Source organism: Pleurodeles waltl, chromosome 1_2 (assembly GCF_031143425.1).
Source record: "Pleurodeles waltl isolate 20211129_DDA chromosome 1_2, aPleWal1.hap1.20221129, whole genome shotgun sequence".
NCBI classification, from domain to species: Eukaryota; Metazoa; Chordata; class Amphibia; order Caudata; family Salamandridae; genus Pleurodeles; species Pleurodeles waltl.
In genome coordinates, this window is record NC_090437.1 from 1,352,421,190 (window position 1) to 1,352,493,278 (window position 72,089).

Genomic DNA, 72,089 nt, shown 5'->3' on the forward strand with positions numbered 1-72,089 from the left:
TTTTGTATAGACCTGGCCACCAGAAGCGTTTCTGTAAGAGTGATACTGTGGCTGCAACACCAGCATAAGCATATGCAACACCCTCATGTACTGCTTTAATTTGATCTAATCTCTGGTCGTGGTTGGGGATCACTTGAACTCCAACGCCAGAAAGTGATGCATAAGCAACATTCTGTGCACTGATGTGCTAAGAATACTTTGTAGAGTATGCTTTAGGGAGAGGCTTTCCTTCAGCCGAAGGTTTCATGGAAGCCAGAATTTCATTATCCAATCTCATCTGAGAACGAGTCACTGCAGCCACAGAAGACGTAGCTACTGCTGACTTGGCTGCTTTATCAGCCAAAGTATTGCCTATAACCTGTACATCTACCCACTGATGGCCCAATGTATGGACTAAATGAGCACTAGGTAGCGTATTCTTTAGAGTAGCCATCCTCCCCCACAATGTTCTGTGTTTTATGGTGTTCCCTTTTGAGTCTCTGAACCCGCTCAATCGCCACTGATTAAGATAATCATTGTAGGACCAAACACAGTAGTTGTCCTGGATCTGTATGCTCTAGCACTAGAATCAGGGCTTTAAGTTCAGCCAGCTGAACTGTGCAGTCCCCTAGGGTCTATGTGTAGATCATCACTCCGCTCACAGTGGCGCAAGTGGCTGAGTATTGATGTTTAGTACCTGCAGCTGGTTGTGCTGAACCGTCAGTGTAAATGACAGTATGGTATCTTTCAAGGTGCCAAATGTCGAGAGGTGTGGGGTACTCCTTTTTGTATTGGAGAAATTCTCGTGTTTGAAGTTTTGGGTCAAATATGTAATCAACATCCGTGGAAGTCAGGGAGGCTGCCCACTGAATCCAACGTGGATGTAATGCTTTAGCGTTAGGAACGCTTGCTTTGGTGACTGCCCCTAAGGCTGGCATTGGGGTAACGACAAGAATGCGTTTCCCTTGGGCAAGTAGCCTCTCCTTAATGCAGCCATCTGTACTGCAGTTAGAATTTTTTCTGTGGGTGCAAAGCGTTGTTCTGCATTAGAGTATAAATGTGATTTATATGTTAAGGGGGACATAAGTGAACCCAATGGCACCAGCAATTATTCTGATGACCAAATTTGTTTTGTTGTCACGAGTGTGTAAGTGTTTTCTTCTAGCCTATATTGATGCAATCCTCTAAGCATGCACATGTGTTCAACTGTCCAGTGTCTGCTAGAAAAATCTGGGCATAAGAAGTCATAGAGTGTCTTAATACGCTGTGCAGAATCAGGAATGTATGTTCTGCCAAAGTTAAAGAAACCAAATAAAGACTGTAGTTTCTTGATTGTATTTGGAGGTTGGAGTTGAGCACATTTTTCTAGCAAGTGTGGGGCCAGGCTCTTGCCCTCATTTGATAGCTCATGTATCAGGAACAACACTGAGAAAGTCTATTTTAGTTTTCCTAAAATTGAATTTGAAGCCAAGGGCTTCGAATCCTAGAATTATCTAATCGACCCTGGCAAGATGAATGTTGAGGTCGTCATCTGTGAGATAGATGTCATCCACATGGGACTACGCCTTGGGGTCAATATCATGGAACATTGATGTTACATAGTTTAGGAAAGTGCCCTCTTTCTTGGCATGGTTACCCCCTTTTTCTATCTGATGTCAGTGTTCTTGACTGTGTTCACTGGGATCCTGCTAACCAGGACCCACTGATTGTGCTCTCTCTCCCAACACTCTGTATTTCACTCCACAATTGGCACATTGGTGCCCCATTATAAGTCCCTAGTATATGTTACCCAGGTGCCAAGGGCATCGGGATTCCAGGGGATCTCAATGGGCTGCAGCATATTATTGGCCACCCATAGGGAGCCAAAGCAAAGTGTTCTGCAGGACTGGCATGGCAGCCTGCGTGAAAAGGTGAAAGCACCCTTTCACTGCCATTTTACACTGCACCAGGTCACTTATAAATCACCCCTATAGCAGTCCTTCCAGCCCAGAAGTCAGGGTGCAAAGTACCTCTGTGTGAGGACACCGCTGCACTAGCAGAGGTGCCCCCTCAAACTCCAGGCCCATTTTCCGGGACTTCGTGAGTTTTGGGGATGACATTTTATGCATGTACTGGATATTGGTCAATACATATGTCCAGCTACATAATGGTAACTCCGAAAATGGTCATGTTTGGTATCAAACATGTTGGAATCATATCCCAAGGCTTTTGCAAGCATTGTTTATATGATTCCATGCACTCTGGGGGCTCCTGAGAGGATGCCCAGTTTTGCAATTTCAGCCTTCTGTGGTTTTCCAGCAACCCCAGCTGCTGCCACTTCACAGACAGGTTTCTGCCCTCCTATTGCTTGAACAGCTAAAGCCCAGGAAGGCAGAAGATAGGATTTCCTTTGGGAGAGGGGTGTTACACCCTCTCCCTCTGTAAATAGGTGTTACAGGTTTGGGAGGAGTAGCCTCCCTGTTGAATTGCTATTTTAGCCATTATTTTATGCAGATATGTTTTATTCAGCTCGGCTATATTTATTTATTATTATTATTAGGCTCATTTGCGTCTTGTTTATTTTCGCTACCTGGTCGTTTTTCGCCTGGGCCAGCACTGCGTTCTTAAACAATACATTTCATTCACTCTGTGGTTTCTTCAAGGTTGCAGTAAGATAGGTTGCTGGCACAAAGGGGTAAATTTTGTCTCCAATGTTTGTAGAAACACATACAGTCTTACTTGGGGATCTTTTCCTAGAAACCAAGTGTTCTATTAAAAAACACCACTTCACCTCTAAGTCATGACTCAAGACTGCATGCTGACTGCTGATTGCTTCACTACAGATTCTTGCTTAGACTACCTGTTTCCTGGCCCTTATGGGAATGGTGTCTAGCTAGATCACAGACCTCCTTACACAGGTATGAACGATGATGTTCTCTCGGGGGGGAACCTGAAAGGCAGAATTAGAGCTTAACATGTTGTGCTCTAACCTAGTTTAGGTAGGAATCTTAGCTTTAACCCCAAGTGGCAGTATGGTAGGAGTATTCCTGTGTTTTACTCTCTTAGTCACAATGTTATTCCGTTTATGTTTTATCATCCTAATTATTGCAATACATGCTTCACTTTCCAAGATGCAGTTACTTCAATAAAACTCTATTGAATCATATTCTGCCTCTGATTGTCTTTTGCATATGTGAGACTACGGTAACTGAGAGAAACGGATGAGATCTGAGAGACCATAATTCCCCAGAGGAGTCATTTATGTCATGCGCCAAGCTGCCATAATTATCTCTGCTGCGATTAGAGATAAGGCACTGCTAGTTAGCCGGAACCATTGTAGGAAAGTAACATCTTGCTTGGCATGTTACCCCCATTTTTCACTGTATATATGTTGTTTTAGTTGTATGTGTCACTGGGACCCTGCCAGCCAGGGCCCCAGTGCTCATAAGTGTGCCTGAAAGTGTTACCTGTGTTATGACTAACTGTCTCACTGAGGCTCTGCTATCCAGAACCTCAGTGGTTATGCTCTCTCATTTCATTCAAATTGTCACTAACAGGCTAGTGACCGATTTTACCAATTTACATTGGCTTACTGGAACACCCTTATAATTCCCTAGTATATGGTACTGAGGTACCCAGGGTATTGGGGTTCCAGGAGATCCCGATGGGCTGCAGCATTTCTTTTGCCACCCATAGGGAGCTCTGACAATTCTTACACAGGCCTGCCACTGCAGCCTGAGTGAAATAACGTCCACGTTATTTCACAGCCATTTACCACTGCACTTAAGTAACTTATAATTCACCCCCCCCCCCCCTCTCAGCGCCTCGAAACCCTGACGGGTACATAGCACGCTTTATAAATACTATGATTGATTGATTGATTATATGTCTAACCTTTACCTGGTAAAGGTTAGGTGCAAAGTTACTTAGTGTGAGGGCACCCTGGCACTAGCCAAGGTGCCCCCACATTGTTCAGGGCAAATTCCCCGGACTTTGTGAGTGCGGGGACACCATTACACGCGTGCACTACACATAGGTCACTACCTATGTGTAGCTTCACAATGGTAACTCCGAATATGGCCATGTAACATGTCTATGATCATGGAATTGCCCCCTCTATGCCATCCTGGCATAGTTGGCACAATCCCATTATCCAAGTGGTCTGTAGCACAGACCCTGGTACTGCCAAACTGCCTTTCCTGGGGTTTCACTGCAGCTGCTGCTGCTGCCAACCCCTCAGACAGGTTTCTGCCCTCCTGGGGTCCAGCCAGGCCTGGCCCAGGATGGCAGAACAAAGGACTTCCTCAGAGAGAGGGTGTTACACCCTCTCCCTTTAGAAAATGGTGTGAAGGCAGGGGAGGAGTAGCCTCCCCCAGCCTCTGGAAATGCTTTCATGGGCAAAGATGGTGCCCATTTATGCATAAGCCAGTCTAAACCAGTTCAGGGACCCCTCAGCCCTGCTCTGGCGTGAAACTGGACAAAGGAAAGGGGAGTGACCACTCCCCTGACCTGCACCTCCCCTGGGAGGTGCCCAGAGATCCTCCAGTGTGCTCCAGACCTCTGCCATCTTGGAAACAGAGGTGCTGCTGGCACACTGGACTGCTCTGAGTGGCCAGTGCCAGCAGGTGACGTCAGAGACTCCTTCTGATAGGCTCCTTCAGGTGTTGCTAGCCTATCCTCTTTCCTAGGTAGCCAAACCCTCTTTTCTGGCTATTTAGGGTTTCTGTCTCTGGGGATTCCTTAGATAACGAATGCAAGAGCTCATCAGAGTTCCTCTGCATCTCTCTCTTCACCTTCTGCCAAGGAATCGACTGCTGACCGCGCTGGAAGCCTGCAAAACTGCAACAAAGTAGCGAAGACGACTACTGCAACTCTGTAACGCTGATCCTGCCGCCTTCTCGACTGTTTTCCTGGTGGTGCATGATGTGGGGGTAGTCTGCCTCCTCTCTGCACTAGAAGCTCCAAAGAAATCTCCCGTGGGTCGATGGAATCTTCCCCCTGCAACCGCAGGCACCAAAGAACTGCATTACCGGTCCCTTGGGTCTCCTCTCAGCACGACGAGCGAGGTCCCTTGAATCCAGCAACTCTGTCCAAGTGACTCCCACTGTCCAGTGACTCTTCAGTCCAAGTTTGGTAGATGTAAGTCCTTGCCTCCCCACGCCAGACTGCATTGCTGGTAACCGCAACTTTTGCAGCTACTCCGGTCCCTGTGCACTTCCGGTGGAAATCCTTTGTGCACAGCCAAGCCTGGGTCCACGGCACTCTAACCTGCATTTCACGACTTTCTAAGTTGGTCTCCGGCGACGTGGGACTCCTTTGTGTAACTTCGGGTGAGCACCATTTCACGCATCCTTGTAGTGCCTGTTTCTGGCACTTCTGCGGGTGCTACCTGCTGCTGAGAGGGCTCCTTGTCTTGCACGACGTCCCCTCTGTCTCCTGGGGCAATTTGCGACATCCTAGTCCCTCCTGGGCCACAGCAGCATCCAAAAACTTTAACCACATGATTTGCAGCTAGCAAGGCTTGTTGGCGTTCTTTTGGCGGGAATACACTTCTGCACGACTCTCCACGGAGTGAGGGATCCTTCCTCCAAAGGAGAAGTCTCTAACTCTTGTCGTTCCTGCAGAAACCTAAGCTTCTTCTGTCCAGTAGAAGCTCCTTTGCACCCACAGCTGGCATTTCCTGGGCATTTACCCATCTCCGACTTGCTTGTGACTTTTGTACTTGGTCCCCTTGTTCCACAGGTACCCTCAACTGGAAATCCATCGTTGTTGCATTGCTGGTTTGTGTCTTTCCTGCAGAATTCCCCTATCACGACTTCTATGTCCTTTGGGGAACTTCAGTGCACTTTGCACTCACTTTTCAGGGTCTTGGGGTGGGCTATTTTTCTAACCCTAACTATTTTCTAATAGTCCCAGCGACCCTCTACAAGGTCACATAGGTTTGGGGTCCATTCGTGGTTCGCATTCCACTTTTGGAGTATATGGTTTGTGTTGCCCCTATCCATATGTGTCCCCATTGCATCCTATTGTAACTATACATTGTTTGCACTGTTTTCTAAGACTATACTGCATATTTTTGGTATTGTGTACATATATCTTGTGTATATTTCCTATCCTCTCACTGAGGGTACACTCTGAGATACTTTGGCATATTGTCATAAAAATAAAGTACCTTTATTTTTAGTATAACTGTGTATTGTGTTTTCTTATGATATGGTGCCAGTGACACTTGTGGTACTGTAGGAGCTTCACTCGTCTCCTAGTTCAGCCTAAGCTGCTCTGCTAAGCTACCATTATCTATCAGCCTATGCTGCTAGACACCCTATACACTAATAAGGGATAACTGGGCCTGGTGCAAGGTGCAAGTACCCCTTGGTACTCACTACAAGCCAGTCTAGCCTCCTACAGGTGTCACTTAGAGTGGGATCGGACTTAGTCCCCCATATCAGTGATTCTGCCACCCGAATCCAGTAGTGTCATTAGGAGCCTCCCCAAGCCACTGGTATGCTTTGAAGGACACATTTGGTGCCCTCCTTTCATAAACCAGTCTACACCAGTTCTGGGACCCCCAGTCCCTGCTCTGGTGTGAAATTGGACAAAGGAAAGGGGAGTGACTACGAGGGGTGGAGCTCACACCTACTCCGAAGGGTCCCTGGGTTTTGCTATCTTGAATCCAAGGTTGGCAGGGAACTCTGGGAGCATCTGAGTGGCCAGTGCAGGCAGGTGATGACAGATCCCCCTCCTGATAGGTGGTCAGCCAAATAGGTGAGCAATCCCCCTTTCAGGGCTATTTAGGGTCTCTCTTTTGGATGGTTCCTCAGATTCGGCTTGAAAGATTCCTCTGCAGCCTTCCCTTTGACTTCTGTCTGAAGAAACTGTATCCAGATACTCCAGGACCCGACAAGCTGCAACAAGGAAGGAAGACTCTGCCTGCAACATTGTATCTCCGGCTCCTGTCTGCATCTACAACATTTTCCCGATTGTGCATCCTCTGAAGACAACCCGTCTGCACAAGAAAGAAAAAGTAATCTCCCTTGGGGTGAAGAAGTCACTCCCCTGCATCAGCAGGCACCATCTGCAACAACAACTGGCTGCGTGGATCACTTCTCCTGACAAGCTGCCTGGATCTTGCAAAATGGGTGGTTGTGAGAAAGTAGCCTCTTTCTAGCCTTGTTACCCCCACTTTAGGCCTGTTTGTGAGTGTATGTCAGGGTGTTTTCACTGTCTCACTGGGATCCTGCCAGCCAGGGCCCAGTGCTCATAGTGAAAACCCTATGTTTTCAGTATGTTTATTATGTGTCACTGGGACCCTGCTAGTCAGGACCCCACTGCTCATAAGTTTGTGACCTATAGGTATGTGTTCCCTGTGTGATGCCTAACTGTCTCACTGAGGCTCTGCTAATCAGAACCTCAGTGGTTATGCTCTCTCATTTCTTTCAAATTGTCACTAACAGGCTAGTGACCAATTTTACCAATTTACATTGGTTCACTGGAACACCCTTATAATTCCCTAGTATATGGTACTGAGGTACCCAGGGTATTGGGGTTCCAGGAGATCCCTATGGGCTGCAGCATTTCTTTTGCCACCCATAGGGAGCTCTGACAATTCTTACACAGGCCTGCCACTGCAGCCTGAGTGAAATAACGTCCACGTTATTTCACAGCCATTTTACACTGCACTTAAGTAACTTATAAGTCACCTATATGTCTAACCTTTACCTGGTAAAGGTTAGGTGCAAAGTTACTTAGTGTGAGGGCACCCTGGCACTAGCCAAGGTGCCCCACATTGTTCAGGGCCAATTCCCTGAACTTTGTGAGTGCGGGGACACCATTACACGCGTGCACTACATATAGGTCACTACCTATATGTAGCTTCACAATGGTAACTCCGAATATGGCCATGTAACATGTCTAAGATCATGGAATTGCCCCCTCTATGCCATCCTGGCATTATTGGTACAATTCCATGATCCCAGTGGTCTGTAGCACAGACCCTGGTACTGCCAAACTGCCCTTCCTGGGGTTTCACTGCAGCTGCTGCTGCTCCCAACCCCTCAGACAGGTTTCTGCCCCCCTGGGGTCAAGCCAGGCTTGTCCCAGGATGGCAGAACAAAGGACTTCCTCTGAGAGAGGGTGTTACACCCTCTCCCTTTGGAAAATGGTGTGAAGGCAGGGGAGGAGTAGCCTCCCCCAGCCTCTGGAAATGCTTTCTTGGGCACAGATGTGCCCAATTCTGCGTAAGCCAGTCTACACCGGTTCAGGGACCCCTTAGCCCCTGCTCTGGCGTGAAACTGGACAAAGGAAAGGGGAGTGACCACTCCCCTGACCTGCACCTCCCCTGGGAGGTGTCCAGAGCTCCTCCAGTGTGCTCCAGACCTCTGCCATCTTGGAAACAGAGGTGCTGTTGGCACACTGGACTGCTCTGAGTGGCTAGTGCCACCAGTTGACGACAGAGACTCCTTCTGATAGGCTCCTTCAGGTGTTAGTAGCCTATCCTCTCTCCTAGATAGCCAAACCCTCTTTTCTGGCTATTTAGGGTCTCTGTCTCTGGGGAAACTTTAGATAACGAATGCAAGAGCTCATCAGAGTTCCTCTGCATCTCTCTCTTCACCTTCTGCCAAGGAATCGACTGCTGACCGCGCTGGAAGCCTGCAACACTGCAACAAAGTAGCAAAGACGACTACTGCAACTCTGTAACGCTGATCCTGCCGCCTTCTCGACTGTTTTCCTGGTGGTGCATGCTGTGGGGGTAGTCTGCCTCCTCTCTGCACTAGAAGCTCCGAAGAAATCTCCCGTGGGTCGACGGAATCTTCCCCCCTGCAACCACAGGCACCAAAAAGCTGCATTACCGGACCCTTGGGTCTCCTCTCAGCACGACGAGCGAGGTCCCTCGAATCCAGCACCTCTGTCCAAGTGACCCCCACAGTCCAGTGACACTTCAGTCCAAGTTTGGTGGAGGTAAGTCCTTGCCTCACCTCGCTGGGCTGCATTGCTGGGAACCGCGACTTTTGCAGCTACTCCGGCCCCTGTGCACTTCCGGCGGAAATCCTTTCTGCACAGCTAAGCCTGGGTCCACGGCACTCTAACCTGCATTGCACGACTTTCTAAGTTGGTCTCCGGCGACGTGGGACTCCTTTGTGTAACTTCGGGTGAGCACTGTTTCACGCATCCTCGTAGTGCCTGTTTCTGGCACTTCTCTGGGTGCTACCTGCTGCTAAGAGGGCTCCTTGTCTTGCTCGACGTCCCCTTTCTCTCCTGGTCCAATTTGCGACCTCCTGGTTCCTCCAGGGCCACAGCAGCGTCCAAAAACGCTAACCGCACGATTTGCAGCTAGCAAGGCTTGTTGGCGTTCTTTCAGCGGGAAAATACATCTGCACGACTCTCCACGGCGAGAGGGATCCGTCCACCAAAGGGGAAGTCTCTAGCCCTTTTCGTTCCTGCAGAAACCGCAGCTTCTTCTGTCCAGTAGAAGCTTCTTGGCATCCACAGCTGGCATTTCCTGGGCATATGCCCATCTCCGACTTGCTTGTGACTTTTGGACTTGGTCCCCTTGTTCCACAGGTACCCTAGATTGGAAATCCACAGTTGTTGCATTGTTGGTTTGTGTCTTTCCTGCATTATTCCTCTATCACGACTTCTTTGTCCTTAGGGGAACTTTAGTGAACTTTGCACTCACTTTTCAGGGTCTTGGGGAGGGCTAATTTTCTAACTCTCATTATTTTCTAATAGTCCCAGCGACCCTCTACAAGGTCACATAGGTTTGGGGTCCATTCGTGGTTCGCATTCCACTTTTGGAGTATATGGTTTGTGTTGCCCCTATCCCTATGTGTCCCCATTGCATCCTATTGTAACTATACATTGTTTGCACTGTTTTCTAAGACTATACTGCATATTTTTGCTATTGTGTATATATATCTTGTGTATATTTCCTATCCTCTCACTGAGGGTACACTCTAAGATACTTTGGCATATTGTCATAAAAATAAAGTACCTTTATTTCTAATATAACTGTGTATTGTGTTTTCTTATGATATTGTGCATATGACACTAAGTGGTACTGTAGTAGCTTCACACGTCTCCTAGTTCAGCCTAAGCTGCTCTGCTAAGCTACCATTATCTATCAGCCTAAGCTGCTAGACAACCTATACACTAATAAGGGATAACTGGGCCTGGTGCAAGGTGCAAGTACCCCTTGGTACTCACTGCAAGCCAGTCCAGCCTCCTACATTGGTTGTGCAGCGGTGGGATAAGTGCTTTGAGACTACTTACCACTCTTGTCATTGTACTTTTCATTAGAGAAAAATATACAAAACAAGGTCAGTGTATATACACATAGCCAAAAAGTTTTGCATTTCCTCTTTTCACTCTTTTCTAAGTGCTGAAAAGTACTTCTAAACTTTCAAATAGTTCTTAAAAGTTTAAAAAGTTTTTTTTCTGTCTTTCTAAAAAGTTCTGAAAACTTTTTTCTCTTTTTCTATCACTTTAACTCTCTCTAAAAATGTCTGGCACAGGCCAAAATGTTGATCTGTCCAAACTTGCATATGATCACCTTAGCTGGAAAGGAGCAAGGAGTCTCTGCATAGAGAGAGGTTTGAGTGTAGGGAAGAATCCTTCTTTGGAATTATTGCTTAACATGCTTAGAGAACAAGATAAGGCCATAGGGGCCACATCTGTTGAAAAAGTATAAATGGTTCCCAATCTGATCCACGGACTCCCCCAGGAAAAGATTCAGGAAAGAAACTTCCTAGCCTGCCCATTACTAGACAATCTAGCATAGATGGTAATGATGATGAGCCACACCATACAAATAGTGTTGTCTCACATCATAGCAAAAGCATTTATTCTCACCATACTGGTAGTAATGTTTCTGTTAGCCAAGCTGTTAGGGTGGCTTCTGTAAGGGACAGGTCTCCTTCTGTTCATTCCAACATACCTCTGTATCTAGGAATGTCCCTCCCACCAACCCTGATGACAGAATGTTAGAGAGGGAACTCAATAAGTTGAGAGTGGAACAAACCAGACTGAAGCTTAAAAAGCAACAGCTGGATTTGGATAGACAGTCTTTTGAACTAGAGAAAGAAAGACAGAAGTTGGGTTTAGATACCCATGGTGGCAGCAGCAGTATTCCCCATAGTCATCCTGCAAAAGAGCATGATTCCAGGAATCTGCACAAGATAGTTCCCCCTTATAAGGAGGGGGATGACATTAACAAGTGGTTTGCTGCACTTGAGAGGGCCTGTGTTGTACAGGATGTCCCTCAAAGGCAGTGGGCTGCTATCCTATGGCTATCATTTAGTGGAAAGGGTAGGGATAGGCTCCTTACTGTGAAAGAAAATGATGCCAATAATTTTACAGTTCTTAAGAATGCACTCCTGGATGGTTATGGCTTAACCACTGAACAATACAGGATAAAGTTCAGAGAGACCAAAAAGGAGTCTTCACAAGACTGGGTTGATTTCATTGACCATTCAGTGAAGGCCTTGGAGGTGTGGTTACATGGCAGTAAAGTTACTGATTATGAAAGCCTGTATAACACAATCCTGAGAGAGCATATACTTAATAATTGTGTGTCTGGTTTGTTGCACCAGTACCTGGTAGACTCTGATCTGACCTCTCCCCAAGAATTGGGAAAGAAGGCAGACAAATGGGTCAGAACAAGGGTGAACAGAAAAGTTCATACAGGGGGTGACAAAGATGGCAATAAGAAGAAAGATGGTGAAAAATCTCAAGATAAGCATGGGGATAAGGGTAAAACCAAAGATCCCACTTCAAATCTTAAACACTCTTCAGAGGGTGGGGATAAAACAAATTCTTCCTCTTCTTCCCAACCTGCACACATTAAAAAGCCTTAGTGCTTTGTGTGTAAAAACAGAGGCCATAGGCCAGGGGATAAGTCCTGTCCAGGTAAACCCCCTACCACCACTAATACATCAAGCTCTAGTGCCCCTAGCAGTAGTGGTACTAGTGGTGGGACTGCTGGCAACAGTCAAGTTAAGGGTGTAGTTGGGTTCACTTATGGGTCCTTAGTAGAAACTGGGGTAATCAGTCCCAAGACAGTTTCTGTCACACCTAGTGGCATTGGCCTTGCCACACTGGCTGCTTGTCCCCTTACAATGGATAAGTACAGGCAGACAGTTTCAATAAATGGTGTTGAGGCCTTGGCCTACAGGGACACAGGTGCCAGTATCACTTTGGTGACTGAAAACCTAGTGCATCCTGAACAACACATCATTGGACAACAGTATAAGATTATTGATGTCCATAACTTCACTAAGTTTCTTCCCTTAGCTATAATTCAGTTTAGTTGGGGTGGAGTTACTTGCCCTAAGCAGGTGGTGGTATCATCTAGCTTACCTGTTGACTGTCTCTTAGGTAATGACCTAGAGGCCTCAGGTTGGGCTGATGTAGAGTTTTATGCCCATGCAGCCATGCTGGGCATCCCTGAGGAATTGTTCCCTCTCATTTCTACTGAAATGAAAAAGCAAAGGAGAGAAGGCCTGAAAACTCAGGATCCCTCTCCATCAACAGGTAGAAAGGGTATCACAGTATCCCCTAACCACCCTACCATTCAGGATACCATTCCCGTGGTGGGAGAAACCTCTCTTGGGGTGGCACCTGTTCCAAGGGAAGCATCAGCTGGCAAAGCTGTACTCCCTGAGGTGGAAGTACCTCTCTGTGGGATAACTAACATTGATGAGAAAAAGAACACCATTTTAGTTAACATGGAGCATCCCTCCAACCCTCCCAGAGAAACTTTAGTGCAGAAACCCTGCACTGCCTCACAACACTTAGGACAGCATCCCTGTCCTAGTGTGGAGCTCATAGGACAGCATCCCTGCCCTGCTCCAACTCAAGAGAAACAGCATCCCTGTTCTCTCTTCCAGCCATATGGACAAAGTTTTTGCCCAGCTATGGCTTTTCTGAGACAGCATCCCTGTCTGGCATTTCCATCACTACAAATAGGTTCAGTGGACAATTCCCACTGCTCTAAACTAAAACTTACTGATAGAAACTCTGAAAATACATCTTCACATTGTTGCTTAGCTAAAAAACTTCAAACAGGGTGGTTTACATCCCCACAGGGAAGAAACCATATAGTGGATGATAAAGGGAGTAACCAGTCTATTGCAGAGCTACTCTCTACTTATCACCACTTAGACAATAAAGTCTCAACTGGCCAAGGTTAGCCTTATTGTCCTTCGTTTGGGGGGGGGGGGGGTTGTGTGGGAAAGTAGCCTCTTTCTAGCCTTGTTACCCCCACTTTAGGCCTGTTTGTGAGTGTATGTCAGGGTGTTTTCACTGTCTCACTGGGATCCTGCCAGCTAGGGCCCAGTGCTCATAGTGAAAACCCTATGTTTTCAGTATGTTTGTTATGTGTCACTGGGACCCTGCTAGTCAGGACCCCAGTGCTCATAAGTTTGTGACATATAGGTATGTGTTCCCTGTGTGATGCCTAACTGTCTCACTGAGGCTCTGCTAATCAGAACCTCAGTGGTTATGCTCTCTCATTTCTTTCAAATTGTCACTAACAGGCTAGTGACCAATTTTACCAATTTAAATTGGCTCACTGGAACACCCTTATAATTCCCTAGTGTATGGTACTGAGGTACCCAGGGTATTGGGGTTCCAGGAGATCCCTATGGGCTGCAGCATTTATTTTGCCACCCATAGGGAGCTCTGACAATTCTTACACAGGCCTGCCACTGCAGCCTGAGTGAAACAACGTCCACGTTATTTCACAGCCATTTTACACTGCACTTAAGTAACTTATAAGTCACCTATATGTCTAACCTTTACCTGGTAAAGGTTAGGTGCAAAGTTACTTAGTGTGAGGGCACCCTGGCACTAGCCAAGGTGCCCCCACATTGTTCAGGGCCAATTCCCTGAACTTTGTGAGTGCGGGGACACCATTACACGCGTGCACTACATATAGGTCACTACCTATATGTAGCTTCACAATGGTAACTCCGAATATGGCCATGTAACATGTCTAAGATCATGGAATTGCCCCCTCTATGCCATCCTGGCATTATTGGTACAATTCCATGATCCCAGTGGTCTGTAGCACAGACCCTGGTACTGCCAAACTGCCTTTCCTGGGGTTTCACTGCAGCTGCTGCTGCTGCCAACCCCTCAGACAGGTTTCTGCCCCCCTGGGGTCAAGCCAGGCTTGTCCCAGGATGGCAGAACAAAGGACTTCCTCTGAGATAGGGTGTTACACCCTCTCCCTTTGGAAAATGGTGTGAAGGCAGGGGAGGAGTAGCCTCCCCCAGCCTCTGGAAATGCTTTCTTGGGCACAGATGTGCCCAATTCTGCATAAGCCAGTCTACACCGGTTCAGGGACCCCTTAGCCCATGCTCTGGCGCGAAACTGGACAAAGGAAAGGGGAGTGACCACTCCCCTGACCTGCACCTCCCCTGGGAGGTGTCCAGAGCTCCTCCAGTGTGCTCCAGACCTCTGCCATCTTGGAAACAGAGGTGCTGCTGGCACACTGGACTGCTCTGAGTGGCCAGTGCCACCAGGTGACGTCAGAGACTCCTTCTGATAGGCTCCTTCAGGTGTTAGTAGCCTATCCTCTCTCCTAGGTAGCCAAACCCTCTTTTCTGGCTATTTAGGGTCTCTGTCTCTGGGGAAACTTTAGATAACGAATGCAAGAGCTCATCCGAGTTCCTCTGCATCTCTCTCTTCACCTTCTGCCAAGGAATCGACTGCTGACCGCGCTGGAAGCCTGCAACACTGCAACAAAGTAGCAAAGACGACTACTGCAACTCTGTAACGCTGATCCTGCCGCCTTCTCGACTGTTTTCCTGGTGGTGCATGCTGTGGGGGTAGTCTGCCTCCTCTCTGCACTAGAAGATCCGAAGAAATCTCCTGTGGGTCGACGGAATCTTCCCCCCTGCAACCGCAGGCACCAAAAAGCTGCATTACCGGTCCCTTGGGTCTCCTCTCAGCACAACGAGCGAGGTCCCTCGAATCCAGAAACTCTGTCCAAGTGACCCCCACAGTCCAGTGACTCTTCAGTCCAAGTTTGGTGGAGGTAAGTCCTTGCCTCACCTCGCTGGGCTGCATTGCTGTGATCTGCGACTTTTGCAGCTACTCCGGCCCCTGTGCACTTCCGGCGGAAATCCTTCATGCACAGCCAAGCCTGGGTCCACGGCACTCTAACCTGCATTGCACGACTTTCTAAGTTGGTCTCCGGCGACGTGGGACTCCTTTGTGTAACTTCGGGTGAGCACCGTTTCACGCATCCTCGTAGTGCCTGTTTCTGGCACTTCTCTGGGTGCTACCTGCTGCTGAGAGGGCTCCTTGTCTTGCTCGACGTCCCCTCTCTCTCCTGTTCCAATTTGCGACCTCCTGGTCCCTGCAGCGCCACAGCAGCGTCCAAAAACGCTAACCGCACGATTTGCAGCTAGCAAGGCTTGTTGGCATTCTTTCAGCGGGAAAGCACTTTTGCACGACTCTCCACGGCGAGGGGGATCGGTCCACCAAAGGGGAAGTCTCTAGCCCTTTTCGTTCCTGCAGAAACCGCAGCTTCTTCTGTCCAGTAGAAGCTTCTTGGCATCCACAGCTGGCATTTCCTGGGCATATGCCCATCTCCGACTTGCTTGTGACTTTTGGACTTGGTCCCCTTGTTCCACAGGTACCCTAGATTGGAAATCCACAGTTGTTGCATTGTTGGTTTGTGTCTTTCCTGCATTATTCCTCTATCACGACTTCTTTGTCCTTAGGGGAACTTTAGTGCACTTTGCACTCACTTTTCAGGGTCTTGGGAGGGCTAATTTTCTAACTCTCACTATTTTCTAATAGTCCCAGCGACCCTCTACAAGGTCACATAGGTTTGGGGTCCATTCGTGGTTCGCATTCCACTTTTGGAGTATATGGTTTGTGTTGCCCCTATCCCTATGTGTCCCCATTGCATCCTATTGTAACTATACATTGTTTGCACTGTTTTCTAAGACTATACTGCATATTTTTGCTATTGTGTATATATATCTTGTGTATATTTCCTATCCTCTCACTGAGGGTACACTCTAAGATACTTTGGCATATTGTCATAAAAATAAAGTACCTTTATTTTTAGTATAACTGTGTATTGTGTTTTCTTATGATATTGTGCATATGACACTAAGTGGTACTGTAGTAGCTTCACACGTCTCCTAGTTCAGCCTAAGCTGCTCTGCTAAGCTACCATTATCTATCAGCCTAAGCTGCTAGACACCCTATACACTAATAAGGGATAACTGGGCCTGGTGCAAGGTGCAAGTACCCCTTGGTACTCACTACAAGCCAGTCCAGCCTCCTACAGTGGTGGACTGAAGTGGTCACGACATTCTTCTCTTCCAACTGACCAACTTTGGTAAAGGTAAGCCCTTGCCTCCCCACGCAGGACAGTACCCCTGTGTCCATCACCATTTGCAGCTGCCAAGGATTGTTGTCATCCTTTCCATGGGATCTTCGGATAGCTTGAAGCTCCAGCCCCCAGCACTCCTTCCTGCAACGCACAGCTTCCTGAGTGGTTCTTCTGCAGCGTGGGATCCCTTTTCGTAGTGCTGCATGGGCTCCTTTTTCGACTTCTGTGTCCCCAGCCTGTGGGACTCCTGTGGGTTCTGCCTCTGCTTCTGTGGGCTCTCTGAGTTGCTGAAAGCCCCCTCTGGCTCACCCTCCTGGGTATAGTCCTCCTGGACCTTCCTGGTCCCCGGCAGCACCACTTTATGCCAACCACGAGTTTTGCGTGTACCAAGGCTTTTTGGTGGAATCTGAAGACGCAAACCCGACTGCAATCCTCCTTCCAGGATGGGACATCTCTTGCATTCTGTAGGAACTCGACTCCATCTTCTGGGGTGCAGCAGTGACTCTTCTTCCTCGCCGTCGACTTACTTCTTGCACCTTCAGTCTGGGGGGAAGATTGCTCCTGCCCTTCCGGCACTCTGCTGTGTTTTTTGGACTTGCTTCCCTTTTTCCACAGGTCCTCATGTCCAGGAATCCACTGTTAGTGTCTTGCAAGTTTCTTCTGGTCTTTGCATTCTTCTTTTCTCCTAAGTGGGTGTTCTGGGGTAACTTCAGTGTTTTACTCATGCTTTCCTGGTCTTTGGGGTGTATTGTCGTACTTTCCTTTGGGCTTGTCTAGTACTTCCAGCTCCTCTCTACACACTCCACTTACCTAGGTAGGGGACCGACTTTCGCATTTCATTTTTTTAGTATATGGTTGGTGCTCCCCCAAGGCCCATTATTCTCTATCTGATTTTCACTATATTGCAATGTTTTCTAACTGATTTTATGCCTATTTCTGCATACTAGTGTATGTAACTTGGATAATACCTCCCTCCTAAGGTACTATAGCGTCTATGGTATTTTTGATATTTGTGTCACCCTTTAAAGTACCTTTATTTTTGTAACATTGAGTGTATTCTTTCATGTGTGTAAGTACTAAGTGTGACTACAGTGATACTGCACGAGCTTTGCATGTCTCCTAGATAAGCCTTGGCTGCTCATCCACAGCTACCTCTAGAGAGCCTGGCTTCTAGACACTGACCACACTACGCTAATAAGGAGATACCTGGAATAACATTTAATTACTATATGTAGCCACTACACACCAGGACAGCTTCCTAAAAATGTTGATCGATATACATTTTCTGCAGTGAACCATATCCCCATATGTTATACTATTAATTGTGTTTGACCAATGACTTTGTGTGTCACCACTGCGCATATTAGTTGCTCAATGTTCACCAGTAGCACATTACATGTTGTATTCAGTTTAACTGTCTATTGGCTTCAACATGGCATTAGACATTGCATTCTGTATTCAGTTTAGCTGCCTATTGGCTTTAACATGGCATTAGACATTACATTCTGTATTCAGTTTAGCTGCCTATGGCATTAGACATTACTTTTGGTATGTAGGTTAGCTGCCTATTGGCTTTAGCATGGCATTAGACATTACATTTGGTATTTAGGTTAGCTGCCTATTGGCTTTAACGTGGAGTTAGACATTGCAGTTGAGACATTACAGATGAGCTGTGTTTTTCCAATCTGTGTTTTTCCACATGGTAGACCAAGCTGTGTTTTTTAAATTGAATTCACACTAACCCTAACGTGATTAGAGAGCGTATGTTTGGTGTTTTCCTTTCTGCTCAGCCTTGGGAAGAGGAGAGGTCTAGAAGATCTGGCCAATCTACAAATGGCTTGTTTTATTTCCCCGAGTCTGAGAGGAAGGGGTAACGGTGGCCCTGGGCAGCAGCAGGGAGAGATCTTTCAGGACTTCAGTCAGGAGCGGACGTCAGCTGCCTGATTGTCGTTTGGGTAGAAAGTCTCTGTCTCGCAGTTGAACCGGAGTCATCAACTTGAAGATAGAAGAAGGATGACAAGCAGTGATAGGCCCTACGGTGATGCAATTTTGACTTTTATGCTTTGCTTTGAAGTTATGCTGTAATATAATCACATGTATTTGCTGTGTACATTGCAATTAAGAAGTACTCTGATATATTTTGTTTCATTGCTGTGACTACTTTTAAACGTGTGCTTCCAATCTACTAATCTCGTCTTTCAGGAACCTCGTGGTGAAGTAATAATAATAATTAAATGTCTTCTTTAAACTAAGAAGTGCATTCCAGAGATGTTTTGTAAGCTTGGTCATAAGATAAGAGAAGGAAAGCAAAATATTTTGGCGTTGATCGGCAGTCTGGGAGTCTGAGTTAGAGATTGGAAGTGCACGATTTAAAAGTGTAATTGTTTTTGTTGTTTAGAGAATTAAAGAAGCACGGCAGACCATGTTTGAAAATGCATGTGAAGTTAAACTGCCTTATGGTGCTGTGAGAAACATGTTTTCTTGTTTATCAGGACTTTGTGAATCTTGGGATGAGTGCTTTGATAAAGCAAAAGTGTTTTCATTTTTAGAAAATGTGCCTTTTGAAAGAAAGGATGTTGCTTTTGTTCTTGACCGAAGGGTTTGGATACTTTTATTTGCTTACAGAAAAATACAGGAGGAATGTAGGCAGTTAGAACATGAAAATAAGAATTTACGTGAGCAAATTAGCCAGAACACATTATTGCAAGATAATGCTGAAATCTATAAAACTGCTGTTTTAGAAGAATCTGGCTTTTCCTATTCCAGTAATGAGAAGGTTAAAAAAGGTGGGGGCCAGTGTGAGCCTCTTGAGAAGAGCGTAGATCACTGTGTGCAGAGCAGCCCACAGTTGTTGTCAGTTTAAGTGCATTCCTTAAAAGATTACACTGAGAACAAAATTAAGAATGTCATTTTCAGACCGCTTTTGCAAAGTACGATGTTTAAAATTAATTCAGACAAGGCAGCAGTACTGTCGCGAAATGTGCAGTTTCTGTGAATTCAGTGGAATCCAGAAAATAGACAGATGTTGTCACAGGTAAAACAAAAGATTTTAGAGTTTCTTACTATTTGCAGTAAGCAAGAGACACCGAGTTTCATAAGCTTGTTTGATTTTTGCAAACAGTATAGCCCTCATCTGAGTAAAATCTTAACACTTTAGTACAGAGTAACTAGGAAAAAACATGAGCAGCTGCACACTTTTGATTTGGCAAATAAAATAATTCAGACTTTAGATTTGTGCGTAGTGCAAGAGGGAAACATTGATTTAGATGTAAATCAGGAACAGGGGAGGACAAGAGTGCCCCTGGAACTTCGGATTAAGCTTTTGACTTGTTATTGGGCTCGAATGAATACTGAGCAAATGACATTAAATGATAATGTAATTCTGAAACCTGAAATATCAAGCATGCAGTGGGTGATGAGTTCACCTAAATCTCACAGTATAGGACAGGCACAGGAGGCTAGTATCATACACTGGATCTGGTACATGCAAGACAGGGCTCGAGTCACTGCAGCCCTATATGAACAGGTGTCACAAGTGTAGGAGGCTGGCCTGGCTTATAGTGGGTACCAAGGGTACTTCCACTCTGTGCCAGGTCCGGTTATCCCTTATTAGTGTAGAAGAGGTGTTTCTAGCAGCTTAGGCTGATAGAAGGTAGCTATAGCAGAGTAGCTTAGGCTGAACTAGGAGACATGCAAAGCTCCTACTATACCACTGGTGTCATGTGCACAATATCACAAGAAAACACAATACACAGATATACTTAAAATATAGGTACTTTATTTTTGTGACAATATGCCAAAAGTATCTCAGTGAGTACCCTCTGTATGAGGATAAGTTATATACACAAGATATATGTACACATACCAAAATTATGCACATAATAGCAAAAGGAAGTAATGCAAGCAATCTAAAGTTACAGTAGATTGCAATAGGAGCACATAGGTATAGGGGCAACATAAACCATATACTCCAAAAGTGGAATGCGAGCGACGAATGGACCCCAAACCTATGTGAGCTTGTGAGGGTCGCTGGGACATTAAGAAAACAGTGAGGGTTAGAAAAATAGCCCACCCCAAAAGCCTGAAAGGTAGGTGTAAAGTTCACCTACTACCCCCAGTGAGCACAGAAGTCGTGATGGGGGTTTCTGCAAGAGGAACAACACTAGCAATGCAACAACAGTCGATTTCCGGACCTGGGTACTGTAGGAGGCTGGCCTGGCTTGTAGTGGGTACCAAGGGGTACTTGCACCTTGCACGAGGTCCAGGTATCCCTTATTAGTGTAGAGGGGTGCCTAGCAGCTTAGGCTGATAGAAAAGGTAGCTTAGCAGAGCAGCTTAGGCTGAACTAGGAGACGTGTGAAGCTCCTACTGTACCACTGGGGTCATATGCACAATATCATAAGAAAACACAATACACAGATATACAAAAAATAAAGGTACTTTATTTTTATGACAATATGCCAAAGTATCTCAGTGAGTACCCACAGCATGAGGATAGCAAATATACACAAGATATATGTACAAAATACCAAAATATGCAGTAATAGCAATAGAAAACAGTGCAAACAATGTATAGTCACAATAGAATGCAATGGGAGCACATAGGTATAGGGGCAACACAAACCAAATACTCTAGAAGTGAAATGCGAACCACGAATGGACACCAAACCTATGTGACCTTGTAGAGGGTTGCTGGGACTGTAAGAAAACAGTGAGGGGTAGAAAAATAGCCCATCCCAAGACCCTGAAAAGTGGGTGCAAAGTGCACCTAAGTTCCCCAGAGAGCACAGAAGTCGTGATAGGGGAATTCTGCATGGAAGATCAACACCAGCAATGCAACAACAATGGATTTCCTGATTGTAGGAGGCTGGACTGGCTTGTAGTGAGTACCAAGGGGTACTTGCACCTTGCACCAGGCCCAGTTATCCCTTATAAGTGTATAGGGTGTCTAGCAGCTTAGGCTGATAGATAATGGTAGCTTAGCAGAGCAGCTTAGGCTGAACTAGGAGACGTGTGACGCTACTACAGTACTAACAAGTGTCACTTGCACAATATCATAAGAAAACACAATACACAGTTATACTAAAAATAAAGGTACTTTATTTTTATGACAATATGCCAAAGTATCTTAGAGTGTACCCTCAGTGAGAGGATAGGAAATATACACAAGAAATATATACACAATAGCAAAAATATGCAGTATAGTCTTAGAAAACAGTGCAAACAATGAATAGTTACAATAGGATGCAATGGGGACACATAGGGATAGGGGCAACACAAACCATATACTCCAAAAGTGGAATGCGAACCACGAATGGAGCCCAAACCTATGTGACCTTGTAGAGGGTCGCTGGGACTATTAGAAAATAGTGAGAGTTAGAAAATTAGCCCTCCCCAAGACCCTGAAAAGTGAGTGCAAAGTGCACTAAAGTTCCCCTAAGGACAAAGAAGTTGTGTTAGAGGAATAATGCAGGAAAGACACAAACCAACAATGCAACAACGATGGATTTCCAATCTAGGGTACCTGTGGAACAAGGGGACCAAGTCCAAAAGTCACAAGCAAGTCGGAGATGGGCATATGCCCAGGAAATGCCAGCTGTGGGTGCAAAGAAGCTTCTACTGGACAGAAGAAGCTGAGGTTTCTGCAGGAACGAAAAGGCCTAGAGACTTTCCCTTTGGTGGACGGATCCCACATGCCGTGGAGAGTCGTGCAGAAGGGTTTTCCCGCCGAAAGAATGCCAACAAGCCTTGCTAGCTGCAAATTGTGCGGTTAGCGTTTTTGGACGCTGCTGTGGCCCTGGAGGGACCAGGAGGTAGCAAATTGGACCAGGAGAGAGAGGGGACGTCGAGCAAGACAAGGAGCCCTCTCAGCAGCAGGTACCACCCGGAGAAGTGCCAGAAACAGGCACTACGAGGATGCGTGAAACGGTGCTCACCCGAAGTTACACAAAGGAGTCCCACGTCGCCAGAGACCAACTTAGAAAGTCGTGCAATGAAGGTTAGAGTGCCGTGGACCCACGCTGGACTGTGCACAAAGGATTTCCGCTGGAAGTGCACGGAGGCTGGAGTAGCTGCAAAAGTCGCGGTTCCCAGCAATGCAGTCTAGCGAGGTGAGGCAAGGACTTACCTCCACCAAACTTGGACTGAAGAGTCACTGGACTGTGGAAGTCACTTGGACAGAGTTGCTGGATTCGAAGGACCTTGCTCGTCGTGCTGAGAGGAGACCCAAGGGACCGGTAATGCAGCTTTTTGGTGCCTGCGGTTGCAGGGGGAAGATTCCGTCGACCCACGGGAGATTTCTTCGGAGCTTCTAGTGCAGAGAGGAGGCAGACTACCTGTGAGAAGGTAGCCTCTTTCTAGCCTTGTTACCCCCACTTTTGGCCTGTTTGTGAGTGTATGTCAGGGTGTTTGTCACTGTTTTCACTGTCTCACTGGGATCCTGATTGCCAGGCCTCAGTGCTCATAGTGAAAACACTATGTTTTCAGTATGTTTGTTATGTGTCACTGGGATCCTGCTCGTCAGGACCCCAGTGCTCATAGGTTTGTGGCCTATATGTATGTGTCACTGGGACCCTGTCACACAGGGCCCCAGTGCTCATAGGGGTGCATGTATATGTTCCCTGTGTGGTGCCTAACTGTCTCACTGAGGCTCTGCTAACCAGAACCTCAGTGGTTATGCTCTCTCATTACTTTCAAATTGTCACTAACAGGCTAGTGACCATTTCTACCAATTTACATTGGCTTACTGGAACACCCTTATAATTCCCTAGTATATGGTACTGAGGTACCCAGGGTATTGGGGTTCCAGGAGATCCCTATGGGCTGCAGCATTTCTTTTGCCACCCATATGGAGCTCTGACAATTCTTACACAGGCCTGCCACTGCAGCCTGAGTGAAATAACGTCCACGTTATTTCACAGCCATTTTACACTGCACTTAAGTAACTTATAAGTCACCTATATGTCTAACCTTTACCTGGTAAAGGTTAGGTGCAAAGTTACTTAGTGTGTGGGCACCCTGGCACTAGCCAAGGTGCCCCCACATTGTTCAGAGCCAATTCACTGAACTTTGTGAGTGCGGGGACACCATTACACGCGTGCACTACATATAGGTCACTACCTATATGTAGCTTCACCATGGTAACTCCGAATATGGCCATGTAACATGTCTATGATCATGGAATTTCCCCCTCTATGCCATCCTGGCATTGTTGGTACAATTCCATGATCCCAGTGGTCTGTAGCACAGACCCTGGTACTGCCAGACTGCCCTTCCTGGGGTTTCACTGCAGCTGCTGCTGCTGCCAACCCCTCAGACAGGCAGCTGCCCTCCTGGGGTCCAGCCAGGCCTGGCCCAGGATGGCAGAACAAAGAACTTCCTCTGAGAGAGGGTGTGACACCCTCTCCCTTTGGAAAATGGTGTGAAGGCAGGGGAGGAGTAGCCTCCCCCAGCCTCTGGAAATGCTTTGTTGGGCACAGATGTGCCCAATTCTGCATAAGCCAGTCTACACCGGTTCAGGGACCCCTTAGCCCCTGCTCTGGCGCGAAACTGGACAAAGGAAAGGGGAGTGACCACTCCCCTGACCTGCACCTCCCCTGGGAGGTGTCCAGAGCTCCTCCAGTGTTCTCCAGACCTCTGCCATCTTGGAAACAGAGGTGCTGCTGGCACACTGGACTGCTCTGAGTGGCCAGTGCCACCAGGTGACGTCAGAGACTCCTGCTGATAGGCTCCTTCAGGTGTTAGTAGCCTTTCCTCTCTCCTAGGTAGCAAAACCCTCTTTTCTGGCTATTTAGGGTCTCTGTCTCTGGGGAAACTTTAGATAACGAATGCATGAGCTCAGCCGAGTTCCTCTGCATCTCCCTCTTCACCTTCTGATAAGGAATCGACTGCTGACCGCGCTGGAAGCCTGCAAACCTGCAACATAGTAGCAAAGACGACTACTGCAACTCTGTAACGCTGATCCTGCCACCTTCTCGACTGTTTTCCTGCTTGTGCATGCTGTGGGGGTAGTCTGCCTCCTCTCTGCACCAGAAGCTCCGAAGAAATCTCCCGTGGGTCGACGGAATCTTCCCCCTGCAACCGCAGGCACCAAAAAGCTGCATTACCGGTCCCTTGGGTCTCCTCTCAGCACGACGAGCGAGGTCCCTCGAATCCAGCGACGCTGTCCAAGTGACCCCCACAGTCCAGTGACTCTTCAGCCCAAGTTTGGTGGAGGTAAGTCCTTGCCTCACCTCGCTGGGCTGCATTGCTGGGAACCGCGACTTTGCAAGCTACTCCGGCCCCTGTGCACTTCCGGCGGAAATCCTTCGTGCACAGCCAAGCCTGGGTCCACGGCACTCTAACCTGCATTGCACGACTTTCTAAGTTGGTCTCCGGCGACGTGGGACTCCTTTGTGCAACTTCGGTGAGCACCGTTTCACGCATCCTCGTAGTGCCTGTTTCTGGCACTTCTCCGGGTGCTACCTGCTTCAGTGAGGGCTCTTTGTCTTGCTCGACGTCTCCTCTCTCTGCAGGTCCAATTTGCGACCTCCTGGTCCCTCCTGGGCCCCAGCAGTGTCCAAAAACGCCAAACGCACGATTTGCGTGTAGCAAGGCTTGTTGGCGTCCATCCGGCGGGAAAACACTTCTGCACGACTCTCCAAGGCGTGGGGGATCCATCCTCCAAAGGGGAAGTCTCTAGCCCTTGTCGTTCCTGCAGTATTCACAGTTCTTCAGCCTAGTAAGAACTTCTTTGCACCAACCGCTGGCATTTCTTGGGCATCTGCCCATCTCCGAGTTGCTTGTGACTTTTGGACTTGGTCCCCTTGCTCCACAGGTACCCTCAGTCAGGAATCCATCGTTGTTGCATTGCTGATTTGTGTTTTCCTTGCATTTTCCCTCTAACACGACTATTTTGTCCTTAGGGGAACTTTAGTGCACTTTGCACTCACTTGTCAGGGTCTTGGGGAGGGTTATTTTTCTAACTCTCACTATTTTCTAATAGTCCCAGCGACCCTCTACAAGGTCATATAGGTTTGGGGTCCATTCGTGGTTCGCATTCCACTTCTGGAGTATATGGTTTGTGTTGCCCCCATCCCTATGTTTCCCCATTGCATCCTATTGTAACTATACATTGTTTGCACTGTTTTCTAAGACTATACTGCATATTTTTGCTATTGTGTATATATATCTTGTGTATATTTCCTATCCTCTCACTGAGGGTACACTCTAAGATACTTTGGCATATTGTCATAAAAATAAAGTACCTTTATTTTTAGTATAACTGTGTATTGTGTTTTCTTATGATATTGTGCATATGACACTAAGTGGTACTGTAGTAGCTTCACACGTCTCCTAGTTCAGCCTAAGCTGCTCTGCTAAGCTACCATTATCTATCAGCCTAAGCTGCTAGACACCCTATACACTAATAAGGGATAACTGGGCCTGGTGCAAGGTGCAAGTACCCCTTGGTACTCACTACAAGCCAGTCCAGCCTCCTACATTGGTTGTGCAGCGGTGGGATAAGTGCTTGAGACTACTTACCACTCTTGTCATTGTACTTTTCATAAGAGAAAAATATACAAAACAAGGTCAGTGTATATACACATAGCCAAAAAGTTTTGCATTTCCTCTTTTCACTCTTTTCTAAGTGCTGAAAAGTACTTCTAAACTTTCAAAAAGTTCTTAAAAGTTTAAAAAGTTTTTTTTCTGTCTTTCAAAAAAGTTCTGAAAACTTTTTTCTCTTTTTCTATCACTTTAACTCTCTCTAAAAAATGTCTGGCACAGGAAAAAATGTTGAACTGTCCAAACTTGCATATGATCACCTTAGCTGGAAAGGAGCAAGGAGTCTCTGCATAGAGAGAGGTTTGAGTGTAGGGAAGAATCCTTCCTTAGAACTGTTAATTAATATGCTTAGAGTACAGGATAAGGCCATGAGTGCCAAATCTGGTGAAAAAGTAGCTAATGGTTCTCAATCTGATCCAGGGACTCCCCCAGGAAAAGGTTCAGGAAAGAAACTTCTCAGCCTGCCCATTACTAGACAGTCTAGCATAGTTGGTACAGAGGTTGAATCACACCATACTGATGGTGTGCTCTCACATTATACTGGTAGCCAAGCTGTTAGGGTGCCCTCTGTAAGGGACAGGTCTCCTTCTGTTCATTCCCATCATACCTCTGTATCTAGAAATGTCCCTCCCACCCACCCTGATGACAGATTGTTAGAAAGGGAGCTCAATAGATTGAGAGTGGAACAAACCAGACTGAAGCTCAAGAAGCAACAGCTGGATTTGGATAGACAGTCTTTAGAATTAGAGAAGGAAAGACAGAAGTTGGGTTTAGATACCCATGGTGGCAGCAGCAGTATTCCCCATAGTCATCCTGCAAAAGAGCATGATTCCAGGAATCTGCACAAGATAGTTCCCCCTTATAAGGAGGGGGATGACATTAACAAGTGGTTTGCTGCACTTGAGAGGGCCTGTGTTGTACAGGATGTCCCTCAAAGGCAGTGGGCTGCTATCCTATGGCTATCATTTAGTGGAAAAGGTAGGGATAGGCTCCTTATTGTGAAAGAAAATGATGCCAATAATTTTACAGTTCTTAAGAATGCACTCCTGGATGGTTATGGCTTAACCACTGAACAGTACAGGATAAAGTTCAGAGAGACCAAAAAGGAGTCTTCACAAGACTGGGTTGATTTCATTGACCATTCAGTGAAGGCCTTGGAGGGGTGGTTACATGGCAGTAAAGTTACTGATTATGAAAGCCTGTATAACACAATCCTGAGAGAGCATATACTTAATAATTGTGTGTCTGATTTGTTGCACCAGTACCTGGTAGACTCTGATCTGACCTCTCCCCAAGAATTGGGAAAGAAGGCAGACAAATGGGTCAGAACAAGGGTGAACAGAAAAGTTCATACAGGGGGTGACAAAGATGGCAATAAGAAGAAAGATGGTGAAAAATCTCAAGATAAGCATGGGGATAAGGTTAAAACCAAAGATCCCACTTCAAATCTTAAACACTCTTCAGAGGGTGGGGATAAAACAAATTCTTCATCTTCTTCCCAACCTGCACACATTAAAAAGCCTTGGTGCTTTGTGTGTAAAAACAGAGGCCATAGGCCAGGGGATAAGTCCTGTCCAGGTAAACCCCCTGAGCCTACCACCACTAATACATCAAGCTCTAGTGCCCCTAGCAGTAGTGGTACTAGTGGTGGGACTGCTGGCAACAGTCAAGCAAAGGGTGTAGTTGGGTTCACTTATGGGTCCATAGTGGAAACTGATGTCATCAGTCCCAAGACAGTTTCTGTCACACCTAGTGGCATTGGCCTTGCCACACTGGCTGCTTGTCCCCTTACAATGGATAAGTACAGGCAGACAGTTTCAATAAATGGTGTTGAGGCCTTGGCCTACAGGGACACAGGTGCCAGTTTCACTTTGGTGACTGAAAACCTAGTGCCTCCTGAACAACACATCATTGGACAACAGTATAAGATTATTGATGTCCATAACTCCACTAAGTTTCTTCCCTTAGCTATAATTCAGTTTAGTTGGGGTGGAGTTACTGGCCCTAAGCAGGTGGTGGTATCACCTAGCTTACCTGTAGACTGTCTCTTAGGTAATGACCTAGAGGCCTCAGGTTGGGCTGATGTAGAGTTTTATGCCCATGCAGCCATGCTGGGCATCCCTGAGGAATTGTTCCCTCTCATTTCAAGTGAAATGAAAAAGCAAAGGAGAGAAGGCCTGAAAACTCAGGATCCCTCTCCATCAACAGGTAAAAAGGGTATCACAGTATCCCCTAACCACCCTACCATTCAGGATACTATTCCTGTGGTGGGAGAAACCTCTCCTGGGGTGGCACCTGTTCCAAGGGAATCATCAGCTAGCAAAGCTGGACTCCCTGAGGTGGAAGTACCTCTCTGTGGGATAACTAACATTGGTGAGAAAAAGAGCACCATTTTAGTTAACATGGAGCATCCCTCCAACCCTCCCAGAGAAACTTTAGTGCAGAAACTCTGCACTGCCTCACAACACTTAGGACAGCATCCCTGCCCTAGTGTGGAGTTGATAGGACAGCATCCCTGCCCTGCTCCAACTCAAGAGAAACAGCATCCCTGTTCTCTCTTCCAGCCAGATGGACAAAGTTTTTGCCCAGCTATGGCTTTTCTGAGACAGCATCCCTGTCTCTCATTTCCATCACTACAAATAGGTTCAGTGGACAATTCCCACTGCTCTAAACTAAAACTTACTGATAGAAACTCTGAAAATACATCTTCACATTGTTGCTTAGCTAAAAAACTTCAAACAGGGTGGTTTACATCCCCACAGGGAAGTAACCTTATAGTGGATGATAAAGGGAGTAACCAGTCTATTGCAGAGCTACTCTCTACTTATCACCACTTAGACAATAAAGTCTCAACTGGCCAAGGTTAGCCTTATTGTCCTTCGTTTGGGGGGGGTTGTGTGAGAAGGTAGCCTCTTTCTAGCCTTGTTACCCCCACTTTTGGCCTGTTTGTGAGTGTATGTCAGGGTGTTTGTCACTGTTTTCACTGTCTCACTGGGATCCTGATTGCCAGGCCTCAGTGCTCATAGTGAAAACACTATGTTTTCAGTATGTTTGTTATGTGTCACTGGGATCCTGCTCGTCAGGACCCCAGTGCTCATAGGTTTGTGGCCTATATGTATGTGTCACTGGGACCCTGTCACACAGGGCCCCAGTGCTCATAGGGGTGCATGTATATGTTCCCTGTGTGGTGCCTAACTGTCTCACTGAGGCTCTGCTAACCAGAACCTCAGTGGTTATGCTCTCTCATTACTTTCAAATTGTCACTAACAGGCTAGTGACCATTTCTACCAATTTACATTGGCTTACTGGAACACCCTTATAATTCCCTAGTATATGGTACTGAGGTACCCAGGGTATTGGGGTTCCAGGAGATCCCTATGGGCTGCAGCATTTCTTTTGCCACCCATATGGAGCTCTGACAATTCTTACACAGGCCTGCCACTGCAGCCTGAGTGAAATAACGTCCACGTTATTTCACAGCCATTTTACACTGCACTTAAGTAACTTATAAGTCACCTATATGTCTAACCTTTACCTGGTAAAGGTTAGGTGCAAAGTTACTTAGTGTGTGGGCACCCTGGCACTAGCCAAGGTGCCCCCACATTGTTCAGAGCCAATTCACTGAACTTTGTGAGTGCGGGGACACCATTACACGCGTGCACTACATATAGGTCACTACCTATATGTAGCTTCACCATGGTAACTCCGAATATGGCCATGTAACATGTCTATGATCATGGAATTGCCCCCTCTATGCCATCCTGGCATTGTTGGTACAATTCCATGATCCCAGTGGTCTGTAGCACAGACCCTGGTACTGCCAGACTGCCCTTCCTGGGGTTTCACTGCAGCTGCTGCCAACCCCTCAGACAGGCAGCTGCCCTCCTGGGGTCCAGCCAGGCCTGGCCCAGGATGGCAGAACAAAGAACTTCCTCTGAGAGAGGGTGTGACACCCTCTCCCTTTGGAAAATGGTGTGAAGGCAGGGGAGGAGTAGCCTCCCCCAGCCTCTGGAAATGCTTTGTTGGGCACAGATGTGCCCAATTCTGCATAAGCCAGTCTACACCGGTTCAGGGACCCCTTAGCCCCTGCTCTGGTGCGAAACTGGACAAAGGAAAGGGGAGTGACCACTCCCCTGACCTGCACCTCCCCTGGGAGGTGTCCAGAGCTCCTCCAGTGTTCTCCAGACCTCTGCCATCTTGGAAACAGAGGTGCTGCTGGCACACTGGACTGCTCTGAGTGGCCAGTGCCACCAGGTGACGTCAGAGACTCCTGCTGATAGGCTCCTTCAGGTGTTAGTAGCCTTTCCTCTCTCCTAGGTAGCCAAACCCTCTTTTCTGGCTATTTAGGGTCTCTGTCTCTGGGGAAACTTTAGATAACGAATGCATGAGCTCAGCCGAGTTCCTCTGCATCTCCCTCTTCACCTTCTGATAAGGAATCGACTGCTGACCGCGCTGGAAGCCTGCAAACCTGCAACATAGTAGCAAAGACGACTACTGCAACTCTGTAACGCTGATCCTGCCACCTTCTCGACTGTTTTCCTGCTTGTGCATGCTGTGGGGGTAGTCTGCCTCCTCTCTGCACCAGAAGCTCCGAAGAAATCTCCCGTGGGTTGACGGAATCTTCCCCCTGCAACCGCAGGCACCAAAAAGCTGCATTACCGGTCCCTTGGGTCTCCTCTCAGCACGACGAGCGAGGTCCCTCGAATCCAGCAACGCTGTCCAAGTGACCCCCACAGTCCAGTGACTCTTCAGCCCAAGTTTGGTGGAGGTAAGTCCTTGCCTCACCTCGCTGGGCTGCATTGCTGGGAACCGCGACTTTGCAAGCTACTCCGGCCCCTGTGCACTTCCGGCGGAAATCCTTCGTGCACAGCCAAGCCTGGGTCCACGGCACTCTAACCTGCATTGCACGACTTTCTAAGTTGGTCTCCGGCGACGTGGGACTCCTTTGTGCAACTTCGGTGAGCACCGTTTCACGCATTCTTGTAGTGCCTGTTTCTGGCACTTCTCCGGGTGCTACCTGCTTCAGTGAGGGCTCTTTGTCTTGCTCGACGTCCCCTCTCTCTGCAGGTCCAATTTGCGACCTCCTGGTCCCTCCTGGGCCCCAGCAGCGTCCAAAAACGCCAAACGCACGATTTGCGTGTAGCAAGGCTTGTTGGCGTCCATCCGGCGGGAAAACACTTCTGCACGACTCTCCAAGGCGTGGGGGATCCATCCTCCAAAGGGGAAGTCTCTAGCCCTTGTCGTTCCTGCAGTATTCACAGTTCTTCAGCCTAGTAAGAACTTCTTTGCACCAACCGCTGGCATTTCTTGGGCATCTGCCCATCTCCGAGTTGCTTGTGACTTTTGGACTTGGTCCCCTTGCTCCACAGGTACCCTCAGTCAGGAATCCATCGTTGTTGCATTGCTGATTTGTGTTTTCCTTGCATTTTCCCTCTAACACGACTATTTTGTCCTTAGGGGAACTTTAGTGCACTTTGCACTCACTTGTCAGGGTCTTGGGGAGGGTTATTTTTCTAACTCTCACTATTTTCTAATAGTCCCAGCGACCCTCTACAAGGTCACATAGGTTTGGGGTCCATTCGTGGTTCGCATTCCACTTCTGGAGTATATGGTTTGTGTTGCCCCTATCCCTATGTTTCCCCATTGCATCCTAATGTAACTATACATTGTTTGCACTGTTTTCGAAGACTATACTGCATATTTTTGCTATTGTGTATATATATCTTGTGTATATTTCCTATCCTCTCACTGAGGGTACACTCTAAGATACTTTGGCATATTGTCATAAAAATAAAGTACCTTTATTTTTAGTATAACTGTGTATTGTGTTTTCTTATGATATTGTGCATATGACACTAAGTGGTACTGTAGTAGCTTCACACGTCTCCTAGTTCAGCCTAAGCTGCTCTGCTAAGCTACCATTATCTATCAGCCTAAGCTGCTAGACACCCTATACACTAATAAGGGATAACTGGGCCTGGTGCAAGGTGCAAGTACCCCTTGGTACTCACTACAAGCCAGTCCAGCCTCCTACACTACCCCCACAGCATGCACCACCAGGAAAACAGTCGAGAAGGCGGCAGGATCAGTGTTACAGAGTTGCAGTAGTCGTCTTTGCTACTTTGTTGCAGTGTTGCAGGCTTCCAGCGCGGTCAGCAGTCGATTCCTTGGCAGAAGGTGAAGAGAGAGATGCAGAGGAACTCGGATGAGCTCTTGCATTCGTTATCTAAAGTTTCCCCAGAGACAGAGACAATAAATAGCCAGAAAAGAGGGTTTGGCTACTTAGGAGAGAGGATAGGCTACTAACACCTGAAGGAGCCTATCAGAAGGAGTCTCTGACGTCACCTGGTGGCACTGGCCACTCAGAGCAGTCCAGTGTGCCAGCAGCACCTCTGTTTCCAAGATGGCAGAGTTCTGGAGCACACTGGAGGAGCTCTGGACACCTCCAAACAAATCAGACTCACAATTATTAAGAATATGCTCTCTCAGGATTAATTTATACAGGCTGTCATAATCAGTAACTTTACTGCCATGTAACCACCCCTCCAAGGCCTTCACTGAATGGTCAATGAAATCAACCCAGTCTTGTGAAGACACCTTTTTGGTCTCTCTGAACTTTATCCTGTATTGTTCAGTGAATGAATAGTTACAATAGGATGCAATGGGGACACATAGGGATAGGGGCAACACAAACCATTTACTCCAAAAGTGGAATGCGAACCACGAATGGACCCCAAACCTATGTGACCTTGTAGAGGGTCGCTGGGACTATTAGAAAATAGTGAGGGTTAGAAAAATAGCCCACCCCAAGACGCTGAAAAGTGAGTGCAAAGTGCACTAAAGTTCCCCAAAGGACAAAGGAGTTGTGATAGGGGACTAATGCAGGAAAGACACAAACCAGCAATGCAACAACGATGGATTTCCAGTCGAGGGCACCTGTGGAACAAGGGGACCAAGTCAGAACTTCTAGTGCGGAGAGGAGGCAGACTACCCCCACAGCATGCACCACCAGGAAAACAGTTGAGAAGGCGGCAGGATCAGCTTTACAGAGTTGCAGTAGTCGTCTCTGCTACTATATTGCAGTTTTGCAGGCTTCCAGCGCGGTCAGCAGTCGATTCCTTGGCAGAAGGTGAAGAGAGAGATGCAGAGGAACTCTGATGAGCTCTTGCATTCGTTATCTAAAGTTTCCCCAGAGACAGAGACCCTAAATAGCCAGAAAAGAGGGTTTGGCTACCTAGGAGAGAGGATAGGCTAGCAACACCTGAAGGAGCCTATCAGAAGGAGTCTCTGACGTCACCTGGTGGCACTGGCCACTCAGAGCAGTCCAGTGTGCCAGCAGCACCTCTGTTTTTGAAGATGGCAGAGGTCTGGAGCACACTGGAGGAGCTCTGGACACCTCCCAGGGGAGGTGCAGGTCAGGGGAGTGGTCACTCCCCTTTCCTTTGTCCAGTTTCGCGCCAGAGCAGGGCTAAGGGGTCCCTGAACCGGTGTAGACTGGCTTATGCAGAAATGGGCACCAAAAGTGCCCATGAAAGCATTTCCAGAGGCTGGGGGAGGCTGCTCCTCCCCTGCCTTCACACCATTTTCCAAAGGGAGAGGGTGTAACACCCTCTCTCAGAGGAAGTCCTTTGTTCTGCCATCCTGGGACAAGCCTGGCTTTACCCCAGGAGGGCAGAAACCTGTCTGAGGGGTTGGCAGCAGCAGCAGCTGCAGTGAAACCCCTGAAAAAGCAGTTTGGCAGTACCAGGGTCTGTGCTGCAGACCACTGGGATCATGGGATTGTGCCAACCATGCCAGGATGGCATAGAGGGGGTAATTCCATGATCATAGACATGTTACATGGCCATATTCGGAGTTACCATTGTGAAGCTACATATAGGTAGTGACCTATATGTAGTGCACGCGTGTAATGGTGTCCCTGCACTCACAAAGTCCGGGGAATTGGCCCTGAACAATTTGGGGGCACCTTGGCTAGTGCCAGGGTGCCCTCACACTAAGTAACTTTGCACCTAACCTTTACCAGGTAAAGGTTAGACATATAGGTGACTTATAAGTTACTTAAGTGCAGTGTAAAATGGCTGTGAAATAACGTGGACGTTATTTCACTCAGACTGCAGTGGCAGGCCTGTGTAAGAATTGTCAGAGCTCCCTATGGGTGGCAAAAGAAATGCTGCAGCCCATAGGGATCTCCAGAAACCCCAATACCCCGGGTACCTTTGTACCATATACTAGGGAATTTAAGGGTGTTCCAGTAAGCCAATGTAAATTGGTAAAATTGGTCACTAGCCTGTTAGTGACAATTTGAAAGAAATGAGAGAGCATAAACACTGAGGTTCTGATTAGCAGAGCCTCAGTGAGACAGTTAGTCACTACACAGGTAACACATTCAGGCACACTTATGAGCACTGGGGCCCTGGCTACCAGGGTCCCAGTGACACATACAACTAAAACAACATATATACAGTGAAAAATGGGGGTAACATGCCAGGCAAGATGGTACTTTCCTACAATATGACTGGAAGAGAGAACAGGGATGCTGTTTCTTTTGAGTTGGAGGAGACTAGGGATGCTGTCCTATGAGCTCCACACTAGGGCAGGGATGCTCTCCTAAGTGTTGTGAGGCAGTGCAGGGTTTCTGCACTAAAGTTTCTCTGGGAGGGTTGGAGGGATGCTCCATGTTAACTAAAATGGTGCTCTTTTTCTCACCAATGTTAGTTATCCCACAGAGAGGTACTTCCACCTCAGGGAGTCCAGCTTTGCCAACTGATGATTCCCTTGGAACAGGTGCCACCCCAGGAGAGGTTTCTCCCACCACAGGAATGGTATCCTGAATGGTAGGGTGGTTAGGGGATACTGTGATACCCTTTTTACCTGTTGATGGAGGGATTCTGAGTTTTCAGGCCTTCTCTCCTTTGCTTTTTCCTTTCAGTAGAAATGAGAGGGAACAATTCCTCAGGGATGCCCAGCATGGCTGCATGGGCATAAAACTCTACATCAGCCCAACCTGAGGCCTCTAGGTCATTACCTAAGAGACAGTCTACAGGTAAGCTAGGTGATACCACCACCTGCTTAGGGCCAGTAACTTCACCCCAACTAAACTGAATTATAGCTAAGGGAAGAAACTTAGTGGAGTTATGGACATCAATAATTTTATACTGTTGTCCAATGATGTGTTGTTCAGGAGCCACTAGGTTTTCAGTCACCAAAGTGATACTGGCACCTGTGTCCCTGTAGGCCAAGGCCTCAACACCATTTATTGAAACTGTCTGCCTGTACTTATCCATTGTAAGGGGACAAGCAGCTAGTGTGGCAAGGCCAATGCCACTAGGTGTGACAGAAACTGTCTTGGGAATGACTACCCCAGTTTCTACTATGGACCCATAAGTGAACCCAACTACACCCTTAACTTGACTGTTGCCAGCAGTCCCACCACTAGTACCACTACTGCTAGGGGCACTAGAGCTTGATGTATTAGTGGTGGTAGGCTCAGGGGGTTTACCTGGACAGGACTTATCCCCTGGCCTATGGCCTCTGTTTTTACACACAAAGCACCAAGGCTTTTTAAATTGTGTAGGTTGAGAAGAAGAGGAAGAATTTATTTTATCCCCACCCCCTGAAGAGTGTTTAAGATTTGAAGTGGAATCTTTGGTTTTAACCTTGTCCCCATGCTTATCTTGAGATTTTTCACCATCTTTCTTCTTATTGTTCTCTTTGTCACCCCCTGTATGAACTTTTCTGTTCACCCTTGTTCTGACCCATTTGTCTGCCTTCTTTCCCAATTCTTGGGGAGAGGTCAGATCAGAGTCCACCAAGTACTGGTGCAACAAATCAGACACACAATTATTAAGAATATGCTCTCTCAGGATCAAGTTATACAGGCTGTCATAATCAGTAACTTTACTGCCATGTAACCACCCCTCCAAGGCCTTCACTGAATGGTCAATGAAATCAACCCAGTCTTGTGAAGACTCCTTTTTGGTCTCTCTGAACTTTATCCTGCATTGTTCAGTGGTTAAGCCATAACCATCCAGGAGTGCATTCTTAAGAACTGTAAAATTATTGGCATCACTTTCTTTCACAGTAAAGAGCCTATCCCTACCTTTTCCACTAAATGATAGCCATAGGATAGCGGCCCAGTGCCTTTGAGGGACATCCTGTACCACACAGGCCCTCTCAAGTGCAGCAAACCACTTGTTAATGTCATTCCCCTCCTTATAAGGGGGAACTATCTTATGCAGATTCCTGGAATCATGTTCTTTTGCAGGATGACTATGGGGAATACTGCTGCTGCCACCATGGGTTTCAAAACCCAACTTCTGTCTTTCCTTTTCTAGTTCTAAAGACTGTCTATCCAAATCCAGCTGTTGCTTTTTAAGCTTCAGTCTGGTTTGTTCCACCCTAAACTTATTGAGTTCCCTTTCTAACAATCTGTCATCAGGGTTGGTGGGAGGGACATTCCTAGACACAGAAGTATGATGAGAATGAACAGAAGGAGACCTGTCCCTTACAGAGGGCACCCTAACAGCTTGGCTGACAGTGTAATGTGAGAGCACACCATCTGTATGATGTGACTCCACCTCAGTACCAACTATGCTAGACTGTCTAGTAATGGGCAGGCTAAGAAGTTTCTTTCCTGATTTATTTCCTGGGGGAGTCCCTGGATCAGATTGGGAACCATTAGCTACTTTTTCAACAGATGGGGCACTTTTAGCCATATCTTGTTCTCTAAGCATGTTAAGTAACAATTCCAAGCAAGGAGTCTTCCCTACACTCAAACCTCTCTCTATGCAGAGACTCCTTGCTCCTTTCCAGCTAAGTTGATCATATGCAATTTTCTACAGGTAACATTTTGGCCTGTACCAGACATTTTTAGAGAGAGTTAAAGTGACAGAAAAAGAGAAAAAAGTTTGTCAGAGCTTTTAGAAAGACAGAGAAAAAAAACTTTTTAAACTTTTTAGAACTTTTTGAAAGTTTAGAAGTACTTTTCAGCACTTTAGAAAAGAGTGAAAAGAGGAAATGCAAAACTTTTTAGCTATGTGTACACACACTGAACTTGTTTTGTATATTTTTCTCTTATGAAAAGTACAACGACAAGAGTGGTAAGTAGTCTCAAAGCACTTATCCCACCGCTGCACAACCAATGTAGGAGGCTGGACTGGCTTGTAGTGAGTACCTAGGGGTACTTGCACCTTGCACCAGGCCCAGTTATCCCTTATTAGTGTATAGGGTGTCTAGCAGCATAGGCTGATAGATAATGGTAGCTTAGCAGAGCAGCTTAGGCTGAACTAGGAGACGAGTGAAGCTCCTACAGTACTACTAATGTCACTTGCACAATATCATAAGAAAACACAATACACAGATATACTAAAAATAAAGGTACTTTATTTGTATGACAATATGCCAAAGTATCTCAGAGTGTACTCTCAGTGAGAGGATAGGAAATATACACAATATATATGTACACAATACCAAAAAATATGCAGTATAGTCTTAGAAAACAGTGCAAACAATGTATAGTTACAATAGGATGCAATGGGGACACATAGGGATAGGGGCAACACAAACCATATACTCCAAAAGTGGAATGCGAACCACGAATGGACCCCAAACCTATGTGACCTTGTAGAGGGTCGCTGGGACTATTAGAAAATAGTGAGGGTTAGACAAATAGCCCACCCCAAGACCCTGAAAAGTGAGTGCAAAGTGCACTAAAGTTCCCCAAAGGACATAGAAGTCGTGATAGGGGAATTCTGCAGGAAAGACACAAACCAGCAATGCAACAACAATGGATTTCCAGTCGAGGGTACCTATGGAACAAGGGGACCAAGTCCAAAAGTCACAAGCAAGTCGGAGATGGGCAGATGCCCAGGAAATGCCAACTGTGGGTGCAAAGAAGATTCTACTGGACAGGAGAAGCCTAGGTTTCTGCAGGAACGATAAAAGCTAGAGACTTCCTCTTTGGAGGACGGATCCCTCACGCCGCGGAGAGTCGTGCAGAAGTGTTTTCCCGCCGAAAGACCGCCAACAAGCCTTGCTACCTGCAAATCATTTGGTAAGCGTTTTTTGATGCTGCTGTGGCCCAGGAGGGACCAGGATGTCGCAAATTGCGTCAAGAGACAGAAGGGACGTCGAGCAAGAGAAAGAGCCCTCTCAGCAGTAGGTTGCACCCGGAGAAGTGCCAGAAACAGGCACTAGGAGGATGCGTGAAATGGTGCTCACCCGAAGTTGCACAAAGGAGTCCCACGTCGCCGGAGACCAACTTAGAAAGTCGTGCAATGCAGGTTAGAGTGCCGTGGACCCAGGCTTGGCTGTGCACAATGGATTTCTGCCGGAAGTGCACAGAGGACGGAGTAGCTGCAAAAGTCGCGGTTCCCAGCAATGCAGTCTGGCGTGGGGAGGCAAGGACCTACCTCCACCAAACTTGGACTGAAGAGTCACTGGACTGTGCGGCTCACTTGAACACAGTTCCTGGATTCGAGGGACCTCACTCGTCATGCTGAGAGGAGACCCAAGGGACCGGTGATGCAGTTCGTTGGTGCCTGCGGTTGCAGGGGGACGATTCCGTCGACCCACGGGAGATTTCTTCGGAGATTCTAGTGCAGAGAGGAGGCAGACTACCCCCACAGCATGCACCACCAGGAAAACAGTCGAGAAGGCGGCAGGATCAGCGTTACAGAGTTGCAGTAGTCGTCTTTGCTACTATGTTGCAGTTTTGCAGGCTTCCAGCGCGGTCAGCAGTCGATTCCTTGGCAGAAGGTGAAGAGAGAGATGCAGAGGAACTTGGATGAGCTCTTGCATTCATTATCTAAAGTTTCCCCAGAGACAGAGACCCTAAATAGCCAGAAAAGAGGTTTTGGCTACCTAGGAGAGAGGATAGGCTAGCAACACCTGAAGGAGCCTATCAGAAGGAGTCTCTGACGTCACCTGGTTGCACTGGCCACTCAGAGCAGTCCAGTGTGCCAGCAGCACCTCTGTTTCCAAGATGGCAGAGGTCTGGGGCACACTGGAGGAGCTCTGGACACCTCCCAGGGGAGGTGCAGGTCAGGGGAGTGGTCACTCCCCTTTCCTTTGTCCAGTTTCGCGCCAGAGCAGGGCTAAGGGGTCCCTGAACCGGTGTAGACTGGCTTATGCAGAAATGGGCACCAAATGTGCCCATGAAAGCATTTCCAGAGGCTGGGGGAGGCTACTCCTCCCCTGCCTTCACACCATTTTCCAAAGGGAGAGGGTGTAACACCCTCTCTCAGAGGAAGTCCTTTGTTCTGCCATCCTGGGACAAGCCTGGCTTGACCCCAGGAGGGCAGAAACCTGTCTGAGGGGTTGGCAGCAGCTGCAGTGAAACCCCAGGAAAGGCAGTTTGGCAGTACCAGGGTCTGTGCTACAGACCACTGGGATCATGGGATTGTGCCAACTATGCCAGGATGGCATAGAGGGGCAATTCCATGATCATAGACATGTTACATGGCCATATTCGGAGTTACCATTGTGAAGGTACATATAGGTAGTGACCTATATGTAGTGCACGCGTGTAATGGTGTCCCCGCACTCACAAAGTCCGGGGAATTGACCCTGAACAATGTGGGGGCACCTTGGCTAGTGCCAGGGTGCCCTCACACTAAATAACTTTGCACCTAACCTTTACCAGGTAAAGGTTAGACATATAGGTGACTTATAAATTACTTAAGTGCAGTGTAAAATGGCTGTGAAATAACGTGGACGTTATTTCACCGAGGCTGCAGTGGCAGGCCTGTGTAAGAATTGTCAGAGCTCCCTATGGGTGGCAAAAGAAATGCTGCAGCCCATAGGGATCTCCTGGAACCCCAATACCCTGGGTACCTCAGTACCATATACTAGGGATTTATAAGGGTGTTCCAGTAAGCCAATGTAAATTGGTAAAATTGGTCACTAGCCTGTTAGTGACAATTTGAAAGAAATGAGAGAGCATAACCACTGAGGTTCTGATTAGTAGAGCCTCAGTGAGACAGTTAGGCACCACACAGGGAACACATACATATAGGCCACAAACTTATGAGCACTGGGGTCCTGACTAGCAGGGTCCCAGTGACACATAACAAACATACTGAAAACATAGGGTTTTCACTATGAGCACTGGGCCCTGGCTAGCAGGATCCCAGTGAGACAGTGAAAACACCCTGACATACACTCACAAACAGGCCAAAAGTGGGGGTAACAAGGCTAGAAAGAGGCTACTTTCTCACAACCCCACACAATAGTTTAAAAGAAAGGGGAAGTCACCTATTTAGTTGACTTAGGCACTGCCAGGAGTCCCCTTAGGGTGCTCCATGTCAACCGCCTGTAACCCTACTATGACAGGGCTGATCTCACCCTGCTCATGGCAACTGATGAGGGACAGGAGGAAGACAGTGATCCTCTTCCTGATCTCTTCTCTTCCACAGAACAAGATGATCTAGTGGAAGGGGTAGTTTTGGCTGATTGTCTTACTGCTGAGCAGAAAGACCATTGCATAAATCTCCTGGGTCAGTTTTCTGAACTCTTCATTACTGTGCCAGGTACCACTTCTTGGTGTGAGCACACTATAGATGCTGGAGACAGCTTGCCTGTCAAAAGTAAGATCTATAGGCAGCCTGACCATGTCAGCGACTGCATAAAGCAAGAGGTGCAGAAAATGTTAGAACTGGGAGTGTGTTGAGCACTCTGAAAGTCCATGGGCTTCTCCTGTGGTACTTGTACCAAAACCCCATTCCAAAGATGGAAAGAAGGAAATGCGGTTTTGTGTAGACTACAGAGGTCTCAACCAGGTAACTAAAACTGATGCTCTCCCTATACCCAGGGCAGATGAGCTCATAGATACACTGACATCTGCCAAGTATCTAAGCACTTTTGATTTGACTGCAGGGTATTGGCAGATCAAATTATCAGAAGATGCTAAACCTAAAACTGCATTTTCAAACATTGGAGGACATTACCAGTTCACAGTAATGCCTTTTGGATAGAAAAATGCACCTGCCACTTTTCAGAGGTTGGTGAAAAAAGTCCTGCAAGGGCTGGAATCTTTCAGTGCAGCATATTTGGACGATATAGCTGTCTTTAGCTCCAGCTGGGATGATCACATGGTCCACCTATGGAAAGTTTTAGAGGCCCTGCAGAAGGCAGGCCTAACTATCAAGGCTTCAAAGTGCCAGATAGGGCAGGGTAAGGTGGTTTATCTGGGACACCTTGTTGGTGGGGAACAGATTGCACCACTACAGGGGAAAATCCAAACAATTATTGATTGGGTTCCCCCTACTACTCAGACTCAGGTGAGAGCCTTCCTAGGCCTCACTGGGTATTACAGGAGTTTCATTTAGAACTATGGCTCCATTGCAGCCCCTCTTAATGACCTCACATCCAAGAAAATGCCTAAAAAGGTATTATGGACAGCAAACTGTCAGAAAGCTTTTGAGGAGCTGAAGCAGGCCATGTGCTCTGCACCTGTCCTGAAAAGCCCTTGTTACTCTAAAAAATTCTATGTCCAAACTGATGCATCTGAATTAGGAGTAGGGGCAGTCCTATCACAACTTAATTCTGAGGGCCAGGATCAACCTGTTGCTTTTATTAGTAGGAGGTTGACCCCTAGAGAAAAGCGTTGGTCTGCCATTGAGAGGGAGGCCTTTGCTGTGGTCTGGGCACTGAAGAAGTTGAGGCCATACCTGTTTGGCTCTCACTTCATTGTTCAGACAGACCACAAACCTCTACTTTGGCTAAAACAAATGAAAGGTGAAAATCCTAAATTGTTGAGGTGGTCCATATCCTTACAGGGAATGGACTATACAGTGGAACATAGACCTGGGAGTAGCCACTCCAATGCAGATGGACTCTCCAGTTATTTCCACTTAGACAATGAAGACCCATCAGGGAATGACTAGTTTTATTGTCCTTCGTTTGGTTGGGGTTGTGTAGGAAAGTACCATCTTGCCTGGCATGTTACCCCCATTTTTCACTGTATATATGTAGTTTTAGTTGTATGTGTCACTGGGACCCTGCCTGCCACGGCTCCAGTGCTCATAAGTGTGCCTGACTGTGTTACCTGTGTAGTGACTAACTGTCTCACTGAGGCTCTGCTATCCAGAACCTCAGTGGTTATGCTCTCTCATTTCTTTGAAATTGTCACTAACAGGCTAGTGACCAATTTTACCAATTTACATTGGCTTACTGGAACACCCTTATAATTCCCTAGTATATGGTACTGAGGTACCCAGGGTATTGGGGTTCCAGGAGATCCCTATGGGCTGCAGCATTTCTTTTGCCACCCATAAGGAGCTCTGACAATTCTTACACAGGCCTGCCACTGCAGCCTGAGTGAAATAACGTCCACGTTATTTCACAGCCATTTTACACTGCACTTAAGTTACTTATAAGTCACCTATATGTCTAACCTTTACCTGGTAAAGGTTAGGTGCAAAGTTACTTAGTGTGAGGTCACCCTGGCACTAGCCAAGGTGCCCCCACATTGTTCAGGGCAAATTCCCCGGACTTTGTGAGTGCGGGGGCACCATTACACGCGTGCACTACACATAGGTCACTACCCATGTGTAGCTTCACAATGGTAACTCCGAATATGGCCATGAAACATGTCTATGATCATGGACTTGCCCCCTCTATGCCATCCTGGCATAGTTGGCACAATCCCATGATCCCAGTGGTCTGTAGCACAGACCCTGGTACTGCCAAACTGCCTTTTCAGGGGTTTCACTGCAGCTGCTGCTGCTGCCAACCCCTCAGACAGGTTTCTGCCCTCCTGGGGTCCAGCCAGGCCTGGCTCAGGATGGCAGAACAAAGGACTTCCTCTGAGAGAGGGTGTTACACCCTCTCCCTTTGGAAAATGGTGTGAAGGCAGTTGAGGAGTAGCCTCCCCCAGCCTCTGGAAATGCTTTCATGGGCACATTTGGAGCCCATTTCTGCATATGCCAGTCTACACCGGTTCAGGGACCCCTTAGGCCTGCTCTGGTGCGAAACTGGACAAAGGAAAGGGGAGTGACCACTCCCCTGACCTGCACCTCCCCTGGGAGGTGTCCAGAGCTCCTCCAGTGTGCTCCAGACCTCTGCCATCTTGGAAACAGAGGTGCTGCTGGCACACTGGACTGCTCTGAGTGGCCAGTGCCACCAGGTGACGTCAGAGACTCCTTCTGATAGGCTCCTTCAGGTGTTGCTAGCCTATCCTCTCTCCTAAGTAGCCAAACCCTCTTTTCTGGCTATTTAGGGTCTCTGCTTTGGGGATTTCCTTAGATAACGAATGCGTGAGCTCATCAGAGTTCCTCTGCGTCTCTCTCTTCACCTTCTGCCAAGGAATCGACTGCTGACCGCGCTGGAAGCCTGCAAAACTGCAACGAAGTAGCTTAGACGACTACTGCAACTCTGTAACGCTGATCCTGCCACCTTCTCGACTGTTTTCCTGGTGGTGCATGCTGTGGGGGTAGTCTGCCTCCTCTCTGCACTAGAAGCTCCGAAGAAATCTCCCGTGGGTCGACGGAATCTTCCCCCTGCAACCGCAGGCACCAAAGAACTGCATCACCGGTCCCTTGGGTCTCCTCTCAGCACGACGAGCGAGGTCCCTTGAATCCAGCAACTGTGTCCAAGTCACTCCCACAGTCCAGTGACTCTTCAGTCCAAGTTTGGTGGAGGTAAGTCCTTGCCTCCCCACGCCAGACTGCATTGCTGGGAACCACGACTTTTGCAGCTACTCCGGCCTCTGTGCACTTCCGGTGGAAATCCTTTGTGCACAGCCAAGCCTGGGTCCACAGCACTCTAACCTGCATTGCACGACTTTCTAAGTTGGTCTCCGGCGACGTGGGACTCCTTTGTGCAACTTCGGGTGAGCACTGTTTCATGCATCCTAGTAGTGGCTGTTTCTGGCACTTCTCCGGATGCTACCTGCTGCTGAGAGGGCTCCTTGTCTTGCTCGACATCCCCTCTGTCCCCTGACGCAATTTGCGACATCCTGGTCCCTCCTGGGCCACAGCAGCATCCAAAAATACTAACCACACGATTTGCAGCTAGCAAGGCTTGTTGGTGGTCTTTCGGCGGGAAAACACTTCTGCACAACTCTCCACGGCGTGAGGCATCCGTCCTCCAAAGGGGAAGTCTCTAGCCATTGTCGTTCCTGCAGAAACGTAAGCTTCTCCTGTCCAGTGGAAGCTTCTTTGCACCCACAGCTGGCATTTCCTGGGCATCTGCCCACCTCCGACTTGCTTGTGACTTTTGGACTTGGTCCCCTTGTTCCACAGGTACCCTCGACTGGAAATCCATTGTTGTTTCATTGCTGGTTTGTGTCTTTCCTGCAGAATTCCCCTATCACGACTTCTATGTCCTCTGGGGAACTTTAGTGCACTTTGCACTCACTTTTCAGGGTCTTGGGGTGGGCTATTTTTCTAACCCTTACTATTTTCTAATAGTCCCAGCGACCCTCGACAAGGTCACATAGGTTTGGGGTCCAGTCGTGGTTTGCATTCCACTTTTGTAGTATATGGTTTGTGTTGCCCCTATCCCTATGTGTCCGCTTTGCATCCTATTGTAACTATACATTGTTTGCACTGTTTTCTAAGACTATAATGCATATTTTTGGTATTGTGTACATATATCTTGTGTATATTTTCTATCCTCATACTGAGGGTACACTCTGAGATACTTTGGCATATTGTCATAAAAATAAAGTACCTTTATTTTTAGTATATCTGTCTATTGTGTTTTCTTATGATATTGTGCAAGTGACACTAGTGGTACTGTAGGAGCTTCACTCGTCTCCTAGTTCAGCCTAAGCTGCTCTGCTAAGCTACCATTATCTATCAGCCTATGCTGCTAGACACCCTATACACTAATAAGGGATAACTGGGCCTGGTGCAAGGTGCAAGTACCCCTTGGTACTCACTACAAGCCAGTCCAGCCTCCTACAAGCAGCTGCAGTGAAAACCCGGAAAGACAGTTTGGCGATACCCGGGTTCTGTGCTAGAGACCCGGGGGATCATGGAATTGTCTCCCCAATACCAGAATGGTATGATTTTAGACATGTTGCATGGCCATGTTCGGAGTTACCATTGTGACGCTACAAATAGGTGGTGCCCTATGTGTAGGGCACGCATGTAATGGTGTCCCCGCAGTCACAAAGTCTGAAATTGCCCTGAACAATGTGGGGGCACATTGGCTAGTGCCAGGGTGCCCACACACTAAGTAACTTGGCACCCAACCTTCACCAGGTGAAGGTTAGACATATAGGTGACTTATAAGTTACTTATGTGCAGTGTAAAATGTGAAATAATGTGGGCATTATTTTACTCAGGCTGCAGTGATAGGCCTGTGTAAGAATTGTCAGAGCTCCCTATGGGTGGCAAAAGAATACTGCAGCCCATAGGGATCTCCTGGAACCCCAATACCCTGGGTACCTCAGTACCATATACTAGGGAATTATATGGGTGTACCAGTATGCCAATGTGAATTGGTAAATTTCGTCACTAGCCTGTTAGTGACAAATGTTGAAAGCAGAGAGAGCATAACCACTGAGGTTCTGGTTAGCAGAGTCTCAGTGAGAGAGTTAGGCATCACACAGGGAACACATACATATAGGCCACAAACTTATGAGCACTGGGGTCCTGGCTAGCAGTGTCCCAGTGACACATAACAAACATACTGACAACATAGGGTTTTCACTATGAGCACTGGGCCCTGGCTAGCAGGATCCCAGTGAGACAGTGAAAACTCCCTGGCATATACTCACAAACAGGCCAAATGTGGGGGTAACAAGGCTAGAAAGAGGCTACTTTCTCACAACAAGCACCTGTACAGGATGAGGAAAGGGTGCAGAAGGTACCACAGGCAAAAGGGTCTGCAGTGAAATTGAGTGCACCATTTGAATAACTAGAAAAGAATCTGATTCATTCATACAAATTGGAGACAGAATTGCCCAACTTGTCAAAAGTGCAGTGAATGGAGGTTTGGTAAAGAAGGAGTCTGTCCCAGCCCTTCTGACAGTGCAAGGAAAGAGAAGCTGTGGTGCAGCAGATAAAAACCTCAGTTTTAAGGTGTGGGTGGAAGCCCCAGGTGAGCCTCCAGAACATGCAGAATTTGTAACAAAGGGCCCCAATAACGTCCTGCTGATTATAAAACAAGGAAAGGAAGAAGAAGGGCATATTTCAGATGACAAATGTTATTTGCAAGAAAAGTCATAGTTTTTTCTTTTGCAGATCCTACCACGACTCGCCACTGACCATGAGTGTGCTGTGTGGTCTCCCTTCGGGTGTGTGCGTGTGGGGTAGGAGGAGGGACTACCCCCCCCAACCTAATCCTGATTGATTAAAGTACCTTTTTGCGCAACTGGCGCCTGCAGTTCAAATAAACTGTCTCCAGTGTTGATTGCATGCTCACATCAAGTAGTGGTACCTGGTCTCAGTGAGAAGAGTTCAGAAAACTGACTTTAAAGATTTACACAGTTATCTTTCTGCTCAGCAGTAAGACAATCTGCCAGTACTACTCCCTCCACTAAGCCATCAGCTTCAGTGGTTGAGAAGAGATCCGGGAGAGGGTCACTCTCTTCTTCCTGTCCCTCATCAGTTGCCATGAGCAGGGTGAGATCAGCCCTGTCATAGTAGGGTTTCAGGCGGTTGACATGGAGCACCATAAGGGGACTCCTGGCAGTGCCAAGGTCTACCAAGTAGGTAACCTCACCCTTTTTCTCAACAATGAGATGGGGTCCACTCCAATTGTCCTGGAGTGCTCTTGGGGCCAAAGACTCCAATACCCACACCTTCTGTCCTGGGTGGTACTGATTCAGGACAGCCTTCTGGTCATGCCATTGTTTCTTCAGCTCCTGGCTGGCTTGAACATTTTTACTGGCTTTTTTCATGTACTCAGCCATTCTTGATCTTAGGCCAAGTACATAGTCCAAAATGTCCTGTTTAGGAGCTTTTAAAGGTTGTTCCCAACCCTCCTTAACAAGTGCAAGGGAACCTCTCACAGGGTGCCCAAAGAGGAGTTCAAAGGGGCTAAAGCCCGCTCCTTTTTGGGGTACCTCCCTGTAAGCAAAAACTAGGCAAGGTAACAGGACATCCCATCTCCTTTTGAGTTTTTCAGTTTTTCCATTATCATACCTTTGAGAGTTTTATTAAACCTCTCAACCAGACCATTTGCTTGTGGATGATAAGGAGTAGTGAACTTGTATGTTACACTACACTCCTTCCACATTGCCTTGAAGTATGCAGACATGAAGTTACTACCTCTGTCTGACACCGCTTCCCTAGGGAAGCTCACTCTGGAAAAGATTCCCAGGAGGGCCTTTGCCACTGCAGGAGCTGTAGTGGACCTTAAGGGGATGACTTCAGGATACCTAGTGGCATGGCCCACTACCACAAGGATGAACCTATTGCCTGAAGCTGTTGGAGGGACAAGGGGGCCAACTCTGTCAACCCCTACCCTTTCAAAAGGCACTCCAACCACTGGCAGTGGAATTAAGGGGGCCTTTGGTGTGCCACCAGTCTTACCACTGGCTTGGTAGGTCAAACAAGAGCGACAAAACTCTTTAGTGTCCTCAAACATTAGAGGCCAGTGAAACAGGGTAACAAGCCTGTCATAAGTTTTACTTTGGTCCAAATGCCCAGCCAAGGGAATGTCATGTGCCAAGGTAAGAAGAAACTCTCTGTATTGCAAAGGGATGACCAATCCCCTGGCAGCTCCAGGTTTAGGGTCCCTTGATTCAGTATACAGGAGGTTGTCTTCCCAATACACCTTATGGCTATCACTGACATCCCCATTCTGCTGCTTGACAGCTTGCTGTCTCAAACCCTCTAGTGTGGGACAGGTCTGCTGTGCCACACTCAGCTCTTCCCTAGCAGGCCCCCCTGCACCCAAAAGCTCAGCAGTGTCTTCTGCCAGCTACTCTGGTGTAGGTTCTACACAGAGAGAGGATTCCTCTTCCTCAAAAGGGGAATCTTCTGGTGAGGGAGGGATAGTGGGCACAGATTTACCCTTTCTACCCCTAGCTTTTGGGAGCACTTGGTCCATTGTCCCAGGATCCAAGTTTCCCTGTCCCGTTTGCTTTTTGGCCTGAGCCCTGGTTAAAGCAAAAATATGCCCAGGAATGCCCAGCATTGCTGCATGAGCCTCCAACTCCACTTCAGCCCAAGCTGATGTCTCCAAATCATTGCCTAGTAAGCAATCTACAGGTAATTCAGTGGCTACCACAACTTTCTTTGGACCAGTACCTCCCCCAACCCCCTCAGTTGAAAGTCACAGCAGCCATGGGGTGGCTAAGTGTGTTATTGTGAGCATCAGTCACTTGGTACTGCTGACCAAGTAGGTGTTGATCAGGGTGAACCAGTTTCTCTATAACCATAGTTACACTGGCTCCTGTGTCCCTGTAGGCCTCAACCTCAACACCGTTAATTAGGGGTAGTTGCTTGTACTTACCCATATTAAGGGGACAAGCAACCAGGTGGCAAAGTCAATGCCACCATCAGAGACTAAAACAGCCTCTGTGGTCTCCCTAACAAGACCAACCCCAACTACACTGCCAATAGAGAGCCAAGCGACACCCTTGGTTTGGCTATTTGTAGTAGATTTCCCACCACCACTGCTATTACTAGGGGCACGAGAGGTTGCAGTTGGGGTTGTGGTGGTGGGAGGTTTGGTATTTTTCTTTGGACAAGTGGCATCACTTGCCCAATGGCCTTTTACTTTACATAAATAACACCATGTTTTTTTCTGATTGTGAGAAGAGGATTTGGCACACCACCCCCAATAGATTTTTGTGGGCCTGATGAAGACTCAAAATGTTTTTTATCTTTGTCCCCACCTTGTCAGAAGACTTACCATCCTTTTTCTTGCCAACCTTGTCACCCCCTGTTTGAACTTTTCTGTTCACTCTTGTTCTGACCCATTTGTCTGCCTTCTTTCCCAATTCTTGGGGAGAGGTCAGGTCTGAGTCTACCAAGTACTGGTGCAACAAATCAGACACACAATTGTTCAAAATATGCTCTCTCAGGATTAGTTTATACAGGCTTCCATAGTCAGTCACCTTACTGCCATGTAAACAACCCTCCAATCCCTTCACTGAACAGTCTACAAAGTCTGTCCAGTCTTGAAAGGACTCTTTTCTGGTGTCTCTGAACTTAATCCTGTATTGTTCAGTGGTTAAGCCAAATCCATCCAAGAGTGCATCCTTCAAAACTTTGTAGTTATTAGCATCACTTTCTCTCACAGTAAGGAGCCTATCCCTACCCTTACCAGTGAAAGATAGCCACAAGATAGCAGCCCACTTCCTTTGAGGGACCAACTGTACCATACAGGCCCTCTCAAGTGCAGCAAACCACTTGTTATTGCCATCCCCCTCTTTGTAAGGGGGGACTCTCTTATCCAGGTTTCTGGAATCTTGCTCTCTAACAGGATTACTATTAAAAACACTGCTGCTGCCACCATGGGGAACTAACCACAAACTCTGCCTTTCCCTTTCCACATCCGGAGATTCCCTGTCTAAGGCCAGCTGCTGCTGTTTAAGCTTCAGCCTGGCCTCTTCCAACCTCAGCTTTCTGAGTTCCCTTTCCATTAAATTATCCTCAGGGTGGGAGGCTTGGGAATTGTGAGACACAGAAGACATTTGGGAATTGGCAGAGAGAGACCTGTCCCTAACTGGCTGGACTCTAGTAACCTGGCCTTTACAAGTGAAAGGTGCCCTACTAATGTGTGACCCCCTCCCACTACCAGTGTCACTAGGTGGCCTGCTGGCTGACAGGTCCTTGGAAGAACCCTTCCCAGCAACTTCAGGGGACTCCTCAGAGTCTGACTGGATACCCCCCCCCCCTCTATCTCCTGATCCTGGGATGAGCCAGACTGGTTCTGGTCACTTTCTATGAGAAGGCTTAGGAGAAGATCTTTTGTAGGATTCTTTCCAATTGCTAAACCTCTTTCAATGCAGAGACCCCTCAAACTTTTAAAGTTTAGATTCTCATATGTTGCCTGGACAACTGTGGGAGTAAGTTCTACTGCAGACATGATAGAGAAGGTTTAGAGAGAGGAAAAAAAAAGTTTTAGAAACTTTTGAAAGAACAGAGAAAAACGTTTTCAAACTTTTGAAAACTTTAAAAAGTTTTCAGAAACTTTGTAGAACGTTTTGGAGAAGGAAAGTTAAACTGTTTAGGTCATTGTGGTATATTCTGAAGTATTTGGTATATGTTTTTCTTATGAAAAGCACCAATGACAAAGTGGTAAAGCAGTTACAAGCACCTATCCCACCGCTGCACCACCAATGTAGGAGGCTGGCCTGGCATAAAGTGGGTACCTTGTGGTACTTACACCTTGTGCCAGGTCCAGTTATCCCTTATTAGTAGCTTAGAGGTGTTCTAGCAGCTTAGACTGATAGAGGTAGCTATAACAGAGAAGCTTAGGCTGAACTAGGACACATGCAAAGCTCCTACTATACCACTTATATCACTTAATACTATATCATAAGAAAACACAATTTTAAATTGACAATTTTAAAAGCAGAGAGAGCATAAACACTGAGGTTCTGGTTAGCAGAGCCTCAGTGATACAGTTAGGCACCACACAGGGAACACATGCAGGGCACACTTTATGAGCACTAGGGTCCTGGCTAGCAGGATCCCAGTGACACAGGTGAAAACAAACATGTATACAGTAAAAATGGGGTAACATGCCAGGCAAGATGGTGCTTTCTTACAGTTATCCTTGGTGCTGAACAGGAGATGCAGTTGCTGGTTTTACAGCTGAGACCGTGTGGGTGAGAAAACAGATGCAAAAGCTAAGCAACTGAGCCACAAGTAAAGCTAGATAAAGGTTTTGCAGTGTGCCCTTAGGTTTCAGTGTCAAGTAAAGGTAGTGATGACCGGACTGGCCATCAGGAGCCTGGGCAGTGGTATGGTGGAGGAGAAGATATCACCCCTTCCGGATGTCCAGTGGAACATGGTAGCTGGCTGTCACTTGGCAGGGAGCAGGACTTTACTTTCCACAATGCACTGGAACACCTGACTTTGGGCAATCCCTCGGAGGCCAGCGCTTCTTCAGATTGAGTGAGTACTTTTTACCTGCAGTCGATGGGGGACGAATGCCACTAGTCCAAGGGAGTCTGGTTTTGCCTTTGGCTAACAAAGGGTTCCCCCTTGCTGGGGGAAGCAGTCTTTGGTCCAGGATGAGCCGCAGTCATGCAGTTCCAGGAGGTTGTCAAAGGTTCAAGGTATCACGCCTGTTGTCCTTGATGCTGGCCTATTCATGTTCTTTCCCCTCAAGTTATTGCAGATCTGAGGTTCTGTTGCCAGGGGAGCCCCTTAAATTCTAGACTTACGGTTGTTAGGTGTGTGGGTACTAGTAGCCCATGGGCTACTAGCCCCAGCGGCTTACCCGACCCTGAGGTGACCATATCCAGTGGGTTATGGCACCTTTTCTACCCAGAACCCTCTATTTTGCCAATTTTCAAGATGCCTTGGCTTTACAGACCAGGCTGCTCACCCTAAAGGTGTGGCTAGCATTCTGGGGTTGTATGCCCCTTGCCTAACTAATCTTCCCACCTGCTCCGGTGCAAATCTGCCAGGGGTGAGGGGGGCGGCTTTGTTCTCCACTGGGATACAGTCTGCTTCCATATCAGAGATGGTGTGGCCTTTGAAGCTCACCGCCTTGATGTGCCACTTTACTAGCCTTACTAGGAGGGATGGAGGTGTCACCTCCTTCTCATCTAGGCCATTGTTCTGAGTCCTGGAAGTGTTTGCACCTCTGCCCTGGGCGGGGGGGTCACAATCCTTTCTTGGCGGTAGCAGCTGTGGGCTGACAGCCAGAGCACAAGAAATCTTGGGTAACTCAGTGGGCAACCTCAAAGGTTGCTTTCTGGGTCCATGCCGCATTGCTTTCAACACGACATTTGTGTCAAGGATGAGAAGGTATGTTGTTTGATATTAAGCATGACCCATTTGGGCAGTACCATATTGGATCTGGCAACCTCAAGTTTGCCTGGGTGCCATCCCATGTTACCCTATGGACCTTTGTTGAGTTATAGAAGCCTTTAATAGAAAGGCCACTATAGGGACATATAAGCTTGCGCTTATATGTGCACACCTTTAATATAATGCACCCTGCCTTCTAAGCTCAGGAGGCCTACCATAGGGGTGAGTAACATGTATTGAAGACAGTGCTGGGGCTGTGCCACACATGGTGTGGGCACAGTTGAGTTTGAGCAGTAGGCACTGATTCTGCAGTCTGCAATGACAGGCCTGATGTCAGTAGTTTGTGGGGTCACTCGGGTTGGCACAAACAGTGCTTTAGGCCTTGGTGACCCCTTTAGCTCCCATGCCATGAGTACCACTAGTATCATATATTAGGCCTTACAAAGGAGTTCCAGTACTTGCCAATTGGCTTTACCAATTCACAGCAGCCAATTTAGGAAGAGAACACTGGCACTGGGACCTTGTTTGCAGATTCCTCTTCACTTTCAGAGTCATCCCCAAGAGCACCTAGAGGAAAAGGTGAGGGGGTGACCATCCAAAAGGGCACTTCCCTACACACTACTTCTCAGAGATTTATCAGTTCACTGACAATACTTCACAAGGGTATATTAGTTCACTCACAAAACTTCACAGGTATTTACTAGTTCACTCATAATACTTTACATGGATTTATCAGTTCACTACAATGCTTCACAGAGGCTAATGCAGTACATACAACAACCACTGCTGTGAATTTAACTCAATCCCATCAACAATCCAGTCCTTCCTGTTGTTGGCGACCCTTCAGAAGTCTCATCTGGAACCGATGTCCATCGGGATTGGATCCTTCTTCGGCTTGTTTTTCTGTTATCAGATTTTATCCTAAAAAGATCATGATAGCAGAGAATGAAAATGATAGGTTTGGCTGTTTTTCTTTCTATCTGTTTTCAGTGGGGAAAAATATTCCCCTCTCACCACCCAATGAGTGGTTTCAGCACCTGAGAGTGTCTCGAGGCTTGCATTATTAAGGTGACATCATACTGTTTTGCAAGGACTATTGGGATCGGTTGATGTGTCTTCTGTGGGGCATGGAAACCCACCTGCAGTGAGCTTGTGAGTCAAACATCTTGTTGAGCACAAATCCTACAGTGCTGATGATGTGTATGTCATTCCTTTCCTCCCAGCCCTCAGTGCTGTCACCGGTCCTTACACTGCTCCTTGGGGTTGCCATGTTAACAGGATCTTACCAATTGTCCATGCTCAGCTCCTTGGACTCCCATGACCTTCCAGTGACATTGTCCTATGATCTTCTCAAGCGCTTGTGCCCGGTGGTTGCTGTAAGGCGTTGTACGTTTGGACATTATGGATGCAGAGACCTCATTCTGCCGTGGGCTGTGGTGACTCTGGTGCTGTTTCTAGGCACTACACTTCTCCATGGCAGGTGGTGAGTACTCGCTGTAATGTCCTTTGCGATGTCACTACAACAGCAGCGTCCAACACTGTCAATTTCACCACTTTGTTGAACAGGCTTGAGGTCGCCAGAAATCAAAAAGTAACCTTACTTTGGTGTCGAACTTTCTCATTCATCAAACTATTGAGGTTTCTTCTGCACCTCAGCATTGGTCTATCAGGTTCTTCTCACATGCAGTTCCTCACTCGTGGGGTGGCCTCTGCATCTTAGTATTGGCCTGTCAGGTTCTTCGCAAGTACAGTTCCTCACTCTTGAGGTGCCCTCAGCGCCTTACTAATGTCTGTCAGAATCTCTGCATGTGCAGTTCCCCAGTCTTGGGGTGTCCTCTCCATCTTAGCTTTCATGTGTCAGGTTCTTTGCACGTGCTATTCCTCACTCTTGGGGTGTCCTCTGTACTTTAGCTTTCATTTGTCAGGATTTTTGCATGTGCAGTTCCTTAGTTTCGGGGTGTCCTCTCCACCTTAGCTTTCATGTTTCAGATTTGTCACACATGCAGTTCCTCACTCTTGAGGTGGCCTCTGCACCTTAGTGTTCGTCTGTCAGGTTATTCGCAAGTGCAGGTCCTCACTCTTTGGGTGTCCTCTGCACCTTATCTTTCATGCATCAGTTTTGTCACACATGCAGTTCCGCAGTCTTGGGGTGTCCTCTGCACCTTATATTTCAGGTGTCAGGTTCTTTGCACATGCAATTCCTCACTCTTGGGGTATCCTCTGCACCTTAGCATTGGTCTATCGGGATCTCTGCATGTGCAGTCCCTCAGTCTCAGGGCATCCTCTGCACCTTAGCATTGGTCTGTCAGGTTCTTCGCACGTGCAGTTCCTCACTCTTGGGGTGTCCTCTGCACCTTATCTTTCATGTATCAGGACCTTCACACGTTCAGGTCCTCACTCTTGGGGGGTTGTCTGCACCTTAGTATTGGTCTGTCAGGATCTTTGCATGTGCAGTTCCTCAGTTTTGGGGTGTTCTCTGCACCTTATATTTCATGTGTCAGGATCTTCGCACGTGCAGTACCTCACTCTTGTGGTGTCCTCTGCACCTTATATTTCATGTGTCAGGTTCTTTGCACGTGCAGTTCCTCACTTTTGGGGTGTCCTCTGCACCTTATCTTTCATGTGTCAAGATCTTTGCATGTGCAGTTCCTCACTCTTGGGGTATCCTCTGCACATTAACATTGGTCTACTGGGATCTCCGCACATGCAGTCAGTCCCTCAGTCTCAGGGCATCCTCTGCACCTTAGCATTGGTCTGTCAGGTTTTTTGCACGTGCAGTTCCTCACTCTTGGGGTGTCCTCTGCACCTTATCTTTCATGTGTCAAGATCTTCGCATGTGCCGTACCTCACTCTTGGGGTGGCCTCAGCACCTTCTATTTCATGTGTCAGGTTCTTTGCATGTGCAGTTCCTCACTCTTGGGGTGTCCTCTGCACCTTAGCGTTGGTCTGTCAGCTTCTTCGCGCGTGCAGTTGGTCAGTCTTGGGGTTATCTCTGCACCTTATCTTTCATGTGTCAGGTTTTTCGCACATGTAGTTCCTCAGTCTTGGGATGTCCTCTGCACCTTACTTTCGTGTGTCAGGATCTCTGCACGTGCAGTTCCTCACTCTTGTGTACCCTCTGCACCTTAGCATTGGTCTATTAGGATCTCTGCAAGTGCAGTCACTCAGTCTCAGGGCATCCTCTGCACCTTAGCATTGGTCTGTCAGGTTCTTCGCATGTGCAGTTCCTAACTCTTGGGGTGTCCTCTGTACCTTATCTTTCATGTGTCAGAATCTTTGCACGTGCAGTTCCTCACTCTCGGGGTGTTCTCTGCACCTTAGCGTTGGTCTGTCAGGTTCTGCACCTTATCTTTCATGTTTTAGGATTGTCACACATGAAGTTCCTCACTCTTGGGGTGGCCTCTGCACCTTATATTTCATGCATCATGTTCTTTGCACGTGGAGTTCCTCACTCTTGGGGTGTTCTCTGCACCTTATCTTTCATGTGTCAGGATCTCTGCACGTGCAGTTCCTCAATCTTGGGGTATCTTCTGCACCTTAGCATTGGTCTGTCAGGTTCTTGGCACGTGCAGTTCCTCACTCTAGGGGTGTCCTCAGCGCCTTAGCATTGGTCGGTCAGGATCTCTGCACGTGCAGTTCCTCACACTTGGGTGTCCACTGCACCTTAGCATTGGTCTGTCATGATCTCTGCACGTGCAGTTCCTCACTCTTGGGGTGTCCTATGCACCTTAGTATTGGTCTGTCAGGTTCTTTGCATGTGCAGTTCCTCACTCTTGGGGTGTCCTCAGCGCCTTAACACTGGTCAGTCAGGATCTCTGCACATGCAGTTCCTCAGGGGTAGATTGTACCCTTGACCCCCCTTTAGCCCTCCTGCTCAACCTCTGGGTTTGGTGGTTCAGTCTTAGAATGAATGTGTTTACTTCTCCTAAGGGGGCCAGCACGTGGGGAATCCTTGGGTCGGACACAATAGGCTAAAATGTGATTAAATTAAAGATCATTTGTTTCATTTAGATGGACGTGCTTGTGAGATCTGAGTTTTGATTCATAAGTCAGGTGGACTCCTGGAAACCACAAAATGAAAAAGGTGTATTTTTCAAGAGTCCCAGGTGAGTTTGGCTCCGGGGGTGAGTGTTGGGACCTCTTCTATCAGACAGCCTTTGGCACAGGCCTCCGATTGGTGTGCAGCCCTCTAAAGTGTTGCCAGTGGTGCTGCATTCATCCAGGACTGCACTAGGGCAGGTCCAGTTGTCTTACCTTACAGGTATGAGTTGGGCGGGTGGGGAGGGGTATCCTAGGTCAGTAGTGCTGTCCAGCCTTGGGGTGGTAAGGGGGGTATCAGGCACAGAGGACACAGCCTCAGGGTGGTAAGGGGGTCATCGGGCACAGAGGACATAGCTCAGGGTGGTAAGAGGGGCATCGGGCAGGGAGGACACAGCCTCAGGGTGGTAAGAAGGGTATTGGGCATCGAGAAACTGCCTCAGGGTGGAAAGAGGGGCATCTGGCACGGAGGATACAGCCCAGGGTAGTAAGGGGGCATCGAGGACACAGCCTAGGGGAGGTGAGGGCGGCATCGAGGACTCAGCCTCAGGGTGGTAAGGGGGCCATCAGGCACAGATGACTCAGCCCAGGGTGGTGAGGGGGCATCGAGGACACAACCTCAGGGTGGTAATTGAGGCATTGAGGACAAAGCCTCAGGGTGGTGAGGGGGCATCAAGGACACATCCTCAGAGTGGTGAGGGAGGTACAGAGGACACAGTCTCAGGGAGGTAAGGGGGTGCATCGGGTACAGAGGACACAACCTCATAGTGGAAAGCGGGCTTCAAGGACACAGCCTCAGGGCTGTAAGGAGGGAATCAGTCATGGAGGACTCAGCCTCAGGGTTCTAAGATGGCCATCAGGCACAGAAGACTCAGCCCAGGGTGGTAAGGGGGCCTCAGGGACAAAGCCTTACAGTGGTAAGGAGGACGTAGAGGACACAGCCTAAGAGTGGTGAGGGGGCATCAAGGACACAGCCTCAGGGTGCTAAGGAAGTGCATTTGGACAGAGGACACAACCTCAGGGTGTTAAGGGGGGCATTGAGGACACAGCCTCAGGGTGGTAATTGGGGCACTGAGGACAAAGCCTTAGGGTGGTAATGGAGGCATCGGGCATGTAGTGATGGACTGGCCCCTGGGGTCAGTTACGGGCTGGTTTTTGTGTGCTGTGGTGGCCAATGTTTGTTCAGTTGTCCATCCGACGGCCTCAGGCTTGTTCGGACATAGGGCTTGAGAGAAGCTGGCCTGGTTTGTAGTGGGTACCAGAGGTACTTGCACCTTATACCAGGTCCAGTTATCCCCTTATCAGTGTAGTGTAGACAGTGTCTAGAAGCCAGGCTCTCTAGTGGTAGAGTGAATGAGCAGCCAAGACTAAACTAGGAGACAATGCTAGCTCATACCATATCACTGTAGTCACACAGCACTTACACAGGTGAAAGAGAATACTTAGGCCCTCATTCCAACCCTGGCGGTCATAGACCGCCAGGGTGGCTATCCACGGAAGCACCGCCAACAGGCTGGGGGTGCTTCATTTGGTATTCCGACCGCGGCTGTACAGCCGCGGTCGCCCAGCCGGGTCCGGTGGTTTCCCGCCGAATTAGCCCCGGCTGGGAGAATCCTCCATGGCGGCGCTGCAAGCAGCGCCGCCATGGGGATTCCGACCCCCTTCCCGCCAGCCTGTTTCTGGCGGTTTTCACCGCCAGAAACAGGATGGCGGGAACAGGTGTCCTGGGGCCCCTGGGGGCCCCTGCACTGCCCATGACACTGGCATGGGCAGTGCAGGGGCCCCCTAACAGGGCCCCAGTATGCTTTTCACTGTCTGCTTAGCAGACAGTGAAAAGCGCGACGGGTGCAACTGCACCCGTCGCACACCTGCAACACCTCCGGCTCCATTCGGAGCCGGCTTCTGTGTTGCAGGCCCTTTCCCGCTGGGCCGGCAGGCGCTCCCTTGGCGGGCGCCCGCCGGCCCAGCTGGAAAATCAGAATGGCCTCCGTGGTCTTTTGACCGCGGAATGGCCAACTGGCGGTTCAAGTTTGGCGGGCGGCAACCGCCGCCCGCCAAACTTGGAATGACCCCCTTAGTATTTAAAAAAATATATATTTATTTTTGGTGTTAAAAATACCAAATATACCATCAGAGACTATAATCCCTTAGGAGGTAAGTAATATACTTATTACACTCAATAGTACATAGAAATAATCACAGAAATACTTAGAAAACAGTAAAAAAAACTGTAAAATACAATAGGTAGAAATGGGCATAGGGCAAAGACAAACCATATACTAAGAAAGTGGAATGCAAATGTCGACTTCCCATCTAGGCAAGTGTAGTGTGTAGAGGGGATCCGGGAGTACTAGAAAACCCCAAAGATAAGTAATAGAACTAACCCCAGATCCCAAAAAAGTAGGATTAAAGTGAGGGAACTTTACTCTTAGACACACAAAAACGACAATCAGGATTATGCAAAGACTAAGAGGGACTACAGGACACCAACAGTGGATTCCTGGACCTGAGGACCTGTAAAAGAAGGGGACCAACTCCAAGAAAAACAAAAAAGCCCAGGATGGGCGGGAGCCCTGGATTTCCTGTTGGAAGGTACAAAAGTGGAACCAACGGTGCAGAATAGTCAGGATTGCACCAAAGAAAACGACTTTGGGTTCCTGGCTGGTGCTGGTGATGTCTTAAGCCAGATGGAGGATTGCAGTCTGGTTTGCATCGCTGAAGTCGACCCATGGGCTCTGACACACAGGAAGCTCGCGGTTAGAACAAAACGGTGCTGCTCGGGCCCAAGAAGGACCAGGTGGACCCTACCCACATGGGGGAGTCGAAGGGGGCTTTAGGCATTCTAGAGAGCCCACAACCGACCAGGCAGACCACTCAGGAGTCCCACAGGAAGGGGACATAGGATTTGCAAAAAGGAGCCCATGTAACAATACGACAAAGGCTCTCACGTCGCCGGAGAACCACTCAGGAAGCTTTGCTTCGCAGGATAGTGTGCTGGGAGCTTGGGCTTGGATATGCATTTGAAACCTCATACAAAGGTGCAGCCAAGCCTTGGTAGCTGCAAAACATGTGGTGCACAAGGGTAGCTGCGTGGAGTGGAAAGGCAAGCTCTTACCTACACCAAACTCGCACAGCTGGACAAGGGAACCGTCTGGAACACTTCTGTCCACCACCTATGTTGCAGGATCCACGCAGCTCCGCTGGAGAGGGGGTCCAAGTTACCGGTTGTCGATGGAGAGGGTGCCTGCAGAAGCAGGGGGGTGAATTCTTCAACCCCAAGGCAGATTCCTCCACTCTTCCAATGCAGGCTTAAGACTGGCTGTCCTCTGAGGATACACAACTGGGAAACAGTGGCAGTTGCTGGCAGGAGCTGGAGATACAATGTTGCAGAAGGTTTCTTGCTTCTTTGTTGCAGGCTTGTAGAGTTTCTGGAGGCCCAGATGCAGTTTGTTTAGGTCAGAAGTTGAAGTGGAGGATGCAGAGGATTCCTAATGGAGTCTTGCAATCCGAATCTGATGAAACACCCAGGGGGGAGTCCCAAAGTAGCCCTGAGAGGAGGAGTGGTCAGTGAAGTGAGTGTCCACCTATCAGGAGAGGGCTCTGACGTCACCTGCCTGGCCTGGCCACTCGGAGGCTCCCAGAGTGTCCTGCCTATCTGTAAATCAAGATGACTGAACTCAGAAAAACTCTGGAGGAGCTCTGGGCACCACCCCTGGGGTGGTGATGCACAGGGGAGTTGTCACTCCCCTTTTCTTTGTCAAGTTTCGCACCAGAGCATGGGCTGGGAGTCCCAGGACCAATGAGGCTGGATTATGCAAGTAGGGCACCAAATGTGACCTTCAAAGCAAAGCCAGAGGCTTGGGGATGCTACCCCTCCTATGCCTGTATCACCTTTTCCAAAGGGAGAGGGTGTAACACCCCTCTCCCAAAAGGAAGTACTTTGTATTGCCTTCCTGGACTTGATGAAATCAAGTTACAGGAGGGCAGAAACCTGTCTGTAGGGTGACAGTAGCTGGGGATGCCTTGAAAACCCCAGCAGGCTGCTATGGCAGAACTAGGGGTCCACTGTGGAGCCCCCAGCATGCATGGAATCACAAAACCAAAGCCAGGGTAAGCATTGGGGTATGATTCCTACATGTTTGACACCAAACATGGCCATATTTGAAGCTTCCATTGTGAAGCTGTACATAGGTATTGACCTACATCCAATGCACACTTAAAATGGTGTCCCCGCACAGTCTGGGGTATTGGCCCTGGACGATGTGGGGGCACCTCTGCTAGTGCAAGGGTGCCCTCACACTTAGTAACTTTTTGTAAGGTTTGTATGAGCTCCCTATGGGTAACAAAATAAATGCTGCAGTCCATAGAGATCCCCTGGAACCCAGTGCCCTCGGTACCTAAGTACCATATATTAGGGACTTATAAGGGGGCACCAGTATCCCAATTCTGGGTGAGATACTGAGTTAACAGTATCCAACTAACCATAATTTAAGGGAGAGAGCATAACTACTGGGGTCCTGACTGGCAGGATCCCAGTAGACACAGTCAAACACACTGACAAACAGGCCAAAAATGGGGTAACCATGCTGGAAGAAAGTTGCCTTCATACAGGGCTGGCCTAGAGGCTTGCACTGAAGGGTGGGGGCCGGGGGCTCACTGGTACTCCCTTGTGTGGTGGGGGGGCGTGGTAATGCACTGCTCGGCATCTGTGTCCTTCCCCTCCCCGCTGGCTGGGCACACTGGACACAGAGCGATCTCACCAGACACTAAGAGCAGAGGCCAGGAGGGGGGTCCTTGCAACCGCTCCCGCCCCGCTGGGTAGGTTCACTGGTGGCTAGGCCAGTGGGCTCAGGCTGTGTCCTGACTGTGACCAGTGGCCTCAGGCTGTGTCCTGACTGTGGCCGGTGCAGTCAGGCTGTGTCCTGAATGTGGCCAGAGGGCTCAGGCTGTGTCCTGACTGTGGCCAGTACGCTCAGGCTGTGTCCTGATTTTGGACAGTGCCCTCAGGCTTTGTCCTGACTGTGGCCGATGCGGTCAGGCTGTATCCTGACTGTGACCAGTGAGCTCAGGCTATGACCTGACTGTGGCAAGTGAACTCAGACCATGTTGTGACTGTGGCCAGTGGGCTCAGGCCGTGTCCTGACTGTGGCCAGTGGTCTCAGGCTGTGTCCTGACTGTGGCCAGTGAGCTCAGGCCGTGTCCTGACACAACCCCCATAGACATGACTCCTGTCTTAGAAAAGACAGGAGTCATGCCCCCCAACCCAATGACCATGCTCAGGAGACAAATTTCCCTGGGCAGGGCCACTGGACAGAGTGCCATTTGGGGGTGGGGGGGGTCAAGTTAGGCACCCCCTATGGCACTTAAAAAATAAAATCATAAAACTTACCTGGACTTGCCTGGGATGGGTCCCCCCATCCTTAGGTGTCCTCCAAGAATGGGTGGGGGTGTCGCTGGAGCCAGGTAAGGGCACCTGTGAGCTCTTTCCAGGGTCTCTGACCATAGAAAAAGGCCCACAGGTCCCCTAACACCTGCCCATACCCAGGCGTTAGATAATGGCACTAAGCAAGCTTAGCGCCATTATTTAAGGCCCTCCTCTCCCGTGTGTGATTTCTGCACGGGAGGATAAATATGGTGCTAGGGCCATAGAATGGGTTTTTGCCTGGGGACGCCTACCTTCCATCTCATTGACAAAAGGTAGATTTCCGCAAGCAAAAACTTGGGCTAACTCCAAAACGTAGGCACTAGATGGGTCTAGCGTCAAAGTATAGAGATGGAGTTAGCTTTCCACTGGATTAGCGTAAAAATAAATGACGCTAAGCTGGCGCAAACAGAGTATACATATTGTGAGAAAGTAGCCTCTTTCTAGCCTTGTTACCCCCACTTTTGGCCTGTTTGTGAGTGTATGTCAGGGTGTTTTCACTGTCTCACTGGGATCCTGCTAGCCAGGGCCCAGTGCTCATAGTGAAAACCCTATGTTTTCAGTATGTTTGTTATGTGTCACTGGGACCCTGCAAGTCAGGACCCCAGTGCTCATAAGTTTGTGGCCTATATGTATGTGTTCCCTGTGTGGTGCCTAACTGTCTCACTAAGGCTCTGCTAACCAGAACCTCAGTGGTTATGCTCTCTTATTCCTTTTAAATTGTCACTAACAGGCTAGTGACCAATTTTACCAATTTACATTGGCTTACTGGAACACCCTTATAATTCCCTAGTATATAGCACTGAGGTACCCAGGGTATTGGGGTTCCAGGAGATCCCTATGGGCTGCAGCATTTCTTTTGCCACCCATAGGGAGCTCTGAGAATTCTTACACAGGCCTGCCAATGCAGCCTGAGTGAAATAACGTCCACGTTATTTCACAGCCATTTTACACTGCACTTAAGTAACTTATAAGTCACCTATATGTCTAACCTTTACCTGGTAAAGGTTAGGTGCAACGTTACTTAGTGAGAGGGCACCCTGGCACTAGCCAAGGTCCCCCCACATTGTTCAGAGCCAATTACCTGAACTTTATGAGTGTGGGGACACCATTACACGCGTGCACTACATATAGGTCACTACCTATATGTAGCTTCACAATGGTAACTCCGAATATGGCCATGTAACATGTCTATGATCATGGAATTGCCCCCTCTATGCCATCCTGGCATAGTTGGCACAATCCCATGATCCCAGTGGTCTGTAGCACAGACCCTGGTACTGCCAAACTGCCCTTCCTGGGGTTTCACTGCAGCTGCAGCTGCTGCTGCTGCCAACCCCTCAGACAGGCATCTGCCCTCCTGGGGTCCAGCCAGGCCTGGCACAGGATGGCAGAACAAAGAACTTCCTCTGAGAGAGGGTGTTACACCCTCCCCCTTTGGAAAATGGTGTGAAGGCAGGGGAGGAGTAGCCTCCCCCAGCCTCTGGAAATGCTTTCTTGGGCACAGATGTGCCCAATTCTGCATAAACCAGTCTACACCGGTTCAGGGGACCCCTTAGCCCTGCTCTGGCGCAAAACTGGACAAAGGAAAGGGGAGTGACCACTCCCCTGACCTGCACCTCCCCTGGGAGGTGTCCAGAGCTCCTCCAGTGTGCTCCAGACCTCTGCCATCTTGGAAACAGAGGTGCTGCTGGCACACTGGACTGCTCTGAGTGGCCAGTGCCACCAGGTGACGTCAGAGACTCCTGCTGATAGGCTCCTTCAGGTGTTAGTAGCCTATCCTCTCTCCTAGGTAGCCAAACCCTCTTTTCTGGCTATTTAGGGTCTCTGTCTCTGGGGAAACTTTAGATAACGAATGCAAGAGCTCATCCGAGTTCCTCTGCATCTCTCTCTTCACCTTCTGCCAAGGAATCGACTGCTGACCGCGCTGGAAGCCTGCAAACCTGCAACATAGTAGCAAAGACGACTACTGCAACTCTGTAACGCTGATCCTGCCGCCTTCTCGACTGTTTTCCTGCTTGTGCATGCTGTGGGGGTAGTCTGCCTCCTCTCTGCACCAGAAGCTCCGAAGAAATCTCCCGTGGGTCGACGGAATCTTCCCCCTGCTAGCGCAGGCACCAAAAAGCTGCATTACCGGTCCCTTGGGTCTCCTCTCAACACGACGAGCGAGGTCCCTTGAATCCAGCGACTCTGTCCAAGTGACCCCCACAGTCCAGTGACTCTTCAGTCCAAGTTTGGTGGAGGTAAGTCCTTGCCTCACCTCGCTGGGCTGCATTGCTGGGAACCATGACTTTTGCAGCTACTCCGGCCCCTGTGCACTTCCGGCGGAAATCCTTTGTGCACAGCCAAGCTTGGGTCCACGGCACTCTAACCTGCATTGCACGACTTTCTAAGTTGGTCTCCGGCGACGTGGGACTCCTTTGTGCGACTTCGGGTGAGCACCATTTCACACATCCTCCTAGTGCCTGTTTCTGGCACTTCTCTGGGTGTTACCTGCTGCTGAGAGGGCTCCTTGTCTGGCTCGACGTCCCCTCTCTCACCTGGTCCGATTTGCGACCTCCTGGTCCCTCCAGGGCCACAGCAGCGTCCTAAAACGCTAACCGCACGATTTGCAGCTAGCAAGTCTTGTTGGCGTTCTTTTGGCGAGAAAACACTTCTGCACGACTCTCCACGGCGAGTGGGATCCGTCCTCCAAAGGGGAAGTCTCTAGCCCTTTTCGTTCCTGCAAAAACCTCAGCTTCTTCTGTCCAGTAGAAGCTTCTTTGCACCCACAGCTGGCATTTCCTGGGCATATGCCCATCTCCGACTTGCTTGTGAGTTTTGGACTTGGTCCTCTTGTTCCACAGGTACCCTAGATTGGAAATCCACAGTTGTTGCATTGTTGGTTTGTGTCTTTCCTGCATTATTCCTCTATCACGACTTCTTTGTCTTTTGGGGAACTTTAGTGCACTTTGCACTCCCTTTTCAGGGTCTTGGGGAGGGTTAGTTTTCTAACTCTCACTATTTTCTAATAGTCCCAGCGACCCTCTACAAGGTCACATAGGTTTGGGGTCCATTCGTGGTTCGCATTCCACTTTTGGAGTATATGGTTTGTGTTGCCCCTATCCCTATGTTTCCCCATTGCATCCTATTGTAACTATACATTGTTTGCACTGTTTTCTAAGACTATACTGCATATTTTTGCTATTGTGTATATATATCTTGTGTATATTTCCTATCCTCTCACTGAGGGTACACTCTAAGATACTTTGGCATATTGTCATAAAAATAAAGTACCTTTATTTTTAGTATAACTGTGTATTGTGTTTTCTTATGATATTGTGCAAGTGACACTTGTGGTACTGTAGTAGCTTCACACGTCTCCTAGTTCAGCCTAAGCTGCTCTGCTAAGCTACCATTATCTATCAGCCTAAGCTGCTAGACACCCTATACACTAATAAGGGATAACTGGGCCTGGTGCAAGGTGCAAGTACCCCTTGGTACTCACTACAAGCCAGTCCAGCCTCCTACACATATGCCCCTATGAGTGAACAGAATTTCAGTCCTGAGGTGTCAGGGGTGGTGCAAGGTTGTTGCACTAGAGTTTCCCTGGAAGGGCAGGAGGGTTGCTACAATGATTTTAAGATAGGGCAGGTTTTCTGTCCCTTCTTAATTTCCTTCCTGAGGGGAATTCTTTAAACCCTTGGAGCTGAGCAGTGGTAGCTTTAAGCTCATGAGGTGTATGTACCACCTTGGAGGTGGTGTCCTCCCTCAAAGGAATTTTATCCTTAGTGGAATGGTGGGCAGGGGATAACTGAGTATCCTCCATGCCTGTGTTTTTTGGAGTGTCCTGTGCCATTTTTTCAGGCTCCATGGCTCCTTCCCTACCTTGCACTTTCATCTGCTTGGAGATGAGGGGGGTGTAGGAGGCTGGACTGGCTTGTAGTGAGTACCAAGGGGTACTTGCACCTTGCACCAGGCCCAGTTATCCCTTATTAGTGTATAGGGTGTCTAGCAGCATAGGCTGATAGATAATGGTAGCTTAGCAGAGCAGCTTAGGCTGAACTAGGAGACGAGTGAAGCTCCTACAGTACCACAAGTGTCACTTGCACAATATCATAAGAAAACACAATACACAGTTATACTAAAAATAAAGGTACTTTATTTTTATGACAATATGCCAAAGTATCTCAATGAGTACCCTCAGTATGAGGATAGTAAATATACACAAGTTATATGTACACAATACCAAAAATATGCACTATAGTCTTAGAAAACAGTGCAAACAATGTATAGTTACAATAGGATGCAATGGAAGCACATAGGGATAGGGGCAACACAAACCATATACTCCAAAAGTGGAATGCGAACCACGAATGGACCCCAAACCTATGTGACCTTGTAGAGGGTCGCTGGGACTATTAGAAAATAGTGAGGGTTAGAAAAATAGCCCACCCCAAGACCCTGAAAAGTGAGTGCAAAGTGCACTAAAGTTCCCCAAAGGACATAGAAGTCGTGATAGGGGAATTCTGCAGGAAAGACACAAACCAGCAATGCAACAACAATGGATTTCCAGTCGAGGGTACCTGTGGAACAAGGGGACCAAGTCCAAAAGTCACAAGCAAGTCGGAGATGGGCAAATGCCCAGGAAATGCCAGCTGTGGGTGCAAAGGAGCTTCTACTGGACAGAAGAAGCTTAGGTTTCTGCAGGAAAGACAAGGGCTAGAGACTTCCCCTTTGGAGGACTGATCCCTCACGCTGTGTAAAGTTGTGCAGAAGTGTTTTCCCGTCGAAAGAATGCCAAAAAGTCTTGCTAGCTGCAAATCATGCGGTTAGCGTTTTTGGATGCTGCTGTAGCCCAGGAGGGACCAGGATGTCGCAAATTGCGCCAGGAGACAGAGGGGACGTAGAGCAAGACAAGGATCCCTCTCAGCAGCAGGTAGCACCCACAGAAGTGCCAGAAACAGGCACTATGAGGATGCGTGAAATGGTGCTCACCCGAAGTTACACAAAGGAGTCCCACGTCGCCGGAGACCAACTTAGAAAGTCGTGCAATGCAGGTTAGAGTGCCGTGGACCCAGGCTTGGCTGTGCACAAAGGATTTCCGCCGGAAGTGCACAGGGGCCGGAGTAGCTGCAAAAGTTGTGGTTACCAGCAATGCAGTCTGGCGTGGGGAGGCAAGGACTTACCTCCACCAAACTTGGACTGAAGAGTCACTGGACTGTGGGAGTCAATTGGATAGAGTTGCTGGATTCAAGGGACGTCGCTCGTCGTGCTGAGAGGAGACCCAAGGGACCGGTAATGCAGCTTTTTGGTGCCTGCGGTTGCAGGGGGAAGATTCCGTCGACCCACAGGAGATTTCTTCGGAGCTTCTAGTGCAGAGAGGAGGCAGACTTTTGATTAGAAGAGGATTTGGGCCCACCACCCCCACCAGAGTGTTTTTGTGGGCCTGATGAAGACTAATTTTTAGATTTGTCCCCACCCTTGTCAGAAGACTTACCATCCTTCTTCTTGCCATCTTTGTCACCCCCTGTATGAACTTTTCTGTTCACCCTTGTTCTGACCCATTTGTCTGCCTTCTTTCCCAATTCTTGGGGAGAGGTCAGATCAGAGTCCACCAAGTACTGGTGCAACAAATCAGACACACAATTATTAAGAATATGCTCTCTCAGGATGAAGTTATACAGGCTGTCATAATCAGTAACTTTACTGCCATGTAACCACCCCTCCAAGGCCTTCACTGAATGGTCAATGAAATCAACCCAGTCTTGTGAAGACTCCTTTTTGGTCTCTCTGAACTTTATCCTGTATTGTTCAGTGGTTAAGCCATAACCATCCAGGAGTGCATTCTTAAGAACTTTAAAATTAGTAGCATCACTTTCTTTCACAGTAAGGAGCCTATCCCTACCTTTTCCACTAAATGATAGCCATAGGATAGCAGCCCACTGCCTTTGAGGGACATCCTGTACAATCACTACACAGGTAACACATTCAGGCACAATTATGAGCACTGGGGCCCTGGATACCAGGGTCCCAGTGACACATACAACTAAAACAACATATAAACAGTGAAAAATGGGGGTAACATGCCAGGCAAGATGGTACTTTCCAGAGGGGGTTTAGGAAAGTACCATCTTTCTTGGCATGTTACCCCCAATTTCTCCCTGTTTGTCAGTGTGTTTTGCCTGTCTCACTGGGATCCTGCTAGCCAGGACCCCAGTGCTCATAGTTTGTGGCCTAATGTGTGTGATGTCAGTAGTGCTTAACTGTGTCACTGAGGCTCTGCTAACCAGAACCTCAGTGGTTATGCTCTCTCTGCTTTTAAATTTGTCACTACAGTCTAGTGAATTGATATTCCAATTCACCTTGGCACATTGGACCCCACTTACGAGTCCCTACTATATGGTACCTAGGTACCCAGGGCATTGGGGTTCCAGGAGATCCTTATCGGGTGTAGCATTTCTGTTGCCACCCATAAAGATCTCAGACAAACCCTTTCACACGACTGCCACTGCAGCCTACGTGAAATAGTGCACACACCATTTCACAGCCATTTTCATTGCACTTAGTTAACTTATCAGTCACCTATATGTCTAACCTTCATTTACTGAAGGATACATGCAAAGTTACTAAGTGTGAGGGGACCCTTGCACTAGCAAAGGTGCCCCACGCAGCCCAGGGTCAATTCCCTGAACTTTGTGAGTGCAGGGAAGCTATTACACATGTGCACTACATATAGGTCAATACCTATATGTAGCTTCACAATGGTAACTCTGAATATGGCAATGTAAGGTGTCTAAGATCATGGAATTGTCCCCCCATTCTAAATCTGGTATTGGTGTGCCAATCCCATGCACCCTAGGGACTCCACCATGGACCCCCAGTACTCCCAAACCAGCTCTCTAAGGTTTCCACTGCAGACCCAGCTGCTGCCACCTCACAGACAGGGTTCTGTCCTCCTGGGGACTGAGCCGCTCATCCTGGAGCAGTCTGTGTAGGAGGCTGGCCTGGCTGATAGTGGGTACCTGATGGTATTTACACCTTGTGCCAGGTCCAGTTATCCCTTATTAGTAGATTAGTAGTGTTCTGGCAGCTAAGGCTGATAGAGGTAGCTATAGCAGAGCGGCTTAGGCTGAACTAGGAGACATGCAAAGCTCCGACTATACCACTTATATCATGTAGGTACTATATTATAAGAAAGTCAATACTCAGAGTTACTAAAAATAAAGGTACTTTATTTTAGTGACAATGTGCTGTAGGAAAGTACCATTTTGCCTGGCATGTTACCCCCATATTCCACTGTATATATGTTGTTCCAGTCTATGTGTCACTGGGCCCCTGCCAGACAGGGCCCCAGTGCTCATAAGTATGTGCCATGTATGTGTTCCCTGTGTGATGACTAACTGTCTCACTGAGGCTCTGCTAAACAGAACCTCAGTAGTTATGCTCTCTCTGCATTCCAAATTGTCACTAACAGGCTAGTGACCAATTTCACCAATTCACATTGGCATACTGGAACACCCTTATAATTCCCTAGTTTATGGTACTGAGGTACCCAGGTTATTGGGGTTCAAGGAGATCCCTATGGGATGCAGCATTTCTTTTGCCACCCATATGGAGATCTGACAATTCTTACACAGGCCTGCCAGTGCAGTCTGAGTGAAACAACGTCCACGTTATTTCACAGCCATTTACCACTGCACTTAAGTAACTTATAAGTCACCTATATGTCTAACCTTCACCTGGTGGGTTCACACAGGGAACCCATACAGGGCATACACTATGAGCACTGTGGTCCTGCCTGGCAGGATCCCAGTGACACATGGCCAAAAAAAAACATACATACAGTGAAAGTGGGGGTAACATGCCAGGCAAGATGGTACTTTCCTACACAACCCCCCCCCCCAAACGAAGGACAATAAGGCTAACCTTTCCCAGATGAGTCTTCATTGTCTAAGTGGAAATATCTGCAGAGTCCATCTGCATTGGAGTGGGTACTCCCAGGTCTATGTTCCACTGTATAGTCCATTCCCTGTAGGAATATGGACCACCTCAACAATTTAGGGTTTTCACCTTTCATTTGCTTTAGCCAAATTAGAGGTTTGTGGTCTGTCTGAACATAAAAGTGAGTACCAAACAGGTGTGGTCTCAACTTTTTCAGTGCCCAGACCACAGCAAAGGCCTCCCTCTCTATGGCAGACCAACGCTTTTCTCTAGGGTCAACCTTCTGCTGATAAAAGCAACTAGTTGATCCTGGCCCTCAGAATTCAGTTATGATAGTACTGCCCCAACCCCTAATTCAGATGCATCAGTTTGAACAATGAATGTCTTGGACTAACATGGGCTTTTTAGGACAGGTGCAGAGCACATGGCCTGTTTTAGCTCCCCAAAAGCTTTTAGACAGCTAGCTGTCCACAATACCTTCTTAGGGATCTTCTTGCTAGTGAGATTATTAAGAGTGGCTACAATGGAGCCATAATTCTTGATGAATCTCCTATAGAACCCTGCGAGGCCTAAAAAGGCTCTCCCCTGGGTTTGACTTGCAGGGGGAGCCCAATCCATGATAGTTTGGATTTTCCCCTGAAGTGGTGCAATCTGTTCTCCACCTACCAGGTGTCCCAGATAAACCACCTTTCCCTGCCCTATCTGGCACTTTGAGGCCTTGATAGTGAGGCCTGCCTTTTGCAGGGCCTCCAAAACTTTCCATAGGTGGACCAGGTGATCATCCCAGGTTGAGCTAAAGACAACAATATCATCTAGATATGCTGCACTGAAAGCTTCTAACCCTTGCAGGACTGTGTTCACCAACCTCTGAAAAGTAGCAGGTGCATTTTTCAAACCAAAGGGCATTACTGTGAATTGGTAGCGCCCTCCAATGGTAGAAAATGCAGTCTTGGGTTTAGCATCTTTTGATAACCTAATCTGCCAATACATTGCAATTAGATCAAGAGTGTTTAGATACTTGGCAGAAGCCAGTGTATCTATAAGCTCATCTGCCCTGGGAATAGGGTGAGCATCTGTCTTGGTTACTTGATTGAGCTCTCTATAATCTTCTGTGAGAAGGTAGCCTCTTTCTAGCCTTGTTACCCCCACTTTTGGCCTGTTTGTGAGTGTATGTCAGGGTGTTTGTCACTGTTTTCACTGTCTCACTGGGATCCTGATAGCCAGGCCTCAGTGCTCATAGTGAAAACACTATGTTTTCAGTATGGTTGTTATGTGTCACTGGGATCCTGCTAGTCAGGACCCCAGTGCTCATAGGTTTGTGGCCTATATGTATGTGTCACTGGGACCCTGTCACACAGGGCCCCAGTGCTCATAGGTGTGCATGTATATGTTCCCTGTGTGGTGCCTAACTGTCTCACTGAGGCTCTGCTAACCAGAACCTCAGTGGTTATGCTCTCTCATTACTTTCAAATTGTCACTAACAGGCTAGTGACCAATTTTACCAATTTACATTGGCTTACTGGAACACCCTTATAATTCCCTAGTATATGGTACTGAGGTACCCAGGGTATTGGGGTTCCAGGAGATCCCTATGGGCTGCAGCATTTCTTTTGCCACCCATAGGGAGCTCTGACAATTCTTACACAGGCCTGCCACTGCAGCCTGAGTGAAATAACGTCCACGTTATTTCACAGCCATTTTACACTGCACTTAAGTAACTTATAAGTCACCTATATGTCTAACCTTTACCTGGTAAAGGTTAGGTGCAAAGTTACTTAGTGTGAGGGCACCCTGGCACTAGCCAAGGTGCCCCCACATTGTTCAGAGCCAATTCCCTGAACTTTGTGAGTGTGGGGACACCATTACACGCGTGCACTACATATAGGTCACTACCTATATGTAGCTTCACAATGGTAACTCCGAATATGGCCATGTAACATGTCTAAGATCATGGAATTGCCCCCTCTATGCCATCCTGGCATTGTTGGTACAATTCCATGATCCCAGTGGTCTGTAGCACAGACCCTGGTACTGCCAAACTGCCCTTCCTGCGGTCTCACTGCAGCTGCTGCTGCTGCCAACCCCTCAGACAGGCATCTGCCCTCCTGGGGTCCAGCCAGGCCTGGCCCAGGATGGCAGAACAAAGAACTTCCTCTGAGAGAGGGTGTGACACCCTCTCCCTTTGGAAAATGGTGTGAAGGCAGGGGAGGAGTAGCCTCCCCCAGCCTCTGGAAATGCTTTGTTGGGCACAGATGTGCCCAATTCTGCATAAGCCAGTCTACACCGGTTCAGGGACCCCTTAGCCCCTGCTCTGGCGCGAAACTGGACAAATGAAAGGGGAGTGACCACTCCCCTGACCTGCACCTCCCCTGGGAGGTGTCCAGAGCTCCTCCAGTGTGCTCCAGACCTCTGCCATCTTGGAAACAGAGGTGCTGCTGGCACACTGGACTGCTCTGAGTGGCCAGTGCCACCAGGTGACGTCAGAGACTCCTGCTGATAGGCTCCTTCAGGTGTTAGTAGCCTTTCCTCTCTCCTAGGTAGCCAAACCCTCTTTTCTGGCTATTTAGGGTCTCTGTCTCTGGGGAAACTTTAGATAACGAATGCATGAGCTCAGCCGAGTTCCTCTGCATCTCCCTCTTCACCTTCTGATAAGGAATCGACCGCTGACCGCGCTGGAAGCCTGCAAACCTGCAACATAGTAGCAAAGACGACTACTGCAACTCTGTAACGCTGATCCTGCCGCCTTCTCGACTGTTTTCCTGCTTGTGCATGCTGTGGGGGTAGTCTGCCTCCTCTCTGCACCAGAAGCTCCGAAGAAATCTCCCGTGGGTCGACGGAATCTTCCCCCTGCAACCGCAGGCACCAAAAAGCTGCATTACTGGTCCCTTGGGTCTCCTCTCAGCACGACGAGCGAGGTCCCTCGAATCCAGCGACACCGTCCAAGTGACCCCCACAGTCCAGTGAC